This window comes from Dryobates pubescens, chromosome 5 (assembly GCF_014839835.1).
Source record: "Dryobates pubescens isolate bDryPub1 chromosome 5, bDryPub1.pri, whole genome shotgun sequence".
Taxonomy (NCBI): domain Eukaryota; kingdom Metazoa; phylum Chordata; class Aves; order Piciformes; family Picidae; genus Dryobates; species Dryobates pubescens.
Genome location: NC_071616.1, coordinates 14,294,335 through 14,355,282, shown reverse-complemented (window position 1 = coordinate 14,355,282; position 60,948 = coordinate 14,294,335). Strand labels below are relative to the sequence as shown.

The 60,948-nt window shown below is 47.2% G+C and overlaps 3 protein-coding genes across 3 annotated transcripts; 2 read left to right on the top strand and 1 right to left on the bottom strand.

Moving 5' to 3' along the window:
* The first annotated feature begins 1,707 nt into the window (after nucleotides 1–1,707).
* On the top strand, nucleotides 1,708–33,622 carry POLE2 (DNA polymerase epsilon 2, accessory subunit). Its single transcript, XM_054161628.1, has 19 exons — nucleotides 1,708–1,813; nucleotides 4,353–4,453; nucleotides 6,350–6,425; nucleotides 10,012–10,089; nucleotides 11,727–11,820; nucleotides 14,280–14,354; nucleotides 16,084–16,167; nucleotides 18,077–18,133; nucleotides 18,526–18,574; nucleotides 20,141–20,213; nucleotides 20,771–20,943; nucleotides 24,880–24,969; nucleotides 25,163–25,217; nucleotides 27,425–27,484; nucleotides 27,577–27,654; nucleotides 28,502–28,610; nucleotides 31,754–31,930; nucleotides 32,047–32,114; nucleotides 33,355–33,622. The coding sequence occupies exons 1-19, from the start codon at nucleotides 1,746–1,748 to the stop codon at nucleotides 33,371–33,373; spliced, it is 1,584 nt and encodes a 527-aa protein (XP_054017603.1). The 5' UTR covers nucleotides 1,708–1,745; the 3' UTR covers nucleotides 33,374–33,622.
* A 1,224-nt stretch (nucleotides 33,623–34,846) lies between these two features.
* Nucleotides 34,847–55,292, top strand: DNAAF2 (dynein axonemal assembly factor 2). Its single transcript, XM_054161627.1, has 3 exons — nucleotides 34,847–36,775; nucleotides 51,633–51,779; nucleotides 54,448–55,292. Exons 1-3 carry the CDS (start codon nucleotides 35,117–35,119, stop codon nucleotides 54,997–54,999), a joined length of 2,358 nt encoding a protein of 785 aa, XP_054017602.1. The 5' UTR covers nucleotides 34,847–35,116; the 3' UTR covers nucleotides 55,000–55,292.
* Nucleotides 55,293–57,295: 2,003 nt separating this feature from the next.
* On the bottom strand, nucleotides 57,296–59,283 carry MGAT2 (alpha-1,6-mannosyl-glycoprotein 2-beta-N-acetylglucosaminyltransferase). The gene has a single exon (XM_009899527.2). It carries the CDS (start codon nucleotides 59,194–59,196, stop codon nucleotides 57,868–57,870), a length of 1,329 nt encoding a protein of 442 aa, XP_009897829.1. The 5' UTR covers nucleotides 59,197–59,283; the 3' UTR covers nucleotides 57,296–57,867.
* Between the last annotated feature and the right edge of the window lie 1,665 nt (nucleotides 59,284–60,948).

Below are 60,948 nucleotides of genomic sequence, written 5' to 3'. Positions count from 1 at the left end.
TACTTGTTAGCCAAGTCAGAATCAGCTGGAGGGGATCTCTGTCTGACACTGCTGCCACACTGGTAGTGATGAACGGAAGAACTATGGGGTTTACCATACACTCTCAAGCAACCAAGAGCTGTCATGGGAAACTTGGCACCCAGGTAGGACAGTTACTGTCAGTCTGTAAGAGCATAAGAGAAAGGAACCAAGGTCCAAGTGCACACTTCCAGATAGAAAAAAAGTCCTATAAAGCAAGTGTAGGACTCTTTCCTCCTGTAGCTAGGGAGGAATCCCCTGCACCAGTACAGGTGATGGGCTGACCTGCTGGAAAGCAGCTGCATGGAGAGGGACCTGGGAGAGCTGGTGGACATTTTCACCAAAACCCATCCATGTGCCTGAGTCACAAGGAAGGCCAATGGTCTCCTGGGGTGCATTAAGACAAATGTGGTGTGATGGTAGCAGGAGGCTCTCCTGCCCTTTTGTATGGCCCTAGTGAAGCCACATCTGGAGTACAGAGTATAGTTCTGGGCTCTGTAGTTCAAGAAAGACAAGGAACTAACTACTGCAGAGTCTAGTGGAGGCTCTAAAGATGCTGAGTGGCCTGGAGTATCCCTGTGAGGAAGAAAGGCTGAGAGACCTGGGGCTGTTAAGCCTGGAGAAAAGCAGACACCTAAAGGGTGGGGTTCAAGAGGATGGGGACAGACTTTCTCAGTGGTGCCCAATGACATGACAAGGGACAACAGGTACAAGCTGGAACCCAGGAGGTTCCATCTGGAGATGAGGAGAAACTTCTTTGCTCTGAAGATGTTGCAGCCCTGGAGCAGGCTGCCCAGAGAGGTTATGGAGTCTCTTTCCCTGGAGAGATTCCAGAGCTACCTGGACATTATGATCCTGGGCAAGCTGCTGTGGGTGACTCTGCTTTAGCAGAGGGATTGGACTGGATGATCTCCAGAGGTCCCTTCCAACCCCCACTATTGTGTGATTCTGTGAAAGTGGCAAAGGCAAGGCAGAGTTATGACAGATACTGTACAACCAAGCAACCCACTGCAGAAGCACAGCAGGCTGCTGACAGCCCCAGTCCAGGGCTGGCAAATACTCAGACAGGGTGATCAATGAGTCAAAAGACATGAAGGTTAAAGGCATCAAGGGCTGAGAACAAGACTCAGTTATAGGAGTACCAGCAGGACTGATTCATAGCTGGAAGTATTTGATGGATATTTTATAGTAAAAATGAATCTGCAAAGACTCCAGACCACCTGCTAACCTCGGACAAGGCCTACAGGGAAAGAAGAAGGGGCAGAAGTACTGCGAGCAGCGTTGTCTGTAAGGGAGCATAATAAAATGCGATGGGATAGCTCGTGTCAGCTGCACCGTGTTTGCTGCCCGTGTTCCTGTGCTTTTCTGTGGTGAAATTCCCTGAAGGACAACCGTGCTGTAACTGGTGGGTACAGGATGGTTCCCTGGATCGGCAGGGTGGAACCATCCCATTTTCGAGAGAAAGGCGAGGCCCCGTCACGGCCTGTCCTGAGCCCGGAGATCGCTCCCGCCTCCCGCGGGCACACAGCACACCCCGCAGCGTGGGGGATCAGCCGGGCTCCGCTGCCAAGCCTTAGGTCCTCAGCCCCACACTTCCCCAGGCAGAGCCCCCAACGGCCGCGGGGGGCGCCGGCCCGGAGCCTCCGCCCGCCCCGGGGCAGGGCTAGGGCGGTGAGGCAGTGAGGGAAGGGGGGCGGCGCGGCGCCTTTTGGCGCCAACCTGCTGTCATGGAGCCGGAGCGGCTGCGGCGCCGGGTGGGCTCCGCGTTCCGCCTGCGCGGGCTCCTGCTGCGGGCGTGAGTAGAGCCGGGAGGGGGGCGGGAGGCGGCGGATCTCCCGGGACAAGCGGCCCAGCCTGGGCCCTGCCCCGGTACCCGCTCCGCCAGGCGCAGGGTTGGGGCTTGCATACCTCCCCCAAGGCCACCTCCTGCTTTCTGGGCTTATTCCGCGTTGTGCGATTTGGTCAGGGTCGTGTCCACATCTCCGCATCGCTTCCTCTTTCTCTCCTCTTCCTCGCCTCTCCCACTGAGGCCTTTGGAGTCTTTGCTCCTACGCCTTGTTGTTTTGCTTGTCTTGCTCCTGTGGGCCCCTTCTGTCCATCTTCACATATGATGATACTGAGTGGCCTGGAACATCTCTGTGAAAAGGCTGAGAGACCCGGGGCTGTTTAGCCTGGAGAGGAACAGCCTGGAAGGGGATCTGATCAATGCTCAGCAAGAGCTGAAGGGTGGGGTGCAAGAGCATGTAGTCAGGCTCTTGTCAGTGGTGCCATGGCTGGACAATTGGCAGGCAGTGGGCACAAACTGGAACCGAGGAGGTTGCATCTGGACAAGAGAAGGTTCTTTGGTATGAGGGTGGCAGAGCCCTGGAGCAGGCTGCCTGGAGAGGTTGTGGAGCTTCCTTCTCTGGAGAGATTCCAAACCTTTGTGATCCTGGGCAACCTGCTGTAGGTGACCCTGCTTTAGCAATGGGGTTGGACTGGATGATCTCCAGAGGTTCCTTCCAACACCTACCGCTCTGTGATTCTGTGACCTGACCCACTGTAGCATCTGCCATGGATTTAGGTAGCATCAAAAGCTGCCCTTGCCTCTCCCCTTGATACCTTCTCTCATGATGTTGCTGGATGTTTTGTTGGGTTTTCCTTTGGTCTGCTTCTGTCCCTGACAACTCTGGGATCTCTTTCCAAGTTGCACTTGCCAATTCTATATTAAACAACTCTTACTAGAGGCAGAAATAGTATTTCCAAAGGTACAGAATAATGTGCATTAGAGATTGCAAGGTCAAAGAAAAGTGATGTCTGCTTGCAGTGGAAGGTGTCATGATTTATTAGAGTGCCTGGGGCTCCCATTGCTCATATTTTTCCAGATCATGTGTTAATATTAGTTCCATTTTGTTTATGGCACGGATGGGATGTGATTCTTTTGAACAGTGTCCTGGCAATTTCATTATTGAGGAGTCCAAGTTCAGAGCTCCTGAATCCCAAAGACATTTTGAAGGCCAGGCTGTTAACTAAAATGTCAGTCTTGATTGGCCAGCAGATGACATTAATAAGAAAATTGTTATCTTTTAGTGGGAGACAGGAGTCTAAGGATGAGGGAAGAAGTGGGTTTTAAATTCTTGAGTTACTTAAAATGAAAATAATTCCATTGCCAGAGATACTGATAAAGTGGAGTGGGTGCTGCTGTTAAGGTGGCCATGGCCTGGAGCTTGTGGTGTGTAAGGGAAGGAGCTGTGTTTGCTCAGTGTACCTACTGGGGATTGGTCAGAAGGAGCCAGTGCACAAAAAAATGGGTGAGAGAGAGTGAGCACAGATTGCAACAGGAGAAATCCTACTTGTCCTGTTCTAGTTTCCTCTGTTCAAGAGTATCATTAAAAATGGAGATGATCTACTGGAGGACCATGAAAATGATCCAATTCTGGGGTCATCAGCACAAGAATGACAGGAACCTGTTGGAGTGGGTCCAAAGTAGGCCACAAAAATGTTCTGGAATACCTCTGCCATGAGGACAGTTTGAGAGCTGGGGTTGTTCAGCCTGGAGAAAAAAAGGCTCCAGGAAGACTTTCTGGTGCCCTTTCTGTGCTTAAAGGGGCTGATCAGAAAGCTGGGGACAGGCTTTTGTTTATGCTGAGGGTGGTAAGACACTGGCTGAGCTTGCCCAGAGAGATGGTAGATGCCCCATCTCTGGACCCATTCCAGACTGGGGTGGCTGGGCCTCTGAGCAGGCTGCTCTAGTTGCAGATGTCCCTGCTGACTGCAGGGGGGGTTGGACTAAATGAACTTCAGTAAGTCTCTTCCAACCCAAACCATTCTGTGATTCCATGCTTAGAGGCTTGGAAAACTTGATGTAGGAAAAAATGCAAAGGATTTGGGTTTATTGAGCCTTAAGGAAGGGAAGATTCAAGAGGATCTAATCCCAGTCTTCCTGAAGAGTGGTTATAAGGAAAAGAAACTTCCTTTCTTTTCAAGGATGGTTACAGTGTAAGAGGCAATGGGCACAAGCTTAAAATAAAACCTTGACTGCAAGAACAATTAAACTTTGGAATAGATTGACTATTGAAGTATTGGGAATACTCAGGACTTGGCTTGATGGACTCCTGGTTAGCTTAATCATGTGATTGTAAGAAGGTGAGGTTCTCTGTGTCTGCTTTTTATCCTCATTACTTCCAATCTTGATGATTTACATTTCTTCAGCCAGTGTGGCAGTAACTATTTCTGCTTTTTTTGGTCATAAACTGTTTAGGGAGTATGTGCACATCTGCCCAAATTGCCATAGTTTATATAAACTCAATTAAATATTAATTGCTTTCTGAGCTGACTTTCTTCATTGGAATTAGGGATGCTCTGAAGTATCTCACCGAAGCTCTCCAGTCCGTCAGTGAAGTAGAACTTGACAATGCAATCGAAAATGTCATTGATGCCGTTGAAAAACAGCGTTGTGAGTAAACAATTCCATTTTCTCAAGCTTGCTGAGTTTATTTGGCACTTTATTTAGACAAAGACAAAGCTACTGGCAGCATATGCAGCAAGGTGTCATTCTAGTCTGCTGGGTTGATCAAGATAAATATGTTTGTTGACATTTTGTTATGTTAAATGCTGAGGTGCCAGCATAAAACAGTATAATTTTGCCATTTAAATTATGCTCATTTTGGCAGCCTGGTACCTCTTGACTTTTCTGAGAAGAATTAAATTTTTCAATGCCAGCTGCTAAAAGTGCCTAGCTGAGTTTGTATGGACATCTTTGGATCTGAAACTTGCATTTTAAGTATTAAAATAAACTGAAGAAATAATGAGATTTTAATTCACTTGTTATTCAAGCCTAGAAAAGGGTTGGGGATGTTGACAGCTATAGTCTGAGGTGCCTAGCTGTGAATTCAGGAAGGAAACAGTTGCTTCTCTTTGTTCAGAGATCACTGACCTCACATCCAAGTGGAGCAGGAGATGCAGGTGCTCCAGTATATTCACTTAAAAGAACTGTGGCTGGAGTTTAACCACTCCCTGGGTGTTCTCTGAAGCAGCAAGGCAGATGCTGATATTCTGTTAATCCAACTTGATCTCATGACAGTAACATTAGGCAGAATATGCTGGTAACAGTTGGGACACTGTAGCATTGGAGAAACTCTGCCTGCATCATTTTCTGTGTATTACTAATTCCAAAAGTGCAATCCAGAAAAATCCTGGACAATGTGCACAGGTGGCCAAGAAGGTAAACAGCATGCTGGCCTGGATCAAGAATAGTGTGGCCTGCAGGACCAGGGAAGTGATTGTCCCCCTGTACTGGGCACTGGTGAGGCCACGTCTCGAGTACTGGGCTCAGTTTTGGGCCCCTCACTCCAAGGACATTGAGGGACTGGAGCATGTCCAGAGAAGGCAACAAAGCTGGTGAAGTGCCTTGAACACAAGTTGTGTGAGGAATGGCTGAGGCAGCTGAGGTTTTTTAGTCTGCAGAAGAGGATGCTGAGGGGAGACCTCACTGCTCTCTACTTCAAAGGAGGTTGCAGTGAGGTGAGAGTCAGTCTCTTCTCACATGTAACAAGTGACCGGGCAAGAGGAAACAGTCTCAGGTTGTGCCAGGGGAGGTTCAAGTTGGACATGAGGAAAAATTTCTTTATAGAAAGGCTCAGGCATTGAAACAGGCTGCCCAGTCTCCCAGGCAACCAGCACCAGAACAAGGGGACACAGTCTCAAGTTGTGTCAGGGGAGGTTTAGACTCGAGGTGAGGAAAAAGTTCTTCACTGAGCGAGTCATTTGTCATTGGAATGGGCTGCCCAGGGAGGTGGTGGAGTCGCCGTCCCTGGAGGTGTTCAAGGGGAGATTGGACGTGGCGCTTGGTGCTATGATCTAGTTGTGAGGTCTGTTGGAACAGGTTGGACTTGATGATCCTTGGGGTCTCTTCCAACCTTAGTTACTGTGATACTGTGATACTGTGATACCATCGCTGGAGGCATTTAAAAGACATGTGGATGTGGTGCTGACAGCCATGGTTTAGTGGTAGTGTCTTAGCAGTGGTGGGATTGTGAGCTCTGGGTGAGCAGTTGGACTTGATGCTCTCAATGGCCTCTTCTAACCTCTGTAGTTCTATGGTTCTATGACAGCAATTTGTGGGTTAATGTCCTGGAACCAAATTAACCTTAGGTATGTGAAAGCTCAGATCATACACATTTATATAGTTCATTTTTCAGCTTTGCATGAACTGGAGTTGTCTCACTCTCCATGTTTAGTGACTTAATGGTGGGCACAGGATGTAGGGGATTATTTTTAGCTTGAGATGTATCCTTCTGGTTAGAAGAAGTTAGAATATTAAACTTTTCATCCTTTGCAATTTTCTTTTCAGTGTCATCTAATATGATTGAACAATCCATGGTGGAAGCAGCCGTCCAGGAATGCAGCCAAGCATCAGATGAAACTATGTATGGTGATGTTATTTTCTTTAAGGCTCAGAGGAGTTCAAACCCTTCTTTCTTCTGGGGAAATAAATGTCAGGTGTTTTCTGCAGTGCTACACATGCCATAATTGCTTTGTGTTTTTGCCTTCCTGCTCTTTAAAGGTTAGCAATGTTCCTTCATAGAATAGTTGTTACTCATGGGTAAGCCTCCAGGTGATTCTAAATGTGAAGCTGAGATTGGCTTGATGATTACTCAAAGAGTCATGGTTGATGGGTTGATGTCTAAGTGGAGGCAAATGGCAAATGATGTTCTTCTCTGAGTAACATCCTTGTTGGCAACATGGACAGTGGGATCAAGGTACTTTCAGCAAATTTGCCAACAGCACCAAGGTGTGTAGTGGTGTCAGTGTGCTGGAGGGAAGCAGTACCATCCAGAGGGACCCTGGGAGGTGGGCCAGTGTTAACCTCAAGAAGTTCAGCAAAGCCTAATGCAAGGTCCTGCACCTGGACTGGGGCAAACCCAAGCATACATCCAGCCTGGACAGAGAATGCATAGAGAGGAGTGCTGAGGAGAAGGACTTGGGGATGCTGGTTGATGAGAAGCTCAACATGAGCCAGCAATGTGCGCTTAAAGCTCAGAAGGCAGCAGTGTCCTGAGCTCATCCCCAGCAGTGTGGGCAGCAGGTGGAGGGAGAGGATTCTGCCCCTCTGCTCCACTCTGCTGACCCCACCTGCAGGACTGGGGCCAGCTCTAGAACACCCAGCACAATAAGGACTTGTAACTGTTAGAGTGGGTCCAGAGATGGGCCACAATGATGATCACAGGGCTGGAGCATGTCTGTTGTGAGGCCAGGCTGAGAGTTGGGGTTGTTCAGCCTGGAGAAGAGAAGGCTCCAGTGAGACCTTAGAGCAGCCTTCCATTGTGCAAAGGGGGCTACAGGAGAGCTGGAGAGGAGCTTTGTAAAAAGACGTAGAGTGACAGGACAAGGGGTGATGGCTTCAAACTGGAAGAAACTTGATTCAGATTAGATGTTAGGAGGAAATTCTTCCCCATAAGGATGATGAGGCACTGGAGCAGGTTGCTTAGAGAATTTGTGAAGACTCTAACCCTGGGATGTTCAAAACCAGGCTGGATGCAAAGCCATGTTGAGCAGTCTGGTCTAGAAGGAGATGTCCCTGCTCATGGCAGGGGGTTTGGAACTAGATGATATTTAAGGTCCTTTCCAACCCAAACCACTCTGTGACTCTGAAATTAAAATGCTTTGGTTCTTTGTGGTACAGGTTGAACATGAAACAATAAAACAAACTAAAAGTCACAGTGCAGACAGAACTTGCTCCCTCTGTTCATGTCCTTATTTCCTTTTCTCTAGATCAAAATTATCTAAGGTTATTGTTGTGCCTTTCACCACATATTTCTTTTCTGAAAGCACCTGGAGATCTTTTCCTCCACTGTGTGTGTTTCTGCTGTTTTTTTTAATATCAGGGCTGCTTGCTGAAAACCATGACTGATTTTCCCTCTCTGCTAACAAAGCAGAGGACAATTACTTGAGTTTCTGGTAACTTTGTGATGATGGCGAATGTGTTTCCTTCAGTGTTTATGTTGTGTTTTGACATCGTAATGCAAAGCATGAAAATAAATGGTTTCCTTGGCATGACAGTTAGACAGTGTGATCCCACAGGTTCTCAACATGAAGCAAATTTGGTTTATGCTTTTCTCTTTGTTGTTGGAAGCTTTGTGATGCAGATGGTTTGAGTGTGACTTTTTTTGGTGTTGCTTTATATATTTCATGACTTTTTTTGCTCCAGAAGTGTAGAGAAATCTGGGTGCAAAGATTCTCAGTCCTGGTGGAAAAAGCTCTGCAGATCACAGAGCCAACTTGTTCAACCCTCTAGTGTTATGTTGTAGAAAGTCAAAGTTTTGTATGAAATGCACTCTAAAGCCTAAGACATCAATGTCTGATGGTTATCATGTGCTGGCAAGCACAGTGACAGATGCAATAAGACCAGGTGCGACTCAACTCCTGCACATGGGTCAGAAGAACCCCATGAACGCTAAAGACTTGGGGTAGAGTGGCTGGAAACTGTCTGGTAGAAAAAGGTGACACCTGGGGGGTGTTGGTTGACAGCTGGGTGAAGATGAGCCAGTGTGTGCCCAGGTGGCCAAGAAGGCCACCAGCATCCTGGCTTGGATCAAAAGCAGTGACTAGCAAGGCCAGGGAAGTGATTGTACCCCTGTACTTCATACTGGTGAGGCCACACCTCAAATACTGGATTCATTTTTGGGACCTTCACTCCAAGAAGGACATTGAGGTGCTGGAGCAGGTCCAGAGAAGGGCAGCAAAGCTGGTGAAGGGTCTGGAGAACAGGTTTTGTGAAGAGTAGCTGAGGGAACTAGGGTTGTTGAGCCTGGAGAAGAGGATGCTGAGGGGAGACCTTCTGGCTCTACAACTTCCTGAAAAGAGGTTGGAGCCAGAGATGGGTTTGTCTCTTCTCCCAAGTGACAAGTGGTAGGATGAAAGGGAATAGCCTCAAGTTGTGTCACAGGAGGTTTAGGTTGGCTATTAGAAGAAACTTCTTCACTGAAATGTTTCTCAATAGGCTCTCAGGGAGGTAGTTGAATCCTCATCTCTGGAGGTGTTTAAAAGCTGCAGAGATGTGCTGAGAGATAGGATTTAGTGCTGGGTTTATGATTGAACACAATGATCTTAGAGGTCTTTTCCAACCAAAACAATTAGATGATTCTAAGCCTTAGTGAAGATTCATGGGAGAATTTTACCTACTCTGATGAATTTGATCCACTTACAGTAAGAGTGAAATGAGATGCATCAGAGAAGTGAGCTGAACCAGTGAAGACTATGGGATGTACCACCTTGATTAATAGTCTAAAGATCTGTGCATGACTGTGTCCAGAGAAGGGCAACGAGGCTGGGGAGAGGCCTTGAGCACAAGCCCTATGAGGAGAGGCTGAGGGAGCTGGGATTGTTTAGCCTGGAGAAGAGGAGGCTCAGGGGAGACCTCATTGCTCTCTACAACTACCTGAAGGGGGGTTGTAGCCAGGAAGGGGTTGGTCTCTTCTCTCTAGCAACCAGCACCAGAACAAGAGGACACAGTCTCAAGCTGTGCCAGAGGAGGTTTAGGCTCAAGGTGAGGAGAATGTTCTTCACCGAGAGAGTTGTTCGCCATTGGAATGTGCTGCCCAGGGAGGTGGTGGAGTCACCATCCCTGGAGGTGTTCAAGAGGGGATTGGACATGGCACTTGGTGCCATGGTCTAGTCATGAGGTCTGTGGTGACAGGTTGGACTCGATGATCTTTGAGGTCTCTTCCAGCCTTGGTGATACTGTGGTACTGTGACTGTTCTTTAAGATATTAACCCTGGGAAGGCTGTTCTGTGGTCAAAAAAGACAGCAGAGGATGGTTAGGGAAGGAGGTGTTCCCCTCCCCCATTCCTAAATGAACTTCTGAATAGTTTCCTCTTGTGAATTAGAAGAGGTGGAGTGAGAAATGATGGTAATGCAGGTGAAGGCGAAGAAAACAAATATAAATGTGTGCAGCATGTTTTGTTACTGTTTAATCCACTTCATCTCATGCTGTGCATGTGTTTTTATTTCAGAGAAAATGTTTTCAACATTATTGGAGCCTTCGACATCCCACGTTTTATTTACAACTCAGAGAGGAAGAAGTTCCTACCGTATGTCTGAGGGATTTTAAGTCTCAACCACTTCTTACTTTAAGGAAAAAAGGGTTAAAAGTCTGTTTCCTAAACTTTTCCTCTTGTCTCATCTCAAGCCTGAGTGAGAAAGTGAGGCAATTTTATTTCTTAGTCTCTAAGGATCTGCTTAGACTCTGTGATAAATGCTGGCTCATAAATAAATGTGCCACTGGGATTCTCCTAGTCCTGTTGGAGGAAACTGAAATGGAGACTTGTATCCCCTGTGGCTATGTCTTCTCTGCTGCCAGTGATGTTACAGCTCTGAAACTCCAATATTTATCAGATAGTACAATATCCAACCATGTTTGTGCCATCTAATGAATAAAAGAGGCAGTAAATCTAAGGATATTCCATCACTAAATATGGATTTGAGGTTTATTTTTTCACTTCGGCTGGTGTGGTTTTTTTTTTTAATCAATTTAGTCTGTCTGTTGCATGTGTTGATTTTTTTAGACTGTAGCCTTGCAACTCTCTGAAGCCCTGGGGAATCTCTAAGGAGAGCTGCAAAAGCTGTAGAAGGAAAATCAGGAACAATTGGTGATTCTGGAGGTTGGAAAAAGGAACACGGAATTGGAGGAATTGGTTGCAAATATTGTGCTAGTGAAAGAATTTGACACCAAGCAGTCCAGAGATGAGCTAAAAAGAAACCTTGCTTTCAAACAGCTTCAAGTGGGGTTATCTGAGTAATGGACAGAGCTGTTCATTGTGAGGGGTTGCAGCAGCCTTCATGTAATATACAACTAATTTTCCAGCCTTGGTCCATGATACTGCAATCTCTGTTCCATGAGGCCAAGCTGAGAGAGTTGGGGCTGTTAGCCTGGAGAAGAGAAGGCTTTGGGGTGACCTTCTGGTGGCCTTTCAGTACTTATAGGGGACCCTGTAAGAAAGTTGGGGAGGGCTTTCTTATCAGGCAGTGTAGTGATGGGACAAGGGGTGATGGTTTTAAACTCAGAGGGGAGATTCATACTGGAGAGAAGGAAGAAATTTTTTTACATTGAGATTTGTGAGACCCTGCCCCAGATTCCCCTGAGAGGTGGTAGATGCCCCATCCCTGGAACCATTCCAGGTCAAGTTGTTTGGAGCTCTGAGCAACCTGCTCTAGTTGTAGATGTCCCTGCTGACTGCAGTGGAATTTGGATTAGGTGACCTTGAAAGGTCCCTTCCAACCCAAACCACTCTGTGATTCTGTCAGTCCAGCAAAAGCAATCTGTGAGTTTGCAGTAGGAATTTAGTTCCACTGCCACTTTGTAGCTTTCCAGGCTGAGAAGCTGAGAAACGCGTGAATACAATCTGCTAACCAAGAGGAAGCAAATACTCTTGTTCATGGCCATTTGAAGACATAACTGGTTTTCAGAAACCTGCTTCCTGCAGAGCCCCATCCAGGTGCAGAGATAAATCTCGAGGACTGTGAGTTAGAGGGAAATTAGATGGATGTAGCCTTCACAATGCAGAAATGTAGCATCCCCTGCAGAAATATTTCTTGCTGAGTAAATAAATTACACAGTAGTGTTACAGCTTTTGCAGCCTTCTATAACTTTCAGATCAAGAAGTAATTATTTTTTTTTTCAGGGGGGAATGCCCCTTTTTTAATCTTGATTGTGTTGAACTTCTTGCAGCCTCTCCATGACCAGCTTGCCTGCACCAAGTTTATTTGGAAGCGCCAGAGATAAAGCAGAGCTGTTTCGTGAACGCTACTCCATCTTACAACAGGTCAGGAAGGGTTCTGCTTTGTTTAACAAAATACATAAACAAGAAGATGGGATTTATGATGTTTTGAGGTGATTTTGTGAGTTACACCTTAAATAAAATCTGAATAAGGACAGGGTCTGTGCTAAGGTTTATCAATCTTCTCATCTGTCACCATGCAGCATGGTGGATTCATGTGTTTCTGCATCTCAACATCGTGTCCCAAGGGGGGATTATGTATTTTCACCTGTCTCTTGCTCTTTTCTCTTCCTGTAGTCTGGCTGTGTGCTACATTTGATTAGCATTGTTGACTTAATACAGACTCAAAGCCCTGAGAAATTCTTTTTCAGGCTCTCTTTGAAGCATGAAGTTCTGGTTTAGTTATTTATTTGTTTAGATATTTATTTGTTTTCCAGTTTTGAAAATGCCCAATGACAGCCAGCCACCCCTTGTCACTTCTTAGTAGCATCTGCACCTTGTTTTGTGCTGCAAGCAGCTTCAGAACAGGATTTCCCAACATGACTTGCTCAGCACCACTGGGGTAGTAGTTGTGGGTATTCACAGCTGCTGTAGGAGGTGGCTTTGGACCAGGCTGTACATACAGCCGGAAAGAGTCACAGAATCACAGTGGTAGGTGTTGGAAGGGACCTCTGGAGATCATCCAGTCCATCGTCATTACTAAAGCAGGGTCACCCACAGCAGCTTGCCCAGGATCACAATGTCTAGGTGGGTTTGGAATCGCTCCAGAAAAGTAAACTCCACAACCTCTCTGGGCAGCCTGCTCCAGGGCTCCAGCAACCTCACACCAAACATGGTTCTCATCTGCAGATGGAACCTTCTGGATTCCATTTAGTGCCTGTTACCCCTTGTCCTGTTAGTGGGCATCACTGAGAAGAGTCTGGGCCCATCCTCTTGCCCCCATCCTTTAGCTCTTGCTGAGCATTGATCAGATCCCCTCCCAGACTGCTCTTCTCCAGGCTAAACGGCCCCAGGACTCTCAGCCTTTCCTCCTCACGTTGATGCTCCAGTCCCTTCAGAATCTGTGAGTCAGCCCCTTAGCACTTGCTGTCTGGTGTCCCACAGAGCAAGGTCACAGCCTTGTTCTTTCCTTACTACCACTCACCCCGCAGTGAGCACAGCTTTTTTGTCTGTGCCACCTTGCTGGTCCTTTGGACCATGTGGTAGTTGCAGCCACAGGATAAGACACTCTGTAGCAGCAACAATTTTCTGTTTACCAGGGAATTTGCTGCCACTAGGAAAATGTGTGCTACAATTTGTGATCCTCTGCCCTAGAAGACCAGTTAACTTCTGAGTGATTAGTGAAATGTGGTGGAACTGGCACACACACAAAACATCAGACAGGATAAGAAAAGGCTCTGAGAAGACCTTACAGTATGCTGCTAGTACTCAAAGGGGGTCTGCAGGATAGCTAAGGAGGGACTTTATCAGGGGTTGTGGTGATAGGATGAGGGATAATGATTTCAAATGGAAGGAGGGTGGATTGTGAATAGAGATAAGGAAGAAATTCTTCATGATGAGGGTGAGGTATTGGCCCAGGCTGCCCAGAGAGGTTGTGGGTGCCCCATCCCTGGAAGTGTTCAAGGTAATTTTTAAGGGTCTTGGACAACCTGATCTCATTGAAGATGTCTGTGCTGACTGCAGGGATGGTGGAGCTGGATGGTCTTTAAGATCCCTTCCAATCCAAACCATTCTGTGATTCTATGAAAACGGTTGACTTCAGTGAAGAGCAGCTGGAGGTATCCATGGGGTCTGTATTCTGAAGCCTCCTTTTCCTAGTCTGTGTTGTGGTGTTGCACATCATTTCCTGATGATTTCACATAGACTTTCTATTGTAGAAGTTTTGTGTTGGGTTGTCATCTGTAGTCCTTTAAGACCTCCAGAGTGAAGCTTCAGGTCTCCCTGTGGGTGAGGGCAGCTGATAGGAGTTACTGTCTGTGTTGCATGGGCTGGTAGTGATGGGTTTGTCCCCGGGTGAGGCTTTCACAGCTCGTCAAAAACAGAGAAAGGAGTGAAAATTTCTACATACCATTTTCTTTGTGCTCTCTGTAATTTCTCTCTTTGTGTAATTGGCTCCTGTTACTTGAAAACCCAAAGTGCTGATGTATGACAAGTCCTGCCAGTAAAAGAAACCTGCTCTTCTCCATGTAGTTAACACTTAATGCAGTTTATTTCCCCTTTCTCTCTCACCTGTTCCTCTCAGATAGTCACAATTAACTTCTTTTAGAAGCATTAGAGATGCTTTGATGGTAGTTAGTTATATTGTCCAGTATATTGATCATCTGTTTCTTAAAAGCAAATTCTTGTCAAAAGAGCTGATTATGCTCTGGGAATTAGATGCTGCTGGGTAAAAGAGAGTAAGAGAACTTTAAAAAGAGTCTTTTGTAGAGTGGTTGTAATTAACTGGCTTTTTGGTGGTGCTCATTTCTTTTTAAACTGAATTACTTCAATTTTGGTTTCTGCAGAGGACTCACAGACATGAGTTGTTTACTCCTTCACCGATTGATGCTCATCCTGATGACAGTAAGAGCAAATTCCAGGTAAAAAAAGTCTGATTTTGTTTTTTCTCTCAAAGAGAGCTGTGCATGTATTGCACTTCAATGCAGTATTAGTTCTCCAGAGACTTCTTAATTTTATATCCAATATGAGTAACTGATGAAGTGAGTTCTTCTTGATTATTTTTGGCCTGTGTGTCAAAAATGCAGCTGTTTGGCTCAGATCACCAGGAGACAAATGTGGCTTCCTGAAGTGGAAGGGCATTAACTGTTCAGTTTATTACACTTTTCTTCCCTCTGCTTGGAGATGCTTTCCCTGCTTCTCTTTTTGCTAAGCATTAAATTCACAATAATTTTGTCACTTCAGTCTGTGCTGTTCCCATCTCAGCTTTTTCATATTCATAGAATCACAGACTCATGGAGCTGTTTAGATTGGGAAAGACTTTTCAAGTTCATGTAGTCCAACGCCCCTGCAATCAGCAGGGACATCTGCAACCAGAGCAGGTTGCTCAGAGCCTGAAACAACCTGACCTGGAATGGTTCCAGGGATGGGGCCTCTACCACCTCTCTGGGCAACCTGAACCAGGGTCTCACCACCCTTAGTGTAAAAGATGTCTTCCTTCTCTCTAGTCTGAATCTCAGTCTTTTGGTTTAAAGCCTTCACCCCTTGTCCTGTCACTGGGCACCACTGACAATAGTCTGGGCCCATCCTTTTGCTTCCCATCAGTGCTGAGCACTGATCAGATTCCCTTGCAAGCTGCTCTTCTCCAGGCTAGACAGCCCCAGGTCTCTCAGCCTTTCCTCCTCACAGAGATGCTCCAGCCCCCTCAGCACTTTTGTAGCCAAGAGTGCCCTGTTTCTCATGAACTAGGGAGCCCAGAACTGGACACAGTACTCCAGGTGTGACCTCACTAGGGCAAAGAAGAGGGGCAGGAGAACATTCCTTGTTCTGCTGGCCACAGTCTTCTTAATACACCCCAGGATATCATTTGCTTTCTTGGCCGTGAGCACATTGCTGGCTCATGGTCAACTTTTTGCCCACCAGCACTCCCCATACAGCTGCTTTCCAGCAGGTCACCCCCTACCTGTACTGGTGCAGGGAGTTACTCCCCACCAGGTGCAGGACCCCGCACTTGCCGTTGTTGAACTTCATGAGGTTCCCCTCTGCCCAGCTCTGCAGCCTGTCCAGGTCTTGCTGGATGGCAGCACAGCCTGATGAGGTGATAGCCACTCCTCCCCGTTTGGTTGCTTTCTCTCTTGGCTGCTTCTTGTCCTCCCTGCCAGTAGTGGCCGGTGCATTGCTCATGCTGGTGCTGTAGAAGGAATTTCTCTCTTCACTGCAGCTTGACAGACCAAGCCAAGTCTATACCAAAACAACAGACAATACTCTGAGATGTCACCTGTACTGCTCTGGAGTGTTCTCCGCCATCCATCTAGGGATCCTTCATAAAAGTGATTGGTGTCACTGCATGGGTGCAGGCCAGAGCAGAAAGTGCCACTTGCTCTTCCCAATTTCCATCCAGTTATAAGCAAAATAATGACAATAAACAACTTGCTAAGCAGTTCTTTACTATTCTTTTAAACAGCCATTACTGGAAACCCTTCCCTCAAGACATTCAGAATGTGTCCTTGATTTTTCTACTGAGTTCTCTCATAGCTTGTTTGTGTACTTAGCTAAAAACATCTGCTTGTTGTGCTTTGTCTTACTGCTTTAAAAAGAAGATAAATGGAGAGTTTAATTTAATTCTTATTTGTTTTTTGTCTCTGGTTCCAGCTCAAAACAGTAGAAACTCTCTTGGGCAACACAGCTAAAGTGGGAGAAGTGATTGTGCTTGGGATGATAACTCAGCTTAAGGAGGTAGGTTACTTTTTATTATGGGTACCTAGGCCAGCGTTCGTTCAGTGTTGTCATAGACTAGACAATGAGACTTGAGCACCTCACCACTCCATCGTGACATGGGAGTCAGTGCAGAGCTCCCATCAGCGGTGCAAGATCCATTCCTTAAGAAGAGACTTTCCCACAAGCATTTGGTGAGACAATGTCCTTTTCTTCTCACTGCAGGGATTTTTTCATAGAATCATTAAGGTTAGAAGGGATCTCCAAGATCACCAAGTCCAACCATTAACCTGGCACTGCCAAGTCCACCACTAAACCGTGTCACTCTGCACCATATCTCCATGGCTTTTAAATCAATCCAAGAATGAGGACTTTACCACTCTCTGGGGCAGCTTGTTTCAGGCCTTGACAACCCTTTTGGTAGACAGATTTTTCCTAATGTTCAACCTAAACCTCCCCTGGTGCAACTTGAGGCCATTTCCTTTTCTGCTCTCATTTTACACTTGGGAGAAGAGATCAACCCCCACGTCACTCTAACCTCCTTTCAGGGAGCTGTAGAAAGCCAGGTCTCCCCTCAGCCTCCTCTTTTCCAGGCTCAACAGCCCCAGTACCCTCAGCAGTTCCTCCCAAGACCCGTGCTCTAGACCCTTCACCATCTCCATTGCCGTTCTCTGTCCTTCTTGGAGTGAGGGTCCCAAAACTGAACCCAGTATTTGATGTGTGGCCTCACCAGTGCTGAGCACAGGGGGGACGATCCTTGCCCTGGTCCTGCTGGCCACACTGTTGCTGATCCAGACCAGGATGCTCTTTGCCTTCTTGGCTACCTGGACACATGTTGACTCATGTTTTCTTTTTGTAATGCTTTATGTCAGCATCTAGAACCAGTCCCATTTTTCAGGCATGCCCCTTCTTGAAATGCTCAAGCTTCCAATATTTGTGTTGGGACTTGCCACAGCATTGAACAGTGATTGTTAGGAAGGGAGGTGCCAACAATCCAGACCGAAACAGCTCAAAGGGAAGGTGCTAATATACATTGTCAGTGGTCAAGGCTGGACTAGCCACCAGACAAGTGACAGAGGCTCTCCATGCCCCCCTCTTCCTTCCCGAAGGGAAGAGAAAGGGAAGAAGAGAGAGAGACTGATGGGCTGGGAAAGAAACTCAACCAGCTGACATGGAAAGAACGATCCCATGGAACAGACATGCAGACACAAACTGAGAGCCAACATAACCCCTGCTGCAATCCCAGCACCATTGGCACCATTGATGCTGGGGGCAGTCACTTGGCAAGTCCCAGACTGGACTCATCAGCAGATGGGAACCGGATTCAGGACCTGGATTCTGGAAGTAGGTTGAGGAACATAGGGATCGAGATGGAAGGCAGAAGGGACTGAGTTCTGGGATACCAACCATTGAGCCAGGGGCTTGATCCTGAAGATGCCATCCATGGAATGCAATCCCTTGTTGGGTAGATGAGGGTCACCTATCCTGGCTGCTCTTCCCCTAAGATGCCACCTCTGCTTTCCTGCCCTCAAAGGTGGGGCTCAAGCTGTGGCAGTGCCCTTGGTGTGCAGAGGAGCAAGTCTCAGGCAGACCTTTTCTGCAGCCCAGCCCTTGACAGGAACTGTCTCCGTCAGCTTCTCCCTGCTAGAAGCAGCCCTGGCTGTGCAAACATGCCCTGAACTTCATAAGTACCTCACTGAGCAGAGCCTGAGCTGGGAAGTCACAGCACTGACAAGAATCGGTTCTGTTCTAGCTCAAACCAGGACAAGTGACTATAAACTACATTGGTTTTGGTTCTCCCACTGTAGTCTAAACTGACAGTATTTAAAAAGTGCTGAATTATTTCTACATGCTGACTGATAGATTCTTCTGATTGGACAATTTATCTGCTGGGTTTGTTTTTCTTTATTAATGAATCCTGTTTTTTTAGGGGAAATTTTTCCTGGAAGACCCTACAGGAGTGGTCCAGCTAGACATTAGTAAAGCCATATCCTTTTACTGTGGTGTAAGAATTGAAGATGTAGAGCTGGAGAGTTTTTAACTGAAGGATAAATCAATGTTAAAAATGACATACTGAGAATTACAGCTCTGCCTTTTTCCTTCTTTTTGAGTCACTTGTTTGCTGAAGCTGTTTCACAGAGACTTTTAGGCCAAGGTTAATATTCCTCCTAATGGAAGTGGAGCTTTGTTCCTCTTTGACAGCCCTTTATGAACTTACCTGCTCAGCTACCAAGTTAATTAATTACCTTTCTCTTAAGGCAGGCTATGAACTTTCAGTAGTGTCCAAATCTACAACACCATTGGAAAGCAAACTTTTATCTAAAGAACTCATTTAAGAATCCTGATTTAAGAAAATGAGATTTCTTAACCTTTCCTCACCAGTTCCACAGTGGTTTGTACACTGAATCATGCTTTGTTTTGGCAGAAGGTAAGGCAAGACTGTTTTTCTTAGTTGTAATAAGTTATTCTGTTCCTGGCTGTTGCTGTAGTTACATGTCTACCAGATGTGGCTGAACAGACAAGTCTCATGTTGATGGGGCTTGACCATAAGCTCAATTGGTGAGGGATTTTTGTCTGTAAGCCTTTCCTGTTATGTTGTGGGCTCTGGGGGCAGAGAAGAGGTAACAGAGCTCTGCCAAATTGGTTAGGTTTCAGCGATGATGGTGGGGTATGAGCATCTATAGCAGCTTTGTGAGCCTGGCTCCAACATGCTTGGAGGAAATACAAGTAGATTAAGGAGACAGACTAGAGACTTCTTCCTGCTAATGAGGGATAAGAGGAGAGGAAGCAGGCTGAAATTGTTCCAGGGAAGGTTTAGGTTTGACATTAGAAGAAACTTCTTGACTGAAAGGGTTCTCAAACACTGGAGCAGACTGCCCGGGGAGGTGGTTTAAAAGAGGTGGAGGTATGGTGCTGAGGGACATGGTTTAGCACCAGCCTTGGTAGAGTTAGAGGATGATTGGACTTGATGATCTTAGAGGTCTTTTCCAAGTGAAACGATTCTATCATTCTGCAAACCAAACAGTATGATTCAACAGTCTAGAAATGCTGCTTTCTGTTGGCAAAGCTGTGGTCTCTCAGAGACTTTAATGAGGCTTCTCATTAAGATGATGGAAGAGCTTGAAGATTTGGAGCCTTGTTTTAGCAAAAATAATGGACCTTTCTGTGTGTGGAATGTTGGTCTGTGCAATACACTTAATCCCAGGCTATTTTCTTATGTCACAGAGTCAGAGAATCATAGAATCACAGAGAATCACAGACTAATACAATCACAGAATGAAACCCAATGGCAGCTACATGATTGATCAGAGGTAATAAAATCTTTTAAGGGGCTTGAGAAAAGAATTTCAGGAGCCAAAATACTTTGGCTGGGAATTGCCAGATGAAGAAGGGAATTTCAGAGGTCAGCTGGTGCGTGGAGCAGGACAACCGCAAGAACAGCCAAAGGAATTGAAATCATAGAATGGTTTGATTTGGAAGGGACCTTACAGATCATCTAGTTCCAACCTCCTGGGGCTCAAAGCTCCATTCATAGTGCACTTTGTGTTTATAATTTATGAAGTAAATAAAAATTAGGAGCAAAATGATAGCAAGAACAAATAGCACACCTTATTTCTGTTCCTCTCACAGGTGGGACAGTTCCTGAGACAGGGTGCACTTTGATTAAGACTCTTCCAGGGCAGAGCCACCCAAAATGCTTCCTGTTCCTCTGCATTCTGACTCAGTTGGGTTGAGAAGGTTGTTTATGTGGTTGTGCAGCAAAGCCATCCAAGGAATCTGAAGCTAACAAAGTAGTTGGTTTCTTGCTCAGTCTGATTGTCAGCCAGATAGTTGCCTGCTCTAGTTCACCACTAATCAGCACAGAGACTGGTCCTATCACAAGTGGGGGACCGATGGAGGCTGAGACCAGCACAGCTGCCAGCTGTCTGACTAATGTCTAGGACATGATGTTATAAAAGCTAAAGGTTCTTTGGTTGTTCCAAAAATCTCTTAGGTTGGTATGAAGATGAAGTTTTTCATGTGAAGGCTTTTGGATTTCCACCTACTGAGCCTTCTGCTACCACGAGGTATAAAACTCACTTTTGGCAGCCTCCCTTCATGTTTTGGTTTGGGATTCTAAGAATGCACATTATCATTTTTGCAGTTTCTGTGGCATTATGCTAGTTTTCCCCCTCCCCAAATGCTTCAAAATAAATATAGTTTTAAGGAAGCCATTCTGGGATGTGCTGATCTGCTTGGACCAGTGCTAAAGCAGAAAAATCTTTCCAAAGGCCCTTGGGTTCTGCATATTAATGACAACTGAGATCTGAGCCTTTCTCAGTTGCAAAACTAGGCAACTATTGCATGGGAATAAGAAACTTTGTGTTGCTCCAAGATTGGGTGTGGGAAAGAACCCAGGATAAATATTACCCTGAGATCATTTGCTGAGTTATGGTAGGACAGCATCCCTGCTTCATGTCTAGGTGACAGCCACTTCTCTTCCTTGCTTTCTCCATGAAGTGCTAAATGATTATTGATAGCCTCTGAGCTACCTATCATGGTAATTAAAATAATTTAAGTGAATCATAATCAAAACTAACAATTTGGGAAGGAAACAGAACTAACTCATATTTTGATGTTGTAGAGCCTTCTATGGGAATGTAAACTTCTTTGGAGGGCCTTCTTCAGCTTCAGTAAAGGCATCTGCAAAACTGAAGCAGCTGGAGGATGAAAATGAAGATGCCATGTTTGTGTTTCTGTCTGATGTGTGGCTGGACCAAGCTGAAGTACTGGAAAAGCTTCACACAATGTTTTCAGGTAGGTGAATCATGGAATCACAGAGTAGTTTGGGTTGGAAGAAACCTTTCAAGGTCATCTAGTCCAAAGCCCCTGCAGTCAGCAGGGATGTCTGCAACTACAGTAAGTTGCTTAGAGCTCTGTCCAACCTGACTGGAATGTGCCCAGGGCTGGGGCATCTACCATCTCTCTGGGCAACCTGGGCCACTGTCTCACCACCCTCAGATTTAAAATTGTCTTCGTTCTATCTAGTCTAAATGTCCCTTCTTTTAAGTGAGGACTGCTGTGACTCTCAGCTTTCTTTCAGAGTTTGTACTATAGTCCATGGCCCTCAGCAGCCTGGATGAGTGGACCTGATGAATGCACCAAGGCAATCTGATGTCCTGCTGGGGTCCTCAGCCCTAGTCTGTGGCTGCGTCCCCTGCTTGGCATGGGCTTGAAAGTCTGATCCCACAGTGATGTAGTTCAGGGAATACCTCAATAGAAAACTAACTGCCTTTGTTGGTGACAGTTGTAAGCTGGATTAGCTTTGTGAACTCTGCAACATGTAGTCTCTTACAGGAGCATCCCTATCAGGCAGGGAAAGCTGGACAGTGGACGAATGACAGCAAGACAGTGGTTTCATAGAATTGTTTTGGATGGAAAAGAACTTTAAGGTCATCAAGTCCAACTGTGAGCCCAGCACTGCCAAGTCTACCACCAAACCACGTCCCTTAGCACCACATCTACATGGATTTTCAGTCCCTCCATAGATGGAAACTCCACCACTGCCCAGGCTATGTTGCTTCAGGGGAAGAAATTGTTCCTAATGTCCAAAACTTTTCCTAATGTCCTACTACTTGTAAGCCTTTGTTCAAAAGTACACTTTAAACAAACAAACAAAAAAGTCAGGCAGCAATTCTCTGCTGTTGGCAGTGCTCTGAGCAGTTTTGGTGAACTTCCATTTTGAGCAAGCTAGAATAAGCTCAACTGTTGCACTTTTTGGGCAGAGTCCCACTGAACTCAAGCCCAAAGCCAGGAAGGCCTCACAGTAATTTTAGTGGCAGCTTTTTGCATCTTCTGGTTGCTATTACATTTCTTTTGGATCTTCCTCCAACAGTTTTAAACATTGCACTGTAGTATATCTTTGTAACCTGATAGTTTAGGACCAGGAAGGTGATTATACTCAGCACTGGTGAGACCTCACATTGAGTGCTAGGTTCAGTTTTGAGACCCTTACTCCAAGAAGGACTCAATGATCTCGAAGGTCTTTTCCAACCTGGTTAATTCTATTCTATTCATTGAGGTGCTGAAGCAGGTCCAGGAAAGGGCAACAAAGCTGATGAAGAGTCTGGAGAATAGGTCTGGTGAGGAGCAGCTGAGGAAATTGGGGTTGTTAAGCCTGGAGAAAAGGTGGCTGCAGGGACACTGTCTGGCTCTATGAAACTCCCTGAAAGGAGGTTGGAGCAAGGTAGAGGCTGGTCTCTTCTGTCAGGTTACAAGTGACAGGATGAGGGAAAGTCGCCTCAAGTTGCACCAGGGGTGGTTCAGGTTGTATATGAGAAGAAACTTCACTGAAAAGGTTCTGAAATGCTGGAGCAGGTTGCCCAGAGAGGTGGTTGAATCCCCATCCCTGAAGGGGTTTAAAAGCTACGTAGGCATGGTGCTGAGGGACAGGGTTCAGCACTCACATCAGCAGACTTAGATAATGGTTGGACTCGGTGATTTTAAAGGTCTTTTCCAACCAAAACCATTCTGTGATTCCTTTTCACACATCACTTGCTACTAATGTTGTTTTGGACAGCTGCCATTTTTCTGTGCCTTGTCAAAAATGTTTCTCTTCCTCGTGAAAGTTCTTCCTAGGCTTAAAGAAAACCTCATACTTCATCAGAGCTCAGCAGTTCCTCCAGTACTTTCTGGTTCTACCTACAAAAAAATGTCAGTTACTCTTAAAATATGAACTGTTTCTTCCACACATCATTACATTAGCAATGTTGACAACATTTGGATAGCAAGCATCTGTGAGATCTGTGAATTGCTTCTTTGTGTTCCAGAGCAGCTTTGGAACAGCTTGTTCTGTCTGTTGATGAGGGTGGGTTAAACCATCACACTTAGGTAGAATGGAAGCCTGAGAGGGTGGGTGCTTTAGAAACAAGCAGCATAAAATTAAGGGTAGGAAACTGAAACTCAAAGAATACTGAATACAAATTGCCACACTGTCAGGGGTCAGGGCTGGGCTGGGCACAAGAAAAGCAGCAGAGGCTCTCTGTGAAGCCTTCTGCCTGCCCAAAGGGAAGGGAAAGGGAAGAAGGGGGAGAGTCTGATGGGCTGGGAAAGAAACTCAACCAGCTGGGATGGAAAGAAAAACAGTCCCAGGGAATAGAGACAAAGAGACACAAACCAAGAGCCAACCCAAGCTGTGATGGCAATGACAGCACCATTGACACCACTGATGCTGGGAGCAGGCACTGGGCAAGTCCCAGGCTGGACTCAGAAGCAGATGGTAACCAGATTCAGGACTTGGATTCTGGAACTGGATTCAGGTACACAGACCAGGATGGAAGGCAGAAAGGACAGAGTCCTCCTAGGACAATGGCCAGGGAAGAAGAGGCTTGGCCCTGGGGATCCCTCAGTTTGATCCTGAAGATGTCATCCATGGGATCCAGTACCCTGTTGGGCAATTAAGGGTCACCTGTCCTGTCTGTTCATCCCCCTGTCTGCCACCTCTGACTTCCTGCCCTCAAAGGTAGGGCACAAGCTGTGGCAATGCCCTTGGTATGCAGAGCCTTCCTGCATCCCAGCTCTTGGCAGCAGCTTCTCCCTGCTGGAAGCAGCCCCTGGCTGTACAAACCTGCCCTGAACTTCAGTAAGTGCCTCAGTGAGCAGAGCCTGAGCTGGGAAGTCACAGCACTGACCAGAACTAGTTCCTTTGTAGCCCAAACCAGGCCACTGTCTCATCCAGAAGTTACAAAAAGAGTTTATGTTGATCAAAGTTGGCAGGATCCTTGAAGCAAACTGAACTGGACCTAAGATGGCTTATAATGAAGTAATAAAGGGATGTTAGTCAGTGAGGTTAATATTCTGAACTCACCTGGCAAAGAAGCAAATATTGCATTTGTTATTTTGAGACTTCTTTAATAGGCAATTAATAAGCCTCGTAATTATAGGCTAAAAATAATAGCTGAGTGGCTCAGCAAGGATAAAACATTGATGAGCCATTTCTCTGCTATAAACAATTCTGTCCTATTTACCAACTGGATTGAAAAATAGCAAAGTGGATCCAAGTCTGCTACTGCCTGTTAGGAAAATGGAGAGTAACAGGGAATGTGAGATGAATTCCTGAGTAGGTGGTTATATTTTTATTGTGAGGATGGGAATTTGGCTTCATTTTTTAAAACTCTTTGCTCTGAAGAATGTGCTTCTGAGTGATTAGTGATACGGGGAGGATTCACCAGGTTCTTAAAGCCATGGTTTAGTGGGCGTGGTGTTGGTCAGGCCTTTTCCAACCTTAATGATTCCATGAAAACACTGGGGCTGTTCCACTTATTGATGCTTTGTAATGCCAAGGAGTGAATTAAATGTTGGTAGAGCCCTTGAACTGGAATGATGCATGGAGGTTGATAGTAATCCATTGCCACCTACCTGCTATTTTTCTCTTTAAACAAAAGAGTGTGGTTTTAAATTGTATTATTTATTATAATTGTACTTTGTGTCATTATATGACAGGGTCAGTGGTTGGCTGGCTACACACACACAATGTTGTTGGAACTGGGCCTGTAAATAACAGAGAGTTCCTTGAAGTGACATTTGTACCTTGCCCTCATCATTTTTAAGTTAACAAAAACCTGTGTCAAGAAAATTCTTCAAGTGTATTAACAGCAGCAGAGCTTGAAGTGCTGCTGAATGGGCTGGAGAGGGGAAAGCTGAAAGGTTCTGAGGTTTATGGCTGTATTCACAGAGAAACTCTTGTTTTCCCAGGTTATTCCTCTGCACCTCCAACCTGCTTTTTCTTTTGTGGAAATTTTTCCTCTGCACCATATGGAAAAAATCAAATTCAGTCACTGAAAGGTAAGGAAGTCTTTGTGTACACTCAGGCATCAAGTTAACATAATGATGGCAAAACAAAGAGAGCAGGAAAAAATCCTTTCTTTTCTAAGTGAGACATTTTTTTAATGCACTGAAGTCTAGGGGTGATTTCATATCATGTGTGCTTCATGTCTAACCAGGTGTTACATCACAGATTCTTTTGTCTTGACTCCAGGTTCTCTGAAGGCTCTTGCAGATATTATCTGTGAATATCCCAGTATCCATAAAAGGTACACTGTGCTATGAAAAAAGGAAAAGTGTTTATTTTGTGAAATCTTTGCTTTAATTACTTTAAGAACCTAACAGATGCTGTGTTTTCTCATTGCTGAGAGCCATTGTTGTGCTATGATCAGATAGCAGCTGCTCCTGTCACAGGCCTCTCTGCTTGTTCTGGGAGCAGTGTAAGGCTTTGATTTTTATCTAAAATAGCCTGCTTTTGGAAGCTGCTATGAGTGAACAAAGGTGAAATTGCCTCTCCCTGTATCCCATATGGATTAAACATGGCCCATAAGTTCCCAAGAGTGCTATTTGGGTGAGCCCTTTTCCCCTAGAATTCCCTTGAAATCAGCAGAGTGCTGCTTTGCAATCTAGTGTTGAAGTCAGTGTTGTACCTTAATTACCGGGTTCAGTTACGGGCTTCTTGCTCCAAGAAGGACACTTAGGTGCTGGAGCATGTCCAGAGAAAGGCAACAAAGCTGGTGAAGGTTCTGAAGACCAGGTCTGGTGAGGAGGAGCTGAGAGGAACTGGGGTTGTTTAGGCTGGAGAAAAGGAGGCTGAGGAGAGACCTCATTGTTCACTACAATTCCTTGAAAGGAGGTTGAAATGAGGTGGGGGTTGGCTTTTTCTTCCATGAGGCAAGTGACAGGACAAGAGAAAACAGCCTCAAGTTGCACTGTTGGAAGTTTCTGTTGTGCATTAGGAACAATTTCTTCTCTGAAAGGGTTGTCTGCTTCTGGAACAGGCTGTGCAGAGAAGTGGTTGAATCCCCATCCCTGAAGGTATTTAAAAAGCGTGTAGATGTGGTGCTGAGGGACATGGTTTGGCAGCGAACTTGGTAGTGTTGGGTTGATGGTTGGACTTGATGATCTGAAAGGTTTTTTTCCAGCCTAAACAATTCTGATTCTCTGCTGCTATGAGCACCTACAGGCCTTCTATACCAGCCCCCCAGATAATGTCACCTGAAACACTACTGGCTGCCTACATGGAGACATTTCATTGCTGTCTTTTCCATTCTTGCATATGCAGTTCTCCACAGTTTGGGAACTAGCCAAAGGCACACCATCCTGCAAAGGAATCTTTTGTTTATCCTTTCTTGTGTCCTTGCTCTGTGGGAGCCCATTCCAGGCCTGATGAACTAAATCCCTTTGAGAGATTTTATTACACAAAGGAAAGTAGAACCCAGGGAGCCAGCCAGGCTTATCCTTTCTGGCTTCTGATCTTGGAATTTGTAACAGGAGCCCCTCAGCAGAGCTAGTTCCTATAAAGGGCCCCAAAACAATGGCCACAGGCTGCAGCTCTTGAGCTCTGTGAGATGCGAGCAAGTGTATCCTCTGTACTGATCCTTTATCCTGGTGGAGGCACTTGGTGTGCCTCTGCTGGATTATCTGGGATCCCTTTAAGGGATCCTGGAGCCCATTGCCACTGAGTCCCTGGCCAGGCTTTCTCCCCCTCTACTCTGCTTCGGTGAGACCCCATCTGGAGTACTGTGTCCAGTTCTGGTGCCCCCAGCATAAGAAGGACAAGGAACTGCTGGACCAGGTCCAGAGGAGGCCATGAACAGGATCAGAGGGCTGGAGCACCTCCCCTGTAGGGACAGGCTGAGAGACTTTGAACTGTTCAACCTGGAGAAGGCTTGGAGACCTTAGAGCAGCCTTCTAGTACCTGAAGGGGGCTACAGGAGAGCTGGGGAGCGACTTTTTGTAAGGGCTTGGTGTAGTAAGACAAGGGGGAATGGGTCAAAGCTGGAAGAGGGGGCATTTAGACTGCATGTTAGGAAGAAATTCTTTACAGTGAGGGTGATGAGACATTGGAACAGGTTGCCATGGCGCTTGTGGATGCCCCCTCCCTGGAGGTGTTCAAGGCCAGGCAGGATGGGGCCTTGAGCAATCTGGTCTAGTGGAAGGTGTCCCTGCCCATGGCAGGGGGGTTGGAACTAGTTTAAGGTCCCTTCCAACCCAAACCATTCTATGATTCTCCCTGCCCCTAGTCAATCATCTTTCCATAGTGAGGAGTTTTTAAGGGTTCCTCCACTTCAGGGAGGAGTGGATATGTATCTTACATCTTAGCATTGATTTCTGTGGTGCTTAAGGCCAGGAAGAGCTGTCATCTCTGCTTCAGAGTAGATTATTTACAATGCACCTGAGCATTAAGGGCTGCACATACTCAATGTTTAGATACCTCTAAGTGATAAAAGTTATACCTTGAACTTTTTTACAGTAGTCGGTTTGTGTTTGTTCCTGGCCCTGAAGACCCCAGTCCTGGTTCTGTTTTACCAAGGTCAGTTTGCTTCATTTTCTCCCGTTTTGGAATGTTGAGTTACAGAGTTAAAGCAAGGCTTGCTTGGTAACATCTGTTGCTGTTTATTTTAGACCTCCCCTGGCTGAAAATATTACAGAGGAATTCAGACAGCTGGTGCCATTTTCAGTTTTCACCACAAATCCTTGCAGGTACCTGTGGAGCTTACTGCTCTTTTTCATGTTGCTTTTTTTTCCTTTTCTTTTTTCCACTGAATGACTCATCTGCAGGTGTAATTTTTCAAGTTTACAAATTCTGGGGGGGGAAAAAAATGTTGTAAATGTTTCAAATTATTAGAGTTCCTCCCTTTCATTAGTTGTTAATTAGCTTTAAATACATTAGTATTACAGGCAAGGAGGCCAGGCTGAGAGAGCTAGGATTGTTCAGCCTGGAGAATAGAAGGCTCCAGGGAGACCTTCTTAGGGGCTTTCAGTACTTGGAAAGAGACGGGGAAGAAAGCTGGGGACAGACTTTTTAGCAAGGCCTGTTGTGGCAGGAGAAAGGGCGATGGTTTAAACTGAAAGAGGGTGATTCAGGCTAGAGAGAAGGAGGCAGTATTTACAGTGAGGGTGGTGAAACCCTGTCCTGCGTCACCCAGAGAGGTGGGAGATGCCCCATCCCTGGAACCATTCCAGGTCAGGTTGCTTGGGGCTCTGGGTAACCTCCTCTAGTTGCAGGTGTCCCTGCTGACTGCAGGGGCTTGTACCTTTAGAGGTCCCTTCCAACTCAAAGCAGTCTGGGATTCTATGATTCTGTGAGTAAAGAAATAAACTAGTGAGGAGAGAAGTGGTGCTGAAAGTTTGATAGCAAATACCAGAAGCATCATGGGGGTTTTTTTTCTGAATCTGGAGAGAATGAAGGTAAGACAGGAAATAAGTGTTTCAGCTGATACATGCTTTTTCATTTTGCTACATTAGAAGGAGATCATTTTCATAAAGCAGCTCCCTATCTTTTAGTTTCATCTCCATTTGTTAAATTTAATTAATGTTCTCCATTCAGGATTCAATATTGCACCCAAGAAATAATCATCTTCCGGGAAGATTTGGTAAACAAAATGTGCAGAAACTGCATCCGCTTCCCTAGCAGCAACATGGACATTCCAAACCATGTGAGTGTTGTGTTCAGCGTTTCTTGCCAAGATCTCCTTGGCGGGTCTGCATTTAGGTTGCTTCACTCTGCATTGTCACAGCGTGTTGTAAGGGGAACCAAGAGGGGTTGTAAGGAGGATCTGTACATTTGGTGTTCAATAAACAGCAGCAACAAAACTGGGGAAGGGTCTAGAGCACAAGTCTTGTGAGGAGCAGCTGAGGGAAGTGGGGTTGTTGACCCTGGAGAAAAAGAGGCAGAGCAGAGACCTGGCTCTCTACAACTGCTTGAAAGGAGGTTGTATTCAGCACTGATGAGGCCATACCATGAGTACAGTTTGGGTTTAGTTTTGAGCCCCTTACTCCAAGACAGACATTGAGGTGCTGGAGCAGGTACAGGAAAGTGCAGTGAATTTGGCAAAAGGTCTGAACAGGTCTTGTGAGGAGAGGCTGAAGGAAATGGATTTGTTTAGTCTGGAGAAAAGGAGGCTGGAGGGAGACCTTCTGGCTCTCTGCAGCTCCCTGAAAGGAGGTTGAAGCTATGTGGGTGTCTGCCTCTTTTCCCAAGGACTAAGCAATAGGACAAGAGGAAATAGCCTCAAGTTTCACCAGGGGAGGTTTAGGTTGGACATGAGGAACAATTTCTTCCCCAGAAGGGTTGTCAAGGCCTGAAACAAGCTTCCCAGGGCAGTGTTGGGGGTCCCCATTCCTGGGGGAGTTGTAAACTTGTGTGGATGTGGTGCTGAGGGATGTGGTTTGGTTGTGGACTTGGCAGTGCTGGGTTAACAATTGGACTCGATTCTGGAGGTGTTTTTCAACCTTGATGATCCTAAGATTCTGTACTTCTGTTTTCACCTTCATTTCCATCTTGACAAGAAAATAACTGGAACCATGGTACTGAATATAAGTTCTACCTAAACATGGGGAGGATCTTCTTTAATTTAAGGGTAACAGAGCACTGGAGCAGGCTGCCCAGAGAGGTTGTGGAGTCTCCATCTCAGGAGATGCTCAAAACCCACCCGGACGTGGTCCTCTGTGACCTGCTCTAGGTGAACCTGCCTTGGCAGGGGCTTGGACTCAATGACCTCCAGTGGTCTCTTCCAACCCCTACCAGTCTGTGATTCTGTGTTTGATGGCATCCAGTCATTCTGGCTGTCCCACCACAGGTGCTCTTAAGCATAGAACTTCACAGCAGCTGCCTCTTGGCGTATGTACAGCAGCACTGTATGATGTTCCAAGAAATACCGATTCCTAAAGGCAAAGTTTCACACAAATGACTTTGTTTTCTTTTTTTCAAAGAAGTGATCAATTAACAAGCTACATTTGCAGTAAAGCAGCATCTCACTTTTCCAAAAGGTCATCTGCTGCTTCTACCGTCTCCCTTGAAGTCTTAATCCTGCTTTTGATACATGGCCACAGCTCTCTGAGTTATAGTTCTAGTTAATGAATGCACAGCAGGAGCTGATGAGACTTACTGATATAATTGAATGAGAAAAATCCAGGCAGAACTGGCTAGTTGCAGTGATGGATTGAGTCTGTTTATTTTATTGAGGGGGGTTTTGTTTGTTTGTTTAACTTAAGAGACTTCTTTTAGCTCTTCCTTCACTCCACCAGGATAGTGCTCAGCTTCTTTGTGAACACAGGGAACCCACTGTGGATGCTGGTGGACCTTGGTTTTGGTGTGCATGTCTGTCTGTACCCTGTCTGTGTGTACCCTGCAAGCTGTTAGTGGGAAAAGAGCATAGAAACAAAGAATTGTTTTGGTTGGGAAAGACCTTTAAAATCATTGCGTCCAACCATTACTAAACCTACCAAGGCTGGTGCTAAACTGTGTCCCTCAGCACCACATCCTTGCATCTTTGAAACACCTCCAGAGATGGGGATTCAACTACTGGCTCCCTGGGCAGTCAATTCCAGTGTTTGAGAACCCTTTCAGTCAAGAAGCTTCTTCTAATGTCTGACCTAAACCTCTCCTGGTACAACTTCAGGTCATTTCCCCTCATCCTATCACTTGTAACTCGGGAGAAGAGACCAACCTCCACCTCACTCCAGCCTTCTTTCAGGAAGTTGGAGAGAGCCAGAAGGGCTTCAGCCTCCTTTTCTCCAGGCTAAACAACTACAGTTTCCTCAGCTACTCCTCACCACACCTGTTCTCCAGCTCCTTCACCAGCACTGTTACTCTTCCCTGGACATGCTCCAGTACCTCAATGTTCTTCTTGGAGTTGAGTGCCCCGAAACTGAACCCAGTACTCAAGATGTGGTGATGAATGTCATGTCACAGTACTCAAGGTGTGAGATGAATGAGAGAAGGAAATTTTGTTCCTAACATTAGAGTGAATTATTAGTGTCTTTATGCCTCGAATAGTGTTAGTGGAGTAACTCAGCCTGTGGTTGGTGCATCATTTGCATTCAACAGCAGACCCTTCCACCAGGTCCCTGTGTGATTTTCGCCCTTTGGGGAGAATGAAGCCCAATGGCAGCCACATGATTGATCAGAAATAATAAAAGCTTTCAAGGGGGTTGAGAAAAGAGTTTCAGGAACCAAAATACTCTGTCTGGGATTTTCCAGATGAAAAAAGGAATTTCAGGGGTCAGCTGGCACCTGGAGCAGGACAATTGCAAGTACAGACAAAGTAATTGAAGTAATTTAGGAATCGAATGGGAATCAAATTAATCATATGATGGTTGTGGTTGGAAGGAACCTGCAAGATCATCTAGTTCCAACCCCCTGGTGTGGGCAGAGATGCTTTCTACTAGATAAGGCTGCCTGAGGTCCCATCCAGCCTGGCTTTGAACACTTCCAGTAACTGGTAGCTGGGAAACAAAACAAACACCACAAAATGGAAGCTGTGGCAGTGTTGGTGTATTCTGGATTGGAGGAACAATTAATCAGATTCTCTCTTTGGGAGAGTCTGATCAGTATCTTCAAATACTGGCTGGTATGCTTCAGGAAGGACTTTATGTATTAAGAAACCCCACAAGACAACAAAGAAACCAGCAGCTGACTGCTGTTTGGTGCTGCTTTGTTCTAGAAATAATCAGAGAGATTGAGAAACACCAAAAAAACATTTCCAGGTTGAAAGTTTCTTTATTAGCAGGGCATGAACGTCTGCAGGAGTGCAACTAACTTCTAGAAGATGGCTCAGACTAACTCTTTGTCTTGCAGTTTGTAAAGACCATATTGTCCCAGGGCCACCTGACGCCGCTCCCGCTGTACGTTAGCCCAGTCTACTGGGCCTACGACTACTCGCTGAGGGTTTATCCTGTGCCTGACATGCTCGTCATTGCAGACAAATACGACCCCTTCACTGTCACCAACACAGACTGCATCTGCATAAATCCTGTAAGATTTCCTTAGGCTTTACCAAAATAGAAGAGGGTGCAGCCACATTCAGTTGGTGTCTCCTTGCTACTTGTATTTTACTGATGCAAGGGTGATGTCTGCATTTTTCTTGGCAGGGTTCATTTCCAAGAAGTGGATTTTCATTCAAGGTATTTTACCCCTCCAACAAGACAGTTGAAGACAGGTAAATATATTCAGTTTCTCCTTGGTATTTGTATTTCTTCCTAAGTACCTCCTTTCTCATTATCAAGAAGGGCATGGAAAATTGATAGTAGAAACCGAGTGAATGTTCTAACAGTTTAACATAAGCTTGTACTTCATATTTAGGCAGTGTAAAAAAATCTAAATACCTAGAACTTAAATAATAATAAATTAGAAAATTATAAGAAGCATGATGCATAGGTAAAATTAAAGGTAAATGTACCAATCACACTCTGGACTGATCCCCAGCAGCATAGGCAGCAGATGGAGGGAGGGGATTCTGCCCCTCTGCTCTTCTGAGACCCCTGCAGTGGTGGGGCCAGCTCTGGAGTCTTCAGTGCATGAGAGACATGGAGCTGTTAGAGCAGGGCCAGAGAAGGCCACAGCAAAGATGGGAGGCTTGGAAGCCCTCTGCTGTAAGGCCAGGCTGAGAGAATTGTGGTTGTTCAGCCTGGAGAAGAGAAAGCTTTATGGAGACTTTCTTGTGGCCTTTCAGTAGTTAAAGGGGCCAAGAAGAAAGATGGGGACAGACTTTTGAGCACTGCTTGTAGTGAGAGGACAAGGGATGGTGGTTTTAAAGTGGAAGAGGGAGATTCAGACTAGAGAGATGGAAGAAAAGTTTGATGCTGGGAGTGGTGAGACCTTGTCACAGGTTTCCCAGAGAGGTGGTAGATGCCCCATCTGTGGAACCATTCTGGATCAGGTTGTTTGGGGTTCCAAGCAACCTGCTCTAGTTGCACGTGTCCCTGCTGACTGGGGGAAAGAGAGGGCTGGTCTAGACAACCCTCAAAGGTCCCTTCCCACCCAAATAATAGTTGTGGTTCTATGATTCTATATGATTTTCAATAACTGAAAGCCAGTTGGGAAAATTATTTGTTTCCGGAGATGATTGTTACATAGGTTAATTATACTTGATCATAATCAAGCCCAGAAGCCACTTTCATGCTTTGATTTAATCTCAAATTTGACTTGATCTCCAAATTTGATTAATCTTTGATTTCAAATCTCAAATATAACCCTCCCCACTCTCTGAAGGAAAGTGATAATAGTTTCACCCATGCAGCCTTTATTTGAATGTAGAAAATGTCCTACCATGAGATGTTTTAGGTCTTTAAATAGTTTAAAACATTATTAAGCCTTTCACAGATGAAGAAACAGAATAATATTCTATTTATTAAGCATCTTTTAAAAAATTAAGTACTGCTTTTGTTTGCTATTTTCAGCAAGCTTCAAGGTCTCTGAATTTCCATGAGGAGTGAAGCCAACTGCAGCACTTGATTGAGATGGGTTGAGTTTTATGATGTATTACAGGCTGTTGATAATCAATGTCAAAGCCAAAATGACGTCTTTTGTATACAAATAAACATTTACAGGAAAAGATACTGCTGTTAGCTTGGATAAAATGTAGAGACATGGTAAAGACTGATTGGCAAAGCACTATAGAAGAAGGCAGCTGGAGGGGCCAGATGTGTGTGTATCAAACAGAAAACATCCATCTCAAAAAAAAACAAAAAAAAAACCCAAAAAAAGACATTAAAGACAAGGAGAGCTTTGTCTTTCACCATGCTGAGTTGAGCTGATTGTTATCTACAGGAGACACTTAATTGTGGACTACAGTGTGTCCTTGGACAGGAGAGGTCTAGAGAAGATTTGTGAGATGTCATTTACTGATGGGAGAATGTAGTCTGTTTGCAGATAGCGTTAGGCAGGCGGATGAGGAGAGGTAAGAGGAACAAAGACATGGACCTCTGAAGAAGGCATGGAGGAAGAAATCCTGAAGGAGCAATCAGGAAGGTGGGAGAGAGCCAGGGCCTGGTAGCATTAACTGCTGCATCAACAGCTGGTTTGACTTACAGAAGAGAGCAGCCCGTTGGCACTTGAACCTGGTCCCTTTTCAATGAAAATAAGCAAAAAAACCCTATGCTACAGCCACTTGTGGGAATCAAGACCAGGAAACCAGATTGTGCTACCTCAAAGTGTCCTAATTAGGTATACAACAGACAAGGGAGCCTCAGAACCCACTCTTCTATTTCATAGCCCCATTCCCGCTGTGTTGATACTGACACAAGCATGGCTGAGGGGGCAGGGGCAGGGGGGAGGACATGGATGGAAGCTGGGAGCTGAGCTACCCAGGGTTAAACCCAAAATACACATTACCAGTGCTTCCGAATGTGCTTCCTGGTCCTGGGCTGGGAGGGGAGGGCAGACAGCTGAGAGATGTGGGACAGAGATGTGGGAAAATGAGTCTTGCAGAGGGGTGAGGAGACAATGGTGGAGAGCCACCCCTGTGGAAGACAAAGGCAAGGGCTGAGTGCCACTATGAAGCCAGAAGTGAAGGGAGAAGAAAGGCTCAGCAAGGCCAATTGACTCCAAGAAAGATCACAGAGTAAAAATTCTGCAAAATAACACAGAAAATTGTCTTTAATTATTTGTTTGTTGGTTCTGGGGTGCAAGTTGGCACTGTAAGTATAAGAGGCCCTTAAACCCTCCAGAGTTCCGACTGCAAGGGCTTACAGGTTTCAAAATGGTGATGCCTGCTGAAGATGAATCTTGGTGACGTCATGGAGACATGTTTTGTCATGTGAAGTTGCACCAGGGGAGGTTTACGTTGGATATGAGGAACAATTTCGTCCCCCAAAAGGTTGTCAAGGCCTAGAACAGGCTTTCCAGGGTAGCATTAAAAGCCCCCATCCCTGGAGGGGTTTCAAAGCTGTGTAGATGTGGTGCTGACAGACATGGTTTAACGGTGGCCTGGCAGTGTTGGACTCGATGATCTTAAAGGTCTTTTCCAGCCTGAACGATTCAATGAAGCGGGAAACTTAAGAGGCACGGCGCGGGGACAGCCCGCCATACTGTTTGGTTTCTCCATAGCGATGGACCGGAATAGCCCGGCGCCGCCATCTTGTTTACTATCGCTATAGCAACGGGCCAGAGGCGCCATCTTGTTTGGTGTCTCCACAGCAACGGCAGCGCCGGGCCGGTGCCATGGCGGCCACGGGGCGGCTGGAGGACCTGGAGCTCAGCTTCGAGGAGGCAGAGCGGCTCCAGCGGGCTTTTCGCGATGAGAAGTTTCGGGCGCTGTTCGCCGAGTACGCGGCGGAGCTGGCCGACCCGGAGCAGCGGCGGTTGTACGAGGAAGAAGTGGCGGCCCTGGAGCGGGAACGCGGCATAGAGGTGCGCTTCGTTCACCCCGCAGCGGGCTACGTGCTGCGAACCAGCCAGGCCGGCTCCCGCCGCTGCTACCTCAACGTCTGCAGCAACCCGCACGTCGGGGCGCCTCAGGCTCACCCCGAGCCCGGCGGCCACCGCTGGGCCCTGCCCTACAGCCTGGCGCCGGGCCGTGAGGAGCTGGGTCGCGGCGGCCAACGCCGCCTGATCTACGATGTGGTTTTCCACCCGGCCGCTCTCCGCCTGGCTGCCCGCAGCGCCCGCTTCCGCCGCTTGCTCAGCGACACGGCGCTGGAGGCCGTGGAACGCCATTGCTCCGTGCAGCTCGACCGCGCCAACGCCACCGTCCTCCGCGGCACCAAGTATAAGGGTGTCCCGCAGGCCCCTGTCATCCGCACCCCGCTGCCCGGCGGTGCCCCGCCACCGCCCGCCGACGGCGACTTCCCGCTGCCACCCTTCCCTTTTCCGCCCACCACTCCACCGCCGCCCGCTGCCCCTCCCCCGGCAGCCCAGCCCTGCGGTCCCACCACGCCGCGCTGGAGCATCCGGCACCGCTCCTACGTTGACCTGCAAGACTACCGGTACTGCCGCGACTCTGCGCCCAGCCCGGTGCCGCGGGAGCTGGTGGTGACGGTAGAGCTGCCGCTACTGCGCTCCGCCGCTGAAGCCACGCTGGAGATCCGCGACCGGGAGCTGCGCCTCGACTCGCAGCGTCCCGCCTACCGCTTGCGTCTCCGCCTCCCCTACGACGTGAACGAGAGCGGCGGGCGGGCTTCCTTCAACAAAGCCCAGCGGCAGCTTGTGGTCACGCTGCCCGTGGTGCGGCTGCCCGACCCTCAGGAGTCTCTAGGCCCGGGTGAGCCAGTGGAGGAGGCTGAGCCCGAGCCCGGTGCGGAGGGGCTGGGCAGGGAGCCGCTGGAGGAGGCTGAGCTCCGTGCGGAGGGGCCGGGCGAGCTGGCGGCGGCTGAGGCAGGCGGTGAAGTGGGCCCCGTTAGCGACGGGGAGTCCGGCGAGCCATCCCTGGCTGGGGACCTGCCATCGCCCCGTTCTGGCGCCACTTCTCCCAGCCCCGAAGAAGCCCCTCCCAGCGGGGAAGCCCCTTCTTGCGCTGCCGAGAGTCCGGCCCCCGGTGACATGGAGTTTCCCCGGGGCTCTGGCAGCGCTGAGGCCGCCATGTGCCCGCCCTTCCAGTGCCGGCAGGATGAGGCCTCCCTCACCCTGCTTCTGCGTGTGCCCGGCATCCAGCCCCAGAGCCTCAGTGGGAATGTGGGCACGAACCACTACAGCCTCCGTTTCTCTAGTGACAGTGGTGCCTATGCCCTCTTCTTACAGTTCCCTCCCACAAACACGCTGGTGTGCCCCGAGACCAGTGTTAGCGTGTCTACCCACAATGCTGCCATCGGGCTCACCAAGGGCCCCGGCAGCACCGGGCTCTGGGAGAAGTTCTACTTCGGCCTTGATGCCTCCGCTTTACAGGTAATGGCTTCAAAATGGCAAGGTTGCTTTGGCAAACTGCCAGAGTGCTACTGGTCTGTGTGACTTTGACTGTTTGGATTAATTTGTGAGTGATGTTTCAGGGAGGTGTTAGGTTATCGGGCTGAGCTCAGGAGAAGTTGGCAGTGAAGGAAACAGCTTCCCTCACGGGGCTGTTACGGATGTAAGTGGAGTGACCTAATCAGTGCTGCTCTTTGTATGAGCAAAACAAAGGTCACATCATGGGGCTGACATTGTCTTTGGAACTGAAGTGACTTTTGCCTCCTGTACTGATTTTTTTTTTTTTTCCTAAGGAAAATGATGAGTAAAAATGGAGTCCACCCTGTGTCTTTAGCATCAGCCCTTGAGGCCACGTAAATTGCTCATGCAGTCCATTTACATGAAGGATGGAGATGTTTATAATGCACCTGATATACACACATGCATAGAGTGTTGTGAAATTTGGACAGGTTAGATCAATGGCCAAAGCAATGGGATGGGGTTCAGCAAGGCACTTGGATCTCAACAACGCCAAGAATATTTCAGGCTTGGGACGAAGTAGCTGGAAACTGCTTAGTGGAAAAAGAGCTGGGGGTGCTTGTTGATAGCGGGCAGCATATGAGCCCATGTGTTCTCCAGTGACCAAGGTGGCCAACAGCCTCCTGGTTTGGCAGCAATGGTGTGGTCAGCAGGACCAGGGACCTGATTTTCACCCTTTACTGGGCACGGGTGAGGCCACACCTCAAATAGTAGGTTCAGTTTTGGGACCCTCACTCCAAGAAGGACATTGGGGTGCTGGAGCATGTCCAGAGAAGGGCACCAAAGCTGGTGAAGGTCTAGAGAACAGGTCTGGTGAGGAGCAGCTGAGGGAGCTGGGGCTGTTTATTCTGGAGAAAAGGAGGCTGAGGGGAGATGTTCTGATTCTCTAGAACTCCCCCAAAAGAGGTTAGAGCCAGGTGGGGATTGGCTGCTTCTCCCTAGTAACAAGTGATAGGAGAAGGGGAAATGGCCTCAAGTTGTGGTAAGTAGGTCTCTTCCAACCAAAAAATTCCATGATTCTATGAAATGCTGATGTGTGAGTGGCCTATACCTGTGTCTGTATTTAAGGGCAGAACTCCCAGTTAACAGATTCAGGAACATTCATTAATTCCACCAGAGTAGAGCAGCAAACCACATCTGTGGACTGCTATCTGTTGCCATTGTACTAAGCTAGTTCATCATAGCAGTCTGAAGATGATTCCAGTTGAGCTGTTCTATCATTTTATGGGCCATTAGGCAGTGGTGCAGCCTGTGGCAGGAGGAGGTTGGTATGCCTGCTGAGAATTGGCAGTGTCCCCACAATGGATGCTCACCTTGTGGCACTCTTGCTGTCAAGAAGCACTTATGAGTTTTGTGGAGAGCTGTTACTCTGTAAGCTCAGAAATGCAAACAGCTTCTCCTGAGCAGGGAATAGGGCTGCACAATTCTTAGATAATCTTTCAGTCCTGTGATTTGTAGTCTGGCTGTATTTTACTACAATCATTTGTGGTTTGGATAATGTACCATGGGAGTACATGTCCAAAAAAAATGGCAGGTTGAAATCTATCCACTGGCATGGTGGCTTAGAGTATCTTAATTACTCCATCCCAAGTGGGAATGGAGCTCATCCCAGCTGGAGTGGGTGGTTCGGATAACTATTTGCACTGCTTTTTGTTTGCCCCAACTAGGAGCCTGCAAGACCATGCAAGTGGTGCCATGAGACACTGGGCACTGCTGTTAATTGGTGTGGTAAAGTACTGTATGCTACTGCAATGCCAAATAACCCATCATGCAGACTACCACCCATATTCTGTGTTAGTACCGAGGGCATGGGGTATCTTGTGGTTCTCCCCATCTGCTCTGCTCTTGTGAGGCCACATCTGGCATACTGCATACAGTTCCTGTGCCCACAGCATAAGGACATCAAACTGTTGGAGTGGGTACAGAGGAGGCCATGAAGATGATTAGAGGGCTGGAGCACCTCCTCTGTGGGGACAGGTTGAGGGAGTTGGGCTGTTCAGCCTGGAGAAGACAAGGGTCTGGGGATGCCTTAGAGCAGTCTTTCAGTATCTGAAGGGGGTTTACAAGAAAGCTGGGGAGGGACTTTTTACAAGGGCTTGTTGTGATAGAATGAGGGGGAATGGTTTGAAAGAAATTGTTTTTACAGTGAGGGTGGTGAGACACTGGAACAGGTTGCTGGGGGAGGTTGTGAATGTCCCCTCCCCAGAGGTGTTCACGGCCAGGCTGGACAAGGCCTTGAGCAACCTGGTCTAGTGCAAGGTGTCCCTGCCCATGGCAGGGGGGGTTGGAATTAGATGATCTTTAAAATCCCGTCCAACCCAAACCATTCTGTAAATGTATGAGCTACAGCCATTTAATCTGCTTTTTTGGGTAGTCTGAATCCCATCATGTGTGTCTGTGTGCTTCCTCATTTTGTGATGTTCAGGCCTGAACGGAGGTTTGAAGGGAAGCCACTTTGTGGGATATGGCTGAGAACTGAGTCTGGGAACAGGAAATTCTGCTGCAGAATCTCTTTAGTTCTGTGGCTGATGGATGCTTCCGCTTTGATCTCAGTCTGAGGATTGGAAGCATTGGCTATGTGCAGTCCTCACTGTGGCTGGGGGAACATCTTTTGATTGAAAATTATTAAAAGGACATTCAGTAACGAGATTTTACACAATATTACCATTTTATGAGTTACAACATCTTTGAGCGTGCCAAATTTATTATATATTGCAAAATATTTTGGGTGGGGTAGGAGGAGGAAGAGATTGGGCATTAGTCACAGGCCTGCCAGCCATTCATTCATGTAGCAGACCAAAAAGGATTGATTTCTTCTGGGGTGCAGCCCTTTTGGATACCAGGCCTGCATACTGAAGCAGCTGAAATAATCTGAAGTCTTAGGTTCTGTTTGCCTTTTTTAAACTGTGCTATTTCCCAGAAGTGCCTGTGCCAGTGCTGATAGCTGCATTCACTCAGAGTGAAGTGAGAAAAATTAATATTTAATTAGAGCTACTATTATATGCCAGCTTCTGTCCATTAACTATTTGCTCGTGGTACTTTCTCTTCTGCTTCTGTTGACTCCTTCAATTTGTCTGCTGTCATCCCTGGCATTTTTCCTCCTTTGGATCTTGCTCTATAAATCAGAGTTACACTTCATGCATTGAGGTCTGCCAGGAGTTGCATCAGTCACAGAAGAGTGTTTGAGGAGTGCCCACAGTAGCAGTGCCCCGTTTAATCACTTCAGGGAGCTTTCAGAGGCCGAGGCGAGCAGGAATTTTATCTTGCACCTCCCAGCTACCCTGCAGCCTGCTTGTTTATAATCTCCTCTCCTGCAGCAGCATTGCCAGAAGAAGCGGCCAGTGGTTTTCACAGATATGAAATTCCTACTCCACTATCTTCTGGGAAGTTGCTTCTTACTGGAAACCAAGAGTTTCTGTGCTGTTTCAGGGAACAGATTCCTTGTTGGGTAAGTTACTTCAGAAATATGCCCAACTGGATGATAGCTTGAGCCGTGGTGGCTGTGACAGTACTCTGTTAGGCTGCCTGCATAATTACAGAACCCTACTGTGGTGGGGGTCGGAAAGGACCTCTGGAGATCATCCAGTCCAACCCCGCTGCTGAAGAAGGGTCATCCACAGCAGCTTGCCCAGGATCACAATGTCCAGGTGGGTTTGGAATCCCTCCAGAGAAGGAGACTCCACAACCTCTGGGCAGCCTGCTCCAGGGCTCCAGCACCCTCACATGGAAGAAGTTTCTCCTTCTGTTCAGATGAAACCTCCTGGGTTCCAGTTTGTGCCTGTTGCCAGGCACCTGAGTCAGGCCCCATCCTCTTGCCCTCCCCTTTAGCTATTGATCTCCATTGAGAAGATGCCCTCTCAGGCTACTTTTCTCCAGGCTAAACAGCCCCAGCTTGCTCAGCCTTTCCTTCTCACAGAGATGTTCCAGGCCCCTCAGCATCTTTGGAGCTTATACTGGGCTCTCTCCAATAGTTCTCAGTCTCTCTTGAACTGGGGAGACCAGAACTGGAGCCAGTATTCCAGGTGTGTGGTTTCACTAGGGCAGAACAGAAGGGGAGGAGAACCTGCCCGCCACATTCTTCTGAATGCACCCCAGGAGACTGTGATCCTTCTTGGCCACAAGAGCATGTGCCTGGCTCACAGTGAACCTGCCCTGGTGGCTCTTGCAGCACCCTGTTAGGCTGCCTATGTAATTGTCTCTCATTAACGGCAGCCAGGAAATCGCATTGCGCTAATTGTTGCCCACGTGAGCAGAATGCATCTTGCCTGGTCCCTGGCCTGTGCGCAGCGCATCGCCGGCTTGGGATTGTCTGTACGCCCCTGCCCAGATCCTCTGCACAATAGCAGTGTGGGTAGTTGTGCAGCCCTGCCTTGCCTGCTTCTGATGTTCCTCTTATCTCGCTGGCCTCTTTTCTTCTTGGAAATTGGTCTGACAGAGGTATTGTTAGAAGAATGAGTTGAACTTGTCCTTAGGATGCTGATCTCGAAACAGAATTTCAAGGACTGGTTTTCCTTTTGTGGTCATGTACGTTTGAATCCCTGCGCTGAAAGATGATCTATTTAGAGTTCAGTTTCCATAGATGCTGAGCAGTCTGAATTCCCACCCCAGCATGCGCTTGTTTTCAGCAAGATTTTGTGGTGTAACTGTCCTGTTTGGACTTTAGCTGTGCCTTTTGAGGTGCTGATAGCCCTTGATGTTGCTTTGGTTTTACTGCTTCACCACACAATAGTCAGCTCTGTTCTAACTCTGAGCCCTTGCTGCTTATGAATGGTTGCAACCATTGCTTCCCTTTCTCTATGTGTAGTTTCCTTGGCTAAGCCATAGTGCCTATACATTTGTTAAGGTGAGCAGAATCATAGAATGGTTGTAGTTGGAAGGGACTTCTGGAGATCATCTAGTTCAACCCCCCTGCCAAAGCAGGATCATGTAGGGCAGGTTGCACACGTCCAGGTGGGTTTTGAAAGCTAGAGAAAGAGACTCCACAACCTCTCTGGGCAGCCTGCACCAGGGCTGCATCACTCTTACAGTAAAGAAGTTTTTCCTCATGTTGAGATGGAACTTCCTGCATTACAGTTTATGTCCATTGTTCCTCGTTCTATCGCAGGGCACCACTGAAAACAGACTGGCCCCTTCTTCTTGACACCTGCCCTTCAGAAACCCTTTAAAAATAAAGATTCTGTAACTCTGGACTTTGTGGGCCAGAGTCACATATTTCAGGGGTTCAAAAGTCATCTTTTGTCATTGGCATCGTGCTTGGTTGCTGTACCAGAGACCACACGGTGTTGATCTTCCTGCAGTGCTTGCTCCAGGCCCTGATTTTCTAGAGGGAAAGTTGCTTGGCTTTCCTACTGCCGGATTTGCTGTCTGCTCTTGCCCTTGAAAGATCAGCTGTGGGCTCTGCTCCCTCCATTATTTTCATAGAATCATTAAGGTTGGAAAGACACCTGAGATCATCCAGACCAACTGTTAACACCATCATGACCACTACACTGTGTTCCCAAGTGCCATGTCTACACATTTTTTGAACACCTCCATGGAGAGTGATTCCACTACTTCCCTGGGCAGCCTGTTCCAATGCCTGACCACTCTTTCAGTAAAGAAATTTTTACTAATATCCAACCTAACCTGCTCTGGTGCAGCTTGAAGCCATTTCCTCTTGTTCTATCCACTAATAGTTTCAAAATCTCCCAATTCCATTTATTTAAACCCTCTGAGCTCAAGCCTAGGAAATACTTTCATCAGAGAGTTTCCCTTCAGCTTAAGACAAAAGAGCCTTGGGAATAACTGATGAAAAAAGACTGGTTGAGAGTTCAGTAACCATTACTAAAATCTGTAAGCCTGCCAGACAAGCTTTCCGAGAACAACATGTCCCAGAATTTCCTGGTTTAGGGCAGAGCTGGAGTTGGGCAGTTGTGGAAATCATGCCTTGGTAAAGAGTTGTCTTTTAGTGTTTGGTTTCCTGGAGTGAAATACACAATTCTTAACAGAAACCAGTTTTTTTGTGGGTGTGTTTGAACTACTGAGACTTGGAGGCTCAGCTGTAGTAGCCTGTGAAACATGTTTGGTGGATAATTAATTCTGCCTGCCAGTTTGGGGTCATGTGTGCTCATTTTCATGTGATTAGAAGAAGATTGATTAAAGTAATAATTCCCTTTCATGCTGATCCACATCCTTTCCACCCTTCTCAGTAGACTGAAGTGACTTTGTATGGAGGATGCGTGCTCGCTCTTCCTGGGGTCAGAATCCCTTTTGTCGTAAAAGCCTGTGTTCTGTCAGGGAGAATGTCAAGATTTAACTCATGTAAACCCTATGCCTGGTCTGCAGAGCACAGCAGGGAGAAGTTTACTCTGCTTTATTATGACTCAAGATGATACTTTCCTAACACCATATGAAAAAAATGTTATTCCAAGTATTTGGTTATTGCCCAAGTGCAGAGTTGTGTTTGTCTTGTCATATTATAGTCCACCTGGGAGTTGTGGTGGACATGTTCACCATGATCCAGCACTGTGGTCTTGTGGCCAAGAAGGCAAATGGTCTCTTGGGGTGCATTTGGAAGAGTGTGGCCAGCAGCTTGAGGGGAGTTCTCCTCATTCTGTACTCTGCCCTAGTGAGGCCACACCTGGAATAGTGGCTCCAGTTCTGGTCTCCCCAGTTCACGAGAGACCAGGAACTACTGGAGAGAACCCAGTATAAGCTCCAAAGATGCTGAGTGGCCTGGAACATCTCTGTAAGAAGGAAAGGCTGAGCCAGCTGGGGCTGTTTAGCCTGGGGAAGAGTACCCTGAGAGGGCATCTTCACAATGAAGATGAATAGCTAAAGGGTGGGGGCAAGAGAATGGGGCCAGACTCTTCTCAGTGGTGCCCAGTGACAGGAAAAGGGTCAATGGGCACAAACTGAAACCCAGGAGGTTTCATCTGAACGGGAGGAGAAACTTGTTTGGTGTGAAGCAAAGCCCTGGAGCAGGTTGTGGAGTCTCTTCCTCTGGAGAGATTCCAAACCCACACGGACATTGTGATCCTGGGCAAGCTGCTGTGGGTGACCCTGCTTTAGCAGGGGGGTTGGACTGGATGGTTTCTAGAGGTCCCTTCCAATCCCCACTGTGCTGGGATTCCTGATCACATCATGGCTTGAACTAAGCCTTAGTTTTGCTCTTTGTGAGGATTATGTAGGTACCTAAGAGGGAACTGCATAGTGATACAAAAGCTTTGTGTGACTTCTGTGTGAATGTTGATGCCTTCATGGAGAATATTTTAGTTGAGTGTGTTACTGAGCATGAAAAATGAAGTGTGATTTTTCTGCTTGGTACAGCCACCAGCACCTTGTCAAGGAGATCCTTTGGAAGCTCTTACTGTTTTTCTCTTTAGAAAGCAATCAGTAAATAACACTGAAGCCCTTGACCTTTGCTCACTGCATACATTGACTGTCACGTTGTATTCTAACCGCTGGACTTGTGTCTTCTGCTTTGGCAATAGGTATTGTGTAGGGTAGCTCCTCCAAGAGAAACTAACACCTCCTGTGACCTGTTTGCACACACCCTGCATGGGAACGCTTTTTAGTCTTTACAATAGAGGGTCTGTCAGTTTTGTGCTTAATTCTCTTGTTATCTCATTTAACACAGTATTTGTCTTGTATGTGCTGTCCAAGCAGATTCCATGTTCTCCAGCCGTGCTGGGGCTGCCGAGAGGCCACTTACTCTCTGGAGAAAAGTCATCTGTGAGTGGCAGAGCTCTGATGCTTCCGACACAGAGTGTGCGGAAAAGGCTTGTGGGCTAGATGTGCTTCTGTGGGCTATGGGGTCATGCGAGGGCTGCCCTGGTGCTCAGTGATCTCAGAATTAGGGCTCTTGTGGATAAATGTATGCCTTGGTTTGAGGGTCAGTCAAGCATGAAACATCAGGAGCTGCGTTGGGAAGTACAAGATACATCTGTGGTTTAACTCTGTGCCATCTTTTAGAGCGAAATCCTTACCAGAGAGCAGAATAGGTACTGTGCTATGCTTGCAAGTCCAAACAGAGCTAGCTGTACTGCTGCTTTTTGCCCTTATTTCCAAGTTATTTCACGGGTTTGCCTTTATTTCCACATGGTTCCAGGGTTTTGCCCTAATTTCCAAGCTATTTTGCCCTTATTTTCATGCTATTCCAAGCTACTTTTCTAAGATGTTTTGGCCTAATTTCCATGTTATTCCAAGGTTGGTTTTCCCCCCCCCCATTTTTCCAAGCTATTTTGCCCTTATTTCCACACTTCTCCAGGCTTTTGCTCTTATTTCAAGCTATTTTGAGTTGTGTTAGATGCTTCCTTTGAAAGCCAGGGTTATAATTTCCCACTTCAAAGCTGCCCCAAAGAGTTAATAGGAAGGGGTCATGTCTTCGAAGATGCTGCCGGAAACTGGCCCTGTTGTGCTTAATCCTACAACAGTTTATTTTTGGTTCCGTTAACTCTGTGCTCAGCATTTTAGGACTCTGAGTGAATTTTTTGGGAGGTCAGGGGAGGATGGAAAAAGAGAACAGAACAAACTTAGTGTTAGATATTTTTAATTTATTTTTTTTTTTAAATTTCCAAGTAATCTCTTTCCCAAACTCCATTAAGAAATATAATTAGTTTGCTACTGCCATAAAACAAACTAATTTCTGAGTAGCCTTTAATTGGTAGATCCATTATGGGAATAATGTGCTTACACAGAACAGTCATGTCAGGAAACATTATTAACCTCCTGATTAAGCTCACGAAAGCTTCTTTTGAGCTCTTTAATCTTTGCAGGCATGGACACCTTATAATAAACTTTTCACCCCCAGTATAGGTGCTTTAATTTGCCAAAACTGAGAGCTTCCAGTTCTCATGCTGAGCTGGTTTGCAGTGGGATCCCGCAAACAGAGATGCCTGGAGATCCAAGTCCTGTTTCATATTCGCATCAGCTTCTCATTACAGAAGAGATGCAAATAATTTAAGCTTGAAATCCATCCTGATTTTTAATTGCAGTCTGTGTGGGAGGTGACTCTGGATGGTAACTAGCTATGACTTCGGATAATCTGCAGAACAAACTGGATCAAGAATAGTGTGACCAGCAGGAGTAGGGAAGTGATCATGCTCCTGTACTTGGCCCTGGTGAGGTCATACCCTGAATACTGGGTTCAGTTTTGGGCCCCTCTCTCCAAAAGAACATTGAGGTGCTGGAGCATGTCCATAGAGAAGCAACAAAGCTGGTGAAGTGTCTGGAGAGCAGGGCTTGTGAGGAGCAGCTGAGGGAGCTGAAGAAAAGGAGGCTGAGGGGAGACCTCATTGCTCTCTACAACTCCCTGAAAGGAGACTGGAGTGAGGTGAGGATTGGTCTCTTTTCCATAGTGTCAGGTGATAGAACAAGAGGAAATGGCCTGAAATTGTGCCAGAGGAGGTTTAGGTTGGATATTGGGAAAAATATCTTTCCTGCAAGTGTGGTCAGGCATTGGAACAGGCTGCCCAGGGAGGTGGTGGAGTTGCTGTCCCTGGACGTGTTCAAGAAACGTGTGGGCATGGTACTTCAGGACATGGTTTATTGGCCATGGTGATGTGTAGGTCAATGGTTGGACTTGATGATCTCAGAGGACTTTTCCAACTGAAACAATTCTATGATTCCACAATTTGAGAGCCAAGGGCAGCCCTGGGAGCAGTAGCTTCACACAGTGTCTGCTGGCAGTGCTGCTGCCCTGGGCTGTCAGCACCATGCAGTACAAGGACAGTTTGGGATGATGAAGTGGTCTAGAAACCAAAGTAATTCCTGCTAACGTTTATGTTAATATGGTCTCAGTTTAGTCACAAGGAGAAACAAATGTGTACCAAACAGCAGATGACAGCATGTGCAGGGAAAAATAAATTCAATTCTGAGTTGCTAAGAGAGTATCATAAATACCAGCAAATAAACTGTTTTAAAGTGAAGAATTATGTTCCAGGGTCATTGAAATCATCTGCAGATGCTTGTCCTCTGCTGCTCTTCCAAGCCAGAGCAAACAGGCTTTAAAATAAATTCCTCAGTCTTTTTTTTTTCTCAAGGTCTGTGCTTTGATAACATCTGCAGTGATATAAATGCCTCAGGCTATGCTCACCATGAATGCAGAGGCTGAGTTACCATCACAGGCTGGCCGAGCAGGCTAATGATAATCATTATATTGATAACAAACAGCATGGCTTGTATGTCCAGCACAAGGTGCTGTGATTGATGTCAGGCTGCTGTGATAACATTTTAAATCCTTCCTTGAAATCTAAGTGTCGTGCTCTGGGAATATGGTGTTGAGCTGGTGAAACTGGTCACAAAGGTTTATAGTCATTAGTCAAAGTGATGGGGACATCATCATGGGCAGTTTTTATTCACATCTGCAATGCTGATCTGGGGCTGTTTAGCCTGGAAAAGAGCAACCTGAGAGGGCATCCTCTCAATGCTGATCAATAGCTGAAGGGTGGGGGGGCAAAAGGATTGGGCCAGACTCATTTCAGTGGTGCCCAGTGACAGGTCAAGGGACAATGGGCACAAACTGGAACCCATTAGGTTTCACTTACACATGAGGAAAAACTATCCTGAGGGGGTGGCAGAGGACTGGGGCAGGCTGCCCAGAGAGGTTGTGGAGTCTCCTCCTCTGGAGAGATTGCAAACCCACCTGGACATTGTGATCCTGGGCAAGCTGCTGTGTGTGACCCTGCTTTAGCAGGGGTTTTGGACTGGATGATCTCCAGAGGTAACTTCAACCCCCTTACCTGCCTGTGAATCTGTGATCAGTAGACCTTCCATTCTGTTTTTTAACAGTATTTTCTGTGAAGAAAACCTTCAAACCTTCTTTTTTTTTTTTTTAATCAGGAAGAGAATTCTTCAGAATAATTTCCTGGGTTTGTTGCTAAAGTACAAAGTTGCGTTTGCTGGCACTCTCATCTCATAGTACACTTGCACACCTGACCGGGGAGGCACTTTCTGTTTGAAGCTCTCTCCCAAGGGTCATGCTGCTTCTCTTTGTTGTTTCTCTGCTTTGGTGAGTGTAAACTATCTCCTGCTTTCTCAGCAGTGCTTCCATGAAGCCATTCCTTTGTGCCCTGGGTACTGAGCCCTGTGGCAGAGCACTCCCTCCCCCACTTGCTGCTGGTTCTCCACGGCACTGACTTCTGAGGCAATAGCTCTGCAAATGACCCTGTGGTTAAAGTCACTTCAAAACCATGTAAGGATGTGATTTGTTATGTTCAGACCTAACAGAAAACTTCTGGCAACCTTTTTGCTTTTCAAGCATCTTCTCACCTGATTTCCAGGTGATCTCCACCCCAGGGAGGTGGTGGAGTCACGGTCCCTGGAGGTGTTCAAGAGGGGATTGGACGTGGCACTTGGTGCCATGGTTTAGAAGTCACAAGGTCTTGGGTGACAGGTTGGACTCAATGATTTTTGAGGTCTTTTCCAACCCTATTGATTCTATGATTCTGTACCTGTGATTTCTTCCTATTATGCTGCTTATGGATGTGAACAAGGTGAGGCACCAACTCTGTTAAAAGCACAAATGCGCAGGGAGTGAGTCCTTTCATAAAAGACTTCTGCTCTCACTAGACATAACAAATGCAGGTTCAGAGAGGATAAAGATTGTTTTCCTCAGTTTATTTAGGAACAAATGGAGGTAAAGAGATTTGCTCACATTCACAGTGATCCAGGAGAACAGAGAGAATTGAAGATCCATAGGGATTTGGAACAAGGTCAGAGGAGGCCATGCCAGTGATGGGAGGACTGGAAGTCTTCTGCTGTGAGGACAGGCTGAAAGAGTTGGGGTTGTTCAGAATGGAGAAGAGAAGGCTCAAAGGAGACCTTGTGGTGGCCTTTTAGTACTTAAAGGGATGGAGAAGAAAGTGGGGACAGACTTTGAGCAGGGCCTGTTGTGACAGAACGGGGAGTGATGGGTTTTAATTGAAAGAGGGAGCCTAAGACTGCAGAGAAGGACTAAATTCTTTGCAGTGAGGGTGGTCAGTCCCTGGCCCAGGTTGCTCAGAGAGGTGCTAGATGCCCCACCCCTGGAACCATTCCAGGTCAGGTTGTTTGGGACTCTGAGCAATCTGCTCTAGTTACAGATGGCCCTGCTGACTCCAGGGGGCTTGGACTAGATGGCCTTGAAAGGTCCTTTCCAACCCAAACCTTTCTCTCACTCTGCAGAGCAAGATTGCTGAGACCCAAAACCCGGTGTGTTTTGGCAGTGCTGGGTTAGTGGTCGGAATGCAAGATCTTAAAGGTGTTTTCCAACCAAAGCTGTTCTATGATTCCATGAAGCACGGCAGGGTGGCAGGATGGCTGAACCTCCATCACTCTGCATCATGCCACAACCCCCGCAGAGGGAAGCTGAGCTGTTCTGTGATGTGTGGGCAAAGCGATACTTGTGGAGGTGGAAACCTATCTCCTGTGCTGTCCAAGGCCTTGCTGGTGATCCAGTTCATGAGCCTGTGGGAGTTCTGGTGCTGCACAGATATTTTTTTTTTGCCTGTACTCTCTGCCTTGTTTCTTTCCTCTGACACCTTCTCTTGAACTTTGCAGAGTCTTTGTCAAGCCTAAAGCACTGTCAAGGTCCCTTTCTGGCAGGCAAGAAAGGAAATTGAATGAGGGAGTAAATATTTTGCGTTTTGTATTAGAAAGTGCAAAAAAATAAGTGTTACTGGGGGGTTTCTTTCAGAGTGACCCTGTTACAGTTTAATCTTTTCCCAGACTGTCACAGCATCTAATTTTGTTTGCCTGCACTTTTTGTTTTTCTGTATAGAGATGAACTCAATCCTTTGGCTTGGAAACTCAGCAATAGGTATGTTAGGACTTTAATATTGTGATTTCTAACATAAACAGTGGAAAAAAATTAGGAGGACGGTTTGTTTTTCCCCTGTGGAATTGTTTTCTTAGGATGACAGTTAAATTCTGTACCTTAGACACAGTGCAGCATCTGGCTGTGCATAAGGTTACATCCACAGGGGGTCAAAAATGTGCAGAATTGCCTTTTTGCTTCTCAGTCTGCAAGATGTCAGTGATAATTGAACCTAACTTTCATTGGCTTGATAAAAGAGGCTAGAACTGGATGGAGAAGTTGAGAAGTGTGACTTAAAGTAGATGATTTGCAACTTTTCCCTGCTATTTCCAACTAAACAATTGGTTGTTGAACAAAGTGATTCACAGAACATAAAAACAATCCTCTAAGACAGGCCCTTTTTGTTGTGCTGCACTGGTTTGAGTTAGAACTGATTCTGGTCAGTGCTGTGACTTTCCAGCTCAGGCTCTGCTCAGTGAGGCGCTTTCTGAAGGTCAGGGCAGCCAGAGGCTGCTTCTAGCAGGGAGAAGCTGATGTGGAGAGTTCCTGCCAAGGGCTGGGCTGCAGAAGGGCTCTCCTTGAGACTTGCTCCTCTGCACACCGAGGACAATGACACAGTTTGTGCCTCACATTGAGGGGCAGGAAGGCAGAGGTGGCTCCTGTGGGGAAGAGTGGACAGGACGGGTGACTCTCAACTGCCCAAACAGGGATTGCATCTCATTGATGGCCTCATGCTAAGGGATCACCAGGCTCAAGCCTCTTCTTCCATCGCCAGTGTCTGAGCTGTTTCAGTTGTCTTTCCCACTCCATCAGTCTCTCTCCCTTTCCCCCTTTTTCTTCCCTTTGGGAAAGAAAAGGCATTCATAGAGTGTCTGTTGCTCATCTCGTGGCTGGCCTAGCCCTAACAACTCTTGTCTGTCCTTACATGTGGCCTACAGCAGATGATTTAGGAAGCATATGAGTTCAGGGAAAGCTCTGTACTTCTTAGGAAACAGCCCCTCCAGGATATACTTGAGGACCTTTAATTACATGTAACTGATTTAAATTTTTAAACCTGTAGCAACGTGTTTCATGTTGCTTGTGAACTGCATGTTAACAGCTTCAAAACGTCTCCCAAACTCTGCTCTTGACCTGAGTAACCTGCTCTAGTGCAGATGTCCCTGCTTACTGCTGAGGGGTTAGACTAGATGACCTTTAAAGGTCCCTTCAACCCAAAGCATTCTGATATTTTGTGGATACCTCTTCACAGTTCCAGTGGGTGTCTCTGCTTGCCCAAAGGGAGATCTGACCGGCCTCTGTGTCTGGATGTGAAATGGATATAGCCATGCATGTTTCATAGCCTTGGCTTTAGAAGGTCAGATCCAAGGTAATGTTTGCATTTTCCTGAAGTAAGAGTCTGAAGCAAATCCCTAAAAGCATAACAACTTCTAGATGTTCAGACAGGTGAGGATGGTGGAAATCATTGCTCAGAGGGAGTTTTTATGTATGTATTAGTAATGTATTGAGAGAGAGAGAGAGAGTTGGAAGGGACCTCTGAAGATCAAGTCCAACCCCCCCTACTAAGACAGGGTCATCCAGAGCAGCTTGCCTGGGATCACACTGTTCAGCTGAGTTTGGCATCTCTCCAGAGAAGGAGGCTTCACAGCCTCTCTGGGCAGCCTGCTCCAGGGCTCCAGCACCCTCACACCGAAGAAGTTTCTCTGCATCTTCAGATGGAACCTCCTGGTTTCCAGTGTGTGCCCATTGCCCCTTTTCCTCTCAGTGGGCACCACTGAGAAGAGTCTGGCCCTGTCATCTGCCCCCACCCTTTAGCTTCTGCTGAGTATTGATCAGATCCCCTCTCAGGCTGCTCTTTTCCAGGCTAAACAGCCCCATGTCTCTCAGCCTCCCTCCTCATAGAGATGCTCCAGTGCCCAGCATCTTTGTAGCCTCTGCTGGACTCTTCCCAGTAGGCCCCTGTGTCTGGAGTGAGTTTCTTGCTCCACTACCTCTGAAGTGCAGTATGGAAAGAATGTAACCTGCTTTTTAAAAAATATTTTATTTTAGGAAAGGCTGTTTGTCAGTGAAGAAAACATTGATGGATTTCTAGACACTGTGCTGCGCCCTTCCTTTTGCTCCCAATCAACACTGGAAAGTCAGCCGTTAATTGAAGCCCTTGATTTTACTGAGGACAGGATTCAAATCAGGTTGAAGGTAAGGAGCCTGGCAGCGGTACTTACTGATGTATGCTCTTCAGCAAGGTCCTATCAAATCTGACCTTTGTTTCTGTTTTGCCTTGATGTAGCAGGGAAGGCCATGGGTGGGCTGTGTTTTGAGAGTATAAATGTCAGGTTAGAGACACAGGCTAATGTCTGTGCCATTTAATGTGACCATGGGATCAAAACCTACTACATTTCATTAAAGTTCATGGAGAACTGTGATACAATCACTAGAGACAGCAGGAATACACCATGGCACACATGCACTAAAACTCCAGGTCCTTCAAGGTCAGAGCTGCTGACAACATGCTGCAAACAAATGATGTCATCGGAATAAACCCCAGGATGCTCTTAAAATGGAAATAAAGCAGTGAACAATCCACATCTTCCAAATACCCAGGAGTTTGGGCTGCAGTACTGCAGCCCATGGTTAAGACAAGCCATCTTTTGTATGCATATCTTTCTGGGTGTCTGGTAGCCAGAAGTGAACTTACCCAGAGGGACTTGGGGTTAGGAGGGAGTGCAGAGGCAAAGAAACTTGCTATTGGGAGTGGAAAGGGCTCCTGAAAATGGACAGAGGGTGCTCAGTCACTGCCACTGCTTCACTCTGTGCCTTATTGCACAGGTAGAGAAAACCTTGAGGATTATGTCTTTGATGAATCGGGTCTCATTGTCTTCCAGTACTTGAAGGGGCCTACAAGAAAGCCGGGGGTGGGGGGTACGTTTTACAAAGGCTTTTAGTCATAGGACAAGAGGGAATGGATTGAAGCTTGAAGAGGATAGATTTAGACTGGACGTTAGGATGAAATCCTTTACAGCAGGGGTGGTAAGACACTAGAACAGGTTGCCCAGAGGTGGGAGATGCCCCACTCCTGGAACCATTCCAGGTCTGGTTGTTTGTGGCTTGTCTCAAATTCACCACTTATGATGGTTAAGGCTTTGATCAGGCTTCCAAAGTCACTCTGTGCATATAAAGGACAGAAAGTCTCTGGAGCCTGATAAAGCACTCATATGAGATCCCTTTGCAAACCAGGAGATGGACAAATGAAGAAAAAAAAAAAGCTTTGCAGAGAGGAAAAGGTGAGGTAACACCCCCTCCCCAAACTGACTAAGATTTCTTGGTGTCAGTAATTCAGGTAGAACTTTGTTTAAAGGGAAGCTTTATATGCAGGGACAACCAGGTTCCTTCTGTGGCCACAAACTGGAGACTGCAGGTAGAGTTAATGTTGGAGATGGTTTCTTGGAAAGCAAGTTCAGATGAAGTATGTGATCTCTGGAACTAAGCTGGAGGACTGAGTTTACCCTGAAAACAGCGGCTCCAGCATTACTTGGCAGGCTTAATCTCTGTAGCTGGTGTGGGTTGTACATGAAAATTGAAAGTTCAAATTGTTGGAGAGGAGCTGAGTGTGTTTGGTACCTGAGGAAGGGCAGCTGAGACACCTTACATCACCACACCTTCATGTGGGTGAGTCATCCAGTGCTGAGGACTCACTAGTGGTGTTTTTCACTTCTTGGGGTGGAGTGGACAGTGATTTTTTGGGCCAGAGAGGGCTGAGGGTGTGATAGAATCCATGAACCCAGAGCTTGTGGATGGATGTCTGCCTGATCCTGGCTGCCCACTGATAGAACAAGAAGTTACCATCTGCTTTTTGCTATAGCAGTCACTGGCTGATGGTGAAATTCGGTAACTGCTGTTTTGACAGCACCAGGTTTCAGAGCTCATGCTCTCCTGAGGCAAACCACAGCAGTTCCTGGATTTGCTCACTTGGGATGATTCAGGAAGGCAGCTCACTCACCACAACAGGAGGGGACTTTCACTAACTGCAAGGTTAAAACACAGTTCTTGGAATGAGAGTATAGATCCCTTGTCTCTTTTGGTGGCCCCTGAGTTCTGGAGAACAGCCTGGGTGTGGTGACTGGCTGGTCTTCACTGTTCTTTGTGAACACCTGGCAGCAGCCCAGCAGCACTTCCTATGGCAGAGGAAACCCTCGGCAGGCAAATGGCCTCCCTGCCACTCATGCGCACGTGCCAGACAGGACCAGGAAACCTCAGCAATGAATTGACTTGGCCTGAGAATCACAGAGTAACAGACTAGTAGGGGATGGAAGGGACCTCTGGAGTCCAATCTCCCTTCTACAGCAGGGCCACCCACAGCAGCTTGCTCAGGATCACAATGGCCAGGTGGGTTTGCAATCTGTCCAGAGGAGATTCCACAACCCCTCTGGGGAGCCTGTTCAGCTCCAGCACCCTCATACCAAGAAGTTTTCCCTTGTCTTCAGATGGAATCTCCTGGGTTCCAGTTTATGTCTGTTCCCTCTTGTCACTAGGCACCATTGAAAACAGTTTGGCCCTATCCTCTTGCTCCCCACCCTTTAGCTCTTGGTGAGCACTGAGAAGATCTCCTCTCAGGCTGCTCTTCTCCAGGCTCAACAGCTCCAGGTCTCCCAGCCTTTCCTCCTCACAGAGATCTTCCCAGCCTCCACTGGACTCTCTCCAGTAGTTTCCTGTCTCTTGAAATGGGGAGTCCAGATCTGGACACAATACTCCAGAGCTGGCCTCACTAGTGCAGCGTATGGGAGTAGGAGAACCTCCCTCAGCCTGCTGTGGAAACAAGTATCTTGGCCTGTTTCAGGCAGAAACCAACCTATTTATTTTCTGGCAGCCTCAGGAAGCAGCCTGCTCTGACCAGGATGGAACAGGAACAATGCTCAGCAGCTCAGGAGGCGATCCTGCTGAAGAGCCAAACAGCAACTGCCCCCAGACAAAGGCAGAAACAAACTGTACCCCAGCGGAGACAGGCGAAGAAGAACGTGCTGCAGGAACCAGCACAACTTCCACACCTTCTGCAGCAGCTGAAACAATGGGAAAAGTAGGTTGTAGTTCACACCATTGTTTGCAGCATGAACTTTCTGACACGGGTTCAGCAACTCCTGACCAGTCTACCAGAGAGGAACCAGCTTTAAATGGTGCTGTGAAAGTGGGTGAAGCTGCGGTGGCAGTGGGCCCTGACAAACAAGCAGGAGGGGAGGGGGAAGGGGTTGGAGATGAAGGGGCTGCACCCTCAGGATCAACACAGGGGAACCAGCACAACCGAGCACCCTCCCCAGCCCTGCGAGAGGTCAACGCAGAGGATGGGAGCGTGCAGGTCGTTCGGGTCCACGCGAGGCGCTGCCCATTTGTGTTTCAGAATGAGTTCCTGTATGACTTGGACTAGTTTAGTTATCTGAGGATTTCCTTCTGTTTTTTGAAGCTTTCTGCCACTTCCACCTTCTGCTTTAGGACTTCAGGGCTAGGAGCAGAACACAAGTTCCTACTGAAACTGGATTCTGTCAATATGTTTAATATTTGCTAATATTTTTTGACATTGACAGGTTGGATTTTTCTAAACTGGTGTGGGCTGAAACAGTTTTACTTCCAAGTAAGGTGCAGCTGAAGGTGAATCTTTGCTGGGGGAGGAAAATGCATCTTTACTGTTTTTACAACTTTTTCTTAGTCTCTTGCGGCGTCACTGGGAGTATTTGTATATTTGTACATCTCTTTCTTCGCTGGCTCCCAGGGGAACTGCTTTGTGCAGGCCAGAATTCATCATCCTTCAGAGCTTTCACTCTGTGATAACCACCACAACTCTCATCCTGCAGTTTTGAGCAATCAAATGAATTTTCTAATTACATGGAGAAGTTCTAATTAGTCTCCCACCCTAGGATGTCATTTCAGGTCTGCAGCACACCACTCTATCCCCAAGTCTGGGAGCTGGACTTACAATAAAAACAGTTTCTCTTTTTGCGTGTCTGCTACCACTAGGGTTTGTAAAATGGATTCACTTTATCCATTAGCTGAGATTTACTCCTCAAAAACAGTTTCCCCAGAGCTGCAGCAGGCCCTGGGCTGGTTCAGCTCTCTAAAGAACACAACTAATAATAAACTTTGCAGTTTCCTTTCACACTGCTCCTGGAACAACTTCTCTTTTTTTTTTTTGAGTTGTACAAGACACAAACATGCTTTAGAAGAAAGTTAAGTGTTTCCCAGCTGCTCTGGAGTTACTCATGGTTCTGTGATGTTCTCTATTAAATGTATGTGCAGGGGAAGGATGAGGTCTAAGTTTTACTTCTCTTAAGTGCAGTGGAAGCCAGAAGCTCCTGCTCTACCTTCTTCCCTGCTGAAGGGTTTGTTTGGTTGGGCTTGACCCTGCTTAGCTCTGAGACACAGCTTCTGGTGGGAAGAAATCAAAGAGCACTGGCACAGGCACTAACCCTGTGCCACTGAAAATGGGGCAAGTACCAACACAGTTACAAAATCCAAGTTACAAAATAGGAAGTTACCCCTGGATTAAAAAAGAAAAAGCATCTGCATTTTCTTGCAGTCAAAATAAACACCAGCCTGGCTCCCAGATGAACATTTAACTTACAAGTTAAAGGAAGTAGGGGAGAAATGGTGCTAGGAGAGCTTTTGCTACATAGCCTTTCATTCAAATCATAGAATGGTTTGGGCTGGAAGGGGCCTTCAAGATCATCAACCCCACTGCCACGCCCACACCACCTACTGGACCAGGTTGCTCAAAGCCCCATCTAACCTGGTTTTGAACAGTTCTGGGGAGAGGACATCCATTTGCAACTTCCCTGGGCAACCTGTGCCAATGTCTTGCCACCCTCACCATTAAGAATTTCTTCCTGATGTGATGTTCCAAGTTATACGCTGAGCTTTGCCATGCTGCAGCTTCATCCTCCAGCTGCAGCCAGCCTGTTTGCTCTGGGGCCCTTTCCAGGTGGGTTTTTCAAGGTGCACTGATGAGCACCAGTGTACCCCAGACACTGATCAGAGGTCACACTTTGCTGTTTGTGTCAAGGAGCTGCTTTTTGCCTGCCATTGCCTAGAGGGTGCTGGGATAAAAACTGGGTCTTAGCACTTGACTCCATCTGCCCTTACATCGCCTTCACCACAACCCAGATCCTTGTAGTCCTAAGAGGACCAACCAAAAAATGCTTTTCCCCCTGCAAAGCTCTCAGTATAAAACCTCCCTCTAAATATCTCTCCTCAGTGTAGTTTTCTTTTTCTAACCCCCTTCTCTGTCCTACAAAGAGCTTCCTACTGCTCCTCATGCTTCAAAGCACAGTGGCTCTGTTAGGTTGAACCCAGGCTGTTACCCAGCAGCTTTCAGCTCCAGCGCAGCGTTTCCATTACACAGCAGCATTCAGGGTTTGTTTTACTGGTGGATTTCCACAGCTGACCGACTTGAAAGCTGACGTTTCTCTTTCAGATCCAAACAAAAGAGGGGTCATGCCAAACACTTCATAGCAGCAGAGAATGCTTTGGGACAGAAGAGACCTTCAAGATCATCCAGTTCCAACTCCCCTACTTGTTACTTAATTCTGCATCAATTAGCATCATGACAAACTTCATAATGAAGTTAAGCACAGGCTGTGACCATGGGCGATGGCATGTACTCAGCACTCTGAAATACAAACATTAAAGACAAGATCCCACTCTCCCCCCAGGTCCTGCCCACCCCATTCCCGACTTTCTTTCTAGCAGCTTTCTGTTAGAATCAAGAACTTCTCTGGCAGTTACAAAACAACTCAAGTTTTATTTCAGCAGAACTAAAAAAAAAACCCAACCAACCAACCTCAGATTTATCTACATTGCAGTAAAAACAATGAAATGGGCCTGGTTTTGTTTTCTTTAATCCTTCATATGTTCATCCAGACATCACAACCAAAGCCAGGATGCAGATACTAGGCATGAAGTGACCCTGGGTGGGATGGCAGAAGGTGCCACTAGGGCACTGCAAGCACCAGTAAAGATCCACTTAAACACCAGTCTCCTCCTCCCAGTAAACAGAGCAGTGACCACCGTTAGCGTAGGAGCTGCGACCGCTGCCCAGCAGCACCATGTCACCAGTTTCCAGAAGGTGGTGGCTGAACTGTGAAAGATTTGTTTTACTCTTTTGGGACACCTTTAACAAGAATGTTTATTTGGATTAAAGCAGAAACCAACTCGATAAATGCATGGGGGGGTTGTTTTGTTTACACACGTGTGCGTCTGCAAAAGACAGCATGGAACAACTCAAAAAGGCTGTGAGGGTTCCTCACTGAAGTCTGCGGTAGCTTTTACACAGTTCGTGGTCCCTAATGTCTCCCCAGCCTCCGTTTTTCACATGAGGAGAAAGGGGGGCCATGGAGTACCTTTTACTGATGCTCATGGTCTCAGGAAACAGGTACTGTTGGTTGCTGTTCAAGAGAGAGTCAATTTTGGCACTCTGGGTGGAGGGTCTGCAGGATTTCTTGTGGTGCATGCCACAGTCCCCCGTGTGAAAAATCCTGGGGATTTCAGGAACCAGCACTTTCCAGAACTTTGGAAGACAAGAGACAGTCAAGTGCTGCAGAGTCCAGTCCCAGTTGTAGTCATCGTAGGTGCAGAAGGCATCCGTGCACTCGATGAGCTTCTGGTAGGTGTCTCTGCCGAAGGCCATGCCCATGTTGTGCTCGGTGGACTTCCATGTCTTCATCTCCACCTTATCGGCGCGGCCGGCGAAGCCACCGCGGACGGGGCTGTAGGTGCCCAGGGAGACGATCTGGCACTCGGGGCACTCCTGCTCACGCAGGGCCCACAGCTTTTTGAGGACGTGGTAGAAGTCGGGCGCCAGGTAGTGGTCCTCTTCCAGGAAGAGGACGGGCCCGGCGTGGTCCCGCAGCGCCCGCACCCTCTCCCAGACGAAATGCAGCTTCCACCACCAGTGGTGCTTGGTCTGGGAGAAGCGAGCTTCGCGGTAGTGCCCGAAGGAATCGGGGTATTCGGCGTTGATGCAGCCCAGGCGCAGGGCCGCCGCCTTGCCCACGTCGCGGGGACAATCCCGGGGGTCGTGACCAGGGAACTCACGCGGGTAGAGCTGGATGCTGAAGGGGAAAAAAACCTGCAGGACCGGGCAGAAGTCCACGCGTGCCGCCAGCCGGTTAAGCTCCTCCGACCACAGGTCGTGGCTCAAAACCAACAACACGTTCTCCACTCCCGCCGCTCGCCGCAACGATTCCAACAACAGCCTCAAATGTTCAGCTCGATCGTGCACTTGCACCACCAATACCACGTCTGCGGCGCTACCGGAACGTACCGGGAAGCGCCCGGCGTTCCTCACCGGTTGGTCAAAGTTCAACCGGTAAACGAGCGAACGGTAACTCAACGTCCCGTTCTCCGTCAGCAACAACGGAGCAGGTGTCACAACCGAAACGTTAACAACGGAGCGACGAGGAGGTGGCGGTTCGCTAGCCCTCGCCGGCTCCCCGGTGATACCGGTACCGCCCCGCTGTTGCTGCCTCCTCCTCCCGCCGTTTCCTCCACCGCTTCCCCACAACGCCAACGCGCAAATCGACAACGCCAAAGCTAACAGCAACACCTTCCGTTTATAAATCCGCAGACGCATCCTTACCGGCGGCGGCGGCCGCCGCTTCTCCTGCCGCTCCTCCCGCCGCCGCCGCCGCCGCCGCCGCTTCTGCTCCCCACAGGCAGCGCGCCCGCGTTACCGCCGCCCCACGCGCACACGTCGCCTCATACCATTTGACACCGCTAGAGCGGAGGGCGCTGTTTGACTGGGTGGAGGGGTTGTCACTCACCGGAACTTCCGCTGGGAGGGTCAGGGGATAAGTGGGCGCCGCCATTACTGGAGCCGGGAGGCGGGAGTGGATGGAGGGCGGGCGAGGATGTAGGACGGGCTCCTCCGAGCCCGCCCCCACTCTCGCCCCCGGTTTGTGTCCCTCGGGGGAGAGTTTGGGCGGTGGCAATGGGGGTAGGGGGTGGTAAGTATAAACTTACTTGGGGGTTGGGGGGAGTGGTGGTGTCTGTGGTGCGTGTGTTTGGGGGAGGAATGGAAGAGGGAATTACTGTGGAAGGGACTGGACAGAGAAGGAAATCGGAGTGGGAAAGGTGATCCAGGATAACGTAATTACAGACTGGGACGAAAACAGTACATAAAGCTGGCCGAGAAGGGCAAAATGCCGGGAGATTAAAGCATTCGGGATTTAAAAGAGTTAGATTAAAGCAGCCTAGAACAGGACAAATACTCATTCTGGATTGGCAAAAATAAGAAATTATAAAGTATTTCTAGATTTACCACAGTGTCCAGAGAGCATTCTAAACTGGCAAGAGTAAGGACAAGAACAGAAAGAGCTAAACTGCAAGGCTACAATTCTAGAATTGCAAGAATAGGACATTTAAACCCACTCCAGAACTGCAAGACCACAAGATACCCATCCTGGCCTGGCAAGACTAAGATTATTCTCATTCTAAAGTGACTGCCTACAGTAGTCACTCTAAATTTGCAATATAATGAATTCTACCATGGCCTGCTCCTGAAGGTCAAACATTGTCACCCCCTTAGGTCCTGAGGACCCAGAGCAGGAGGAGAGCTCTAACCCCCACAGCTTGGCTTTGTGCCTGCAAAAACTGCATTGATATGGTGGGATGACCTTGTTTGAGATACCTGGTGCCCAAAAGCTCTAGCATGGGCTCTTCTCTCCGTAAATCCACAGGTCCTGCCAGAAGTCTCCTCCAGAACAGGCTTCTCGGGTCACAGCTTCCTTTGGGCATCTACCTGCTCTGGTGTGGGGTCTTCCACAGGCTGCCAGTGGATCTGCTCCACCACGAAGCTCCATGAGGTGCCAGGGCACAGCCTGCCTCTCTATGGTCTTCACCATACAGGGGAATCTCTGCTCTAGTGCCTGGCACACCTTCTCTCCTCTGCTGACCTTGGGGACTGCAGAGTTGTCCCTCTGACATGGTCTCACTATTCTTTCCAGCCAAAGTTCCTTGGTTTTGTTTTTTCCCTTCTTCTTAAAGATGTTATCCCAGAGGTGCTGATAGGCTTGGCCTTGTCCAGTGGTGGGTGTGTCTTGGAGCCATCTGGCATTGGCTCTGATGAACATAGAAGCTTTCAGCACTTTGCTCACAGAAGCCACCCTGCCTGCCGCCCCTCTGCTACCGAAACCTTGCCATGCAAAGTTTGAATCCGAGGCAAACGCCAAGCCTCTTGGGCACAGCGTTAATCGATGGGACCAGAATGGTGCTTCCAGGACAGCTTCTTCATGAGTTTCACAGCTTGGCCTCTGCTGACCACAGCTGAACTCTGCAGAGCTACAGAATCCCAGACTAGTGTGGCTTCCAAGGGATGTTTAAAAGT

Coding starts and splice junctions, on each gene's coding strand:
- POLE2 (XM_054161628.1), top strand. CDS start 1,746: ATGGAGCCGGAGCGGCTGCGGCGCCGGGTGGGCTCCGCGTTCCGCCTG. Junction 18,134..18,525: donor AGCTAGACATTAGTAAAGCC/ATATCCTTTTAC, acceptor ACCTTTCCTCAC/CAGTTCCACAGTGGTTTGTA. Junction 18,575..20,140: donor ATGCTTTGTTTTGGCAGAAG/GTAAGGCAAGAC, acceptor AAAATCTCTTAG/GTTGGTATGAAGATGAAGTT.
- DNAAF2 (XM_054161627.1), top strand. CDS start 35,117: ATGGCGGCCACGGGGCGGCTGGAGGACCTGGAGCTCAGCTTCGAGGAG. Junction 36,776..51,632: donor TTGATGCCTCCGCTTTACAG/GTAATGGCTTCA, acceptor ATTTTATTTTAG/GAAAGGCTGTTTGTCAGTGA. Junction 51,780..54,447: donor GGATTCAAATCAGGTTGAAG/GTAAGGAGCCTG, acceptor ATTTTCTGGCAG/CCTCAGGAAGCAGCCTGCTC.
- MGAT2 (XM_009899527.2), bottom strand. CDS start 59,196: ATGCGTCTGCGGATTTATAAACGGAAGGTGTTGCTGTTAGCTTTGGCG.